The following is a 72089-nucleotide window of genomic DNA, read 5'->3' as shown; positions in this document are numbered from 1 at the left end:
TCAGCACCTCATCTCGTGTAGAGAAGGCTTCTTGCCTGCATGCCAACCCTTTGTCATTGCGAGCCCTTAGGGCATATGCAAATCCATCGCTACTTAGCCAACTTTGCAACGGACCATTTACAACTTTCCAATTGCCACTTCTGATCTCACACATTGGTGGGTCATTGAAACATGCCAACTCATTCACTGATGGTTGATGTTATTCCACTCTATGAAGCTTTGAGCAAATTCATTGGCCAATGCTTACTCCAACATTGATGGTACAAATCCTTCCATGCCATCGCGCCTCTGTTGCGTGACTCAAGTAAGATAGGGGAGAGTCCAAACTTTCAAGCTGTCATACTTTACCACTTTGTTTGCTGAGCTCACAAAGTAACCCATGCCACCAAAACAGCTCAATGATTTCTCACAAAAAACATTGAGAAAGCTTTGCATCCACTCTTCAGAAATAAACATCCCCAAACATTCACTACTCTTGCCGGCTGACTATCGACCTTCAAGGTGTTAGTTTCAAAGACATCTTCTAACTCTGCCATAACTGAAAGCGTTTCCCGTTCTTTCATGCACTTCCACTTGCACTTGAGATGTACTAACAATAGCCACAAACAATGCCACTTGAGGCAACTATGCCAAGCACAAACACCAACTGTATCACCGCTCCTTGACAAGCCCTTACATTCACAACCTGCCCTAATTTGCCACTTGATACCTATCTGATACCAACTACCAAAGCACACTATGAATTTAGCTTGGACAATTTTGCTCTAATACCAACTGTCATAGGCCTTTTGTTTTAGCAGCGGAATTACCCGTGCGGCGCCTCAACATATGCATATGCTAAGGCCAACCTTCAACCGTGCAAGGCTCTGAAGGCCCTACACTCCTAACACCTCTTGATGCTTCATATGTGCACACAATCTCTAAGCTGTTCAACAGGCATCTCGGATAAGATCTTGGCATGCACTTCTATGGACTTTGCTCACGGACACCAAACCTTTCATCAAGCTACTGAGCTTAAACTTGTCGAGACCAACTCTAAACCCACTCTCGTGATCAGCCAACATCACGAGTACATCGAACATCATGCTTTAAAGCCCAATGCAAAGTCCATCCAGCAGGAGGCATGACGTTGCGACACAAAAATCAGCCAAGCACAGAGGCTTGGTCATCCAAGAAACAAGCATGCTCCATGGACTGATCCGCAAGGTATGCACCTTGCGAGGGTGACCAAAGCCACCCCGGCATGAACTCATGGGAAAGCCTAGAGATTGGCCTAACCACAAGACATACCATGGTGCAGAAACCAAAAGTAATATAGCGAGCCCCCTGCACCGGTCCGTACGCGCAATGCATGTGGGAACCCGGCCCAACATGCATTGTCTTTGGCCCCCGTCCTCGACCAAAGAAATTGGAGCATCCCTTTGGATAACTCTCAGTCCGAATCCAAAGCCCCCTTAGAGCATGCACATGAGCTGCAATATGATTTCCTGCTATATGCCTCACACACACAAGCAAGTCCTCACACAACGCACGAGCAAACCACCAAGGATCTGGCCAACACCTACTGGGCCTATTGGGGGAGGAGTCAGCATGTCATAGGGCCAACTCCCCCTTAAGAGTTTGGCCAACCAACTCTCTCAACCAGGAGTGCCCACCAAAGGTGCTCTTCGCAACTACGCTTAATGAATTATCAAGACATTGACTGCCCAAAATACCAATTGCGTCCCCGTGACATTGAGCACTCTGCGAAGGTTGGGTTGCCCTCAACTGTTTCCCCATGACACTTGGCAACCCGAATGTGACCTCCCTCCTCCAATTTTATCTTGATTTTCTTTGGGTTATTGTATTTTTCCATTTGGCCCAAGGTGAACCCGAACCAACCCAAGTCAATCCAACTTGATTTCAGGTTAGATGGGTTGGGTTAGGGTTGAGAGATTTAGAGGCAGGTTGGGTTAGGGTTGACCATCCTCAACCGGAGGCTTGGGTTGGATTGGGCTAAGGTTGGCCTTAACCCGATCGAACCCGACCTGAGTTGCACCCCTACACAGCCGTGTATGAATGTGCAGCTCAAAATTATAGTGGGCCCCACATTGTTAGGGTGATAACCCATATAGGTGCGTCTCTTTGGCTTAAAGTCATGGGTATGCTCCCCATTGATGTGAGTTCGAATCCCCCAGGCTTACCCAATGCACATGGTTTACAGGTGATTGCACAAATCCGTAGGGAATGGTCCCCGCCCTAAAAGTTGGGGTGGAGATACCCTATGTCATAAAAAAAAGGTTTGGGTGATCCAAACCATTCATTTGTGGGGCCCAGATCCTCATCCCCTGATTTATGGAGGGTTAGGATGATCTAGCTCTTCAATATGTATAGATTTAAATATGGTGCCAGCGTATTAGATTGGAGGATTAGGATCACCCGATGGAGATGATTTTTGGGGCACAACCTATTTATGTCGAGGCTCAACAATTGAACAGTTTGGATCTTTGAACAAAGTGGCCCCAATGATTTTTCTAAAACAAATATACGTTTTATGAGGTATGCACGTAGGTGGGCATTAATGTATATTGTGTCCGTTCTTGGGGAGCATATACTTTGAAACATACAATGAAGCTCATGTTGTTCGAAGGTCCAAACCTGCTGGGCCCCTTGTTATTAGATTGTGCCCTCAAAATCATCTTCATGGGATGATCTAACCCTCTAATGTGTAGATAAGCTACACCATATGAAACCTCGATAGATCATAAGGTTAGAAACATCGAATGGAGTTGATTTTTGTGGTACTATGTATTTACATTGTGATCTAACAACTGAATGGTTCAGATCTTTGAATAAGGAGGGTCCACTCTATTTTTACAAAAATATGTGCTCGCATTTTAAAAAAAAAAATCATTACTACCTACATTATTCCAACATCCAGACCGTTCATTTGATGGGCCTCATTGTAAATAGGCCTTTTTCGGTAGATTATTTTTTCACCCCCCTTGAGATAATGCGCCCTCATTTTAACGGAAGTGTACTGGGCAGACTTTTAACACTTTTTTATATCAAATCGCGTTAGCAGGGGGGAGCATAATCCTGGGGGCATCATCTCCATATGATGATACTAACTCATAGAGGTTGGTCGGAGGGTTTGGATCATCCTATGGCAGGCACAACAATTGAATGGTTTAGATCTTTGAAACATGTAGCCCATGTGATTTTCATTTAAAAATATACTTTTTATGGTGTCCACCTTCTCCAATGATCCAAACCGTTTATTGATGGGCCCACCAAGGGTTTGCTCTCAAATAGAGAGGAGAGAAGAGAGAGTCTTTACAAGTGGAGGGAGGGAGAGAGAGAGTGAGAGAGAGAGAGAGAGAGAGAGAGAGAGAGAGAGAGAGAGATGAATTTATTACTTCCCATTTCTTTTTAGTTAATCAAATCATTTGATCCGAATACAAATTCCAAGAATACCTTGATCGATTTTCCTAGCTCTTAATTCATCAAGCCTTGTTTGTAGTCCTTCACCTTTGCATGGAACCATGATCATGTGAATCACCCCATGATGTTTCAAATGATCAATAGTCATGATTACATATCATCCCTCGTATGCTAAACTCAAGGTTGCAAAATGAGCTGAAAGGGCACCCCATTTGCTACCATCATAAATGCATGATGGTGACTTGTCAGTCAATAGGGTGCCCTTTCAGCCCATTTTTGCAAAGACGGCCTTGAGTTTAGCATACCTCATTAGTTAATACTTGTTTTAGTAGGCCGTGCCTAAAAAACGGTCTCTATAGCCCTTCGATTTTTGGAACTTCATAAACCGTCCATTTTACACCATATAATATTGAAGGCTTAAGATCTAAGAAGATTTTTGGGACATGTCTATCTACTGCTGCGAGAACAATAAATGAAGAGTTTTTATATGATGGAAGGTCTTATAGATTTATAGTCCATTATTTTTCAAAAAGTACAGTGCGTCCCACACTATAGGATGATCCAAACCATCCATAAGATGGGACACCACCTAAATAGGTTGGATCATCCTATGGTGTGCGCCGTATGGTACTTTTTGAAAAAATAATGGACTACAAGGCCTTTCGTCATATAAAAACTCATGAATGAATGTCTTAGATCATCCAATGGACGGGCCCAGCACATATTTTGCGCATGCATTTCCCCGAGAGTACATATAAAATATCTTGGAATGATAAATTCACTCTCTTTCTCCAAAGGCCAACCAAGGTTTTAAATTTCAATTTCGGGGTAATTTCGGTCCTCACCGAAACCAAAATTTTAGCCAAAATTCCATAGACGAAGTCAAAATGTCATTTTTTTGGGCCAAAATTTCAGTAATTCCGGCTGAAATTTGGTGGATTTCAGCGATTTCAGTTTGGTTCCTCACCGAAATCTGAAATTTCGGATCTTGGCCCTTGAGGCCAACCCCTTGTAGTGTAAAAATAGAATCATTTATACACTAGCGGGGGCTGGCCCAGGGAAGAAAAGGGGGCAAATTTATCACTTCCCTAAAATTTGCTATTACAAAAATCTTTAATTAAACGACTAGATATACAATAATCATCAGATGATCAATAACATTTTAAGGGACCTGCTAGCATCCATCATCGCAGAAGGCATTTCGCGGCTGGTCCGCCTCGTCAATGAAGACAATGACTAGCTTTTGTCTCCATTCACGAGGTGGCTGGTGTGACATGCGACACCAACCGCGAAATGCCTTGTGCGATACGTTTTAATTTTTGGGTACTTCAGAGGGCCATATATGTAAAATTGAGACCGTTGATCTTGTATACCATTATGAGATGATCTGCTTGACCTCGATCCCATCCTGAACGTGCAACCCATGCTTAAGAGAGTTATTTCGAGGAGGAATAATAAATGAGGCTTCATGGATCAAGGGCTCCCAGAATCGAGGCAAGAATTAGATAAAACCTATTCCTACTTCCACACCGTAAGTCCGTGGGGCAAATTTGACTGGTCTGAAATCTCCCTTTGTTTCTAGGTGAGTCAGCTGAGAAAATTCGACAACTCTGCCCCAAGTTTGGAATCTCTGTCCCAAAATAGGGATGGGAAAATTTATCCCTATTCGCTGTAATGTGAGTGACAGTGTGACACTACCCTCAAATTTGACAACTAGGTCGTATGATTTGTTTGGAATCTAGGTATAATAAGATGTAGGGAAGACTAAAGAAATTATTTTGTACCGGCTTATTGCCAAGTTTGGAAACCATGAATTATTTTTCTATGGAATATTAGTTTATCAAGTGGCGAGAGATAGGGAGTAGGGGTGCAACTTGGGCCGGGCTCAACCCGAACCCGACGGTTTCAACCCGATTTTGGCTCGGGTTGCGTTGGTATTTCCTCGGGTGGGTTGGGTTAGGGGTTGGGAAAAGCCAACCCGATTTAATTTCAGGTTCAATTACGGTTGAGGCCTTGGCAACCCGACCCGACCTCCGTCCTCTAATATTATCTTGATTTTCTATGGGTTCTCGTATTTTTCCATTTAGCCCAAGGTGAACCCCATCCAACCCGACCCGATTTTGGTTAGATGGGTTCGGTTAGGGTTGAGAAATTTAGAGGTGGGTTGGGTTAGGATTAACCATCCCCGACCCGAGGCTCAGGTTGGGTTGGATTAAGGTTGACGGAAAGCTATCTCGGGTTGGGTTAGGGTTTGCATCAACTCGATCCAACCCGACCTGAGTAGTACCCCTAAAAGGGAGGGTGGGAGGTGAAGAGAACAGAGATTGCATTATGGAGGAGAGGGTAAAAAGGGGCTTAAAAGAAGTGGGAAAAATAAAGGGTACTGTGATGTCGGCAATACAGTTTGATAATTGCACAAACTCGGCCTTTCTTTTATTATTTAAAAAGCTTTCAAAGGTTATTTCCAAAAAGCTCTCGGAAGCCAATTAAAAATGAATAAGCAGGTTGAGTTTGTGCAATTATTAAAACATGGTAGTGCTAATATCATTAACAAAATAAATTTTAATTTGATTATAAATTAAACTTTTCCTTGTTTTCTCACCCTCTCCTCACTCATGCCCTCCGTAGTCTATCCGTCTCCCACCCTCTATAGCCCTCTTTCACCACTTGACAAACTAAAATTCCATGCAAAATTTTTTCATGGCAGTCAAAATGGTGGCTTTGAGTTTTGGTGAAAATACCTCACCTATATTGATTATCTACAAACCATTCATTTATTGGTCCCTGTGGAGATAAGCCCTACTTCAAAAAAATTTCATTAGGCCTTGTATTAGGTACCTGACCGATACGCCAAAAGCTCCAGAGCTAATGGAATGCATTAGGCAAGGCCCATTAAACCTGTCCCATACGAGGCTGGGTCCCACCCAGTCCCATACCTAGGCGGGCCCCCACTTAGGACGGTAACATACCACCATGCTTCCGAATCCGCCATCCTCGGCGGCCCACTCTGTGATGGCTTTCACTCTGTTCTTTTTTCTAGGTAGCCTTTTCCACAGGTCGCCCCTTCAGCGGCGGCCCACTCTGTGGCAACTTCACTCTGGCGGCTTTCACTCTAGCCTTCTTTTTTTTTTAACTAAGTAGCCCTTTCCAGGTAGTCCTCTCCACAGGTCACCTCTTCCGTGACTCAAACACATGACGTGGTGGCTGCTCTGATACCAAATGTTATGTATACGGAAGAAAAACACAGAAGCAAGAATATATTATAGTTCCCTCATCCGGGGGAAGCCCTCTGCACAATTTCGAATATCAAAATAGTTTTCTCATTATTGTCAAAAGGAAAACAACTTGGCTTATCATAGCCCAACGACTCCAACAGATAGACTTTCACTCCAACAATTTAGCTTATGGATATCTCAAATAGATTCCTACCTAAGAAGGATTATTCAACATAGCAAATTGAAATCCTAGTTGAGCAACCAAGAGGGGGGTGAATTGGTTGGATATTAAAAAATTTACTCTTTTAAAAACCTTTTTAAAATGTTTACTAACCCTTGTTAATTAATCTTTGGTTAGTAGTGGTTAACACAATAAAAGTAAAAGAATTATCAACTACAGAGTAAATGAGAAGAGGGGAAGAGTAATAGAAGAGATACCACACAAGGATTTTAAGTGGTTCCGTCTTAAAACTCCAAGACCTACTCCACTCTTCCCAAGTTTGTGTCCTTGAGGGAATCCACTATAAGTATGATTCTTGATACAGGGAAGAAGGCTCCGCATCTTCAACACTCGCCCACGAAGATGGCTCTGCGTCTCCGAGCACTCGCCAATTGCAAGGGGTTTAGTATAGGTGCCCTTTCCACATTTACAATATTTTTCATATTACAATGTGTGTTAACTAACCAACTTCTCCAAAAGCTTAAGCTGTTGGAGGAAGGCAGTATTTATCTTTTATACTTTAACACTCCCCCGCACGTGTGGCCCACTTGGCAAACACGTGACACATGTGGTCCCACTTTGGGCCGACCATCGCATGTGGATTTTTGCTATCCAGGAGGTTTGAACTCGAGACCTTTGGCTCTGATACCATGTTAACTAACCAACTTCTCCAAAAGCTTAAGCTGTTGGAGGAAGGCAGTATTTATCTTTTATACTTTAACAATGTGTGAATGCCTTCTCTTAAAGCTAATACACCACTTCAATACAAGAAATCTTCTCCAAATGGTTGCAGGTAAGCTTGGTGAGAACTTCTCCAATGATGGGATTCCAAGTGAGCTTATGGGATCTTCAATAATATTGATGGAGAGTAAGCTTGGGTGATTTTTCTTATTGCAAATAGGCTTTAGGAGATCTTCTTCAAGGTAGATTGCAAGATTTAGGGCAAAGAAGAAAGGCTTTTGTAAAGATTGCTTGAAAATATTAAATCACACTTAGGGTTCTCTTTTCAAGCTTGCAAAAGTGTTGAAATGATGAAAATAAACTCATATATATAGCCCCTTAGAAGATATAACCGTTGGAGGACATAATGGGCATTTTTAGGTTTTGAAAAATAAAAAAAAGAACCAGCCGCAAGTCCCAACGGTCATATTTTCCCGACACCAGACGTCTGGTTGCCTCTGGGACCAACCAGATGATTTGGCAAACCTCTGCCGCAAGGTCTGTTTGCAAGTTCACTTATCAAATGAATGAGTTTTTCTCTGATTTTTTGTACACATTGATATTGATATTAGAAAAGATTATGGACCAAAATTTAGCTCATTTGAAAAACGTTTGGGTACCTTTTTTATCAACCAGATGATCGGACCACTTCTGCTGCAAGGTCTGGTCTGCAAGTTTAGCAAATAAATTAATGAGTTTTCTTCCCATTTTTTGTACATATTAAAGTAGATATGAGAGAAAAGAGAGGACAAAATTTCGGCTCAATCTGAAAATATTTGGGTCCATTTGTGATAGAAAAGCACATGGTCTTAGTTATGGTGTAAGAACCGGTAAAATATATATATATATATAAATATAAAAATGGCCTCATAGGTGGGTAATCATCGGCCATTACTCATTTTCCCCAAGTTAATCGGGCATGAGGACATCTGGCATAATGGGGCGTACACGATTCGAACCCAAGTCTAAGCTAAGATTGAACGGCTTCCTACCACTAAGCCACCGCCCCAGATGTCAACAAAAACGGAATAGATATATATATATGTTAAAAATTTCCAATAGTCACTATTCACAATTACTATTCACAATAGTCACTATGCGAGATTACTATGCAGAAATACTATGCAAGTTCACTATTGAGATACACTATTTAAAAGTATTATTCACAGTAGGACCCACCGAGTACTATTCATAAGCGGGTCCCACATCAGCGGGCCCCATACAAGCAGGCCCCACATAAGCGGATCCAACACCAGTGGGTCCCACATCAGCGGGTCCCACACGAGCGGGCCCCACGACCAGCGGGTCCTACCACCAGCGGGACCCATCCCTAGTGGAAACGAAAATATCATCGCACCGACGAAAATAATAATAAAAAAATGCAAAAATACTATTGACCGACAAAATTAATAATAAAAAAAATATTATTAACTATGCAAAATACTGTTAACCGACGAAAATAATAATTTAAAATAGTAAATAGTTTTTACTATGCAAAAGTACTATGCAAAAATACTATTGACCGACAGAAATAATAATTTAAAATAGTAAATAGTCTTTACTATGCAAAAAGTACTATGCAAAAAAAATGTCTATAAATAGAGGAGGAGGAGGAGAAGAAAAGGAGAAGAGAAGAGAAGAGAAGAGAAGAGAAGAGAAGAGAGAGAGAGAGAGAGAGGAAGAGAAGAGAAGAGAAGAAAGAGAAAGAGGAAGAGAGAGAGAAGAAGGAAAAAGAAAATCCACTACCAAGTAAGTCTTTTATAATAGTCTCTCTTTCATGGTTGGTTCTACCACCTAAAATTATTTGAAAGCAATGATCTCTTTCAATGGTTGGTTCTACCACCTAAATTATTTAATGATCTCTTTCATGGTTGGTTCTACCACCTACCTATATTTTATTTGAAGTAATGGTTGGTTTTACCACCTATATGGATAAAGTAATGGTTGGTTCTACCACCTATATACTTAACGGTGAAATACTAGCATAGTAACCGTAAAGTAAACTTTATCAACTTATGGTGAAATGAATAGTGACATGATGGGGCCCACATAAATAGTGACATGATGGGGCCCACATGAATAGTGACATGCGGGGCCCACATAAATAGTGACATGATGGGGCCCACATGAATAGTAGCATGTGGGGCCCACATGAATAGTGAACACAGGGAACCTTATTTTAGGACATAAATGGACACAGAAAGGACAAGTGTTGTCTGTGTGATATTAAAAGGACCTAGACTAAAATAAGTTGACCTATTTCACTTATTTGCCTACAGGAGCCATCTCGTCCTACTGCGACTATAAGAAAAGGCAGGTGACAGCTAGACCTTGTCTTGTAATGGTGTTCAATATAATTGTCTATGCAATGTAGCTCTGCTTATAAATTGCCTGATAAATACCTGCTTAGTGAATTTATACTCGCTTGCCTGGAATCAAATGAATTGAAATGAATGCTGGAATCAAATGAATTGAAATGAATGCAGGAAGAAAGGCAAAGGTAAGTAATTGCATACATGTTGCATACATGGGGGAAAGTGAAGGGGAACTTAAGGGTGTGGTGGAATCATCCTGGGACCTAAGGTCCAAAGGCCAACGCGAGAAGCGTGTACTGCCTTTCGTTGGCAAACCAACCAAAAAGGGAAAGTATCCCCGAGGGATAGTATCCCCGGCTCGGCAAATGCGAGACCGTAATCCAAGTCCATAACGTCACTACCTTCAGACAGGGGTAGTGGTTAGCCGTGCGGCAAGGACACCGGCAGAAAAAAATAAAAGAAAATGAAAAAGTCAGAAAAGAACTGACAGAAAAATAAATGGGGGAAAAGCCGGATGTACCTGGGGAATGTGCTGTCTCATTTTATAAAATTGTTGCATACATGCATACATAGCATACATTGAAATTATTGTCACTCCTTTGATTTATATTGCCATGGGCATTGTAATCTTTATTCTAGACATTATTGAAATGTGGATTATATTGTATGAACTGTTTATATTGTCTCTTTTACTCTGCTCGGTCTTTGGATGACCCTGCTTTGACGTTGATTCCTCCACCACAGGGGTTGAGGCATTAGATGGCGGAGCATTTGCAAATGAAGGAACCATGGGATAAGGGACTGTGTGATCAGAGAGTTCGTTCCTGGAGTCCTTGCATTTTGACGTCTTACGTCATGTATCATTTTTAAGTTGTAATAAGATTCTATCGGGATCGTCGTTGATGCTTGTATAAAAAAAAAAAAAAAAAAAAAAAAAAAAAAAAAAAATATTTCCATGATTTTTACTTTCTTTTGCTCGTAGCGACACGACGGAAATCGGGTCGTTACATATGGTTTTCAAAGGATGTTTGGATTTTTGCTTTAAAATCATTTTGGAAACTCTTTGAAAACACTTGCAATCTTGTTTTGAAGTTGATCTCCATTCAACCTACTCTTGAATAATCCTCTTGAGTCCGGTGGTTGAATGAGCATGCTTAGCCTTCCTTGTTCATGCTTGTTCTTTGGTCTTCGATTTGACTTAGCTCTTAATGACTCCATCTTAATGTTGATTGCTCTTCTCTAACGTTCAACTTGATTTGTCTTTGTCCTTCTTGGTTGACGGATCTTCACTTTGCCTTTGATCGCATTGTTTTGCCTAGTTTTCCATGTTGGTACTGTAAATTTTCTGTGTAAGCTTATCATGGTAAAATCATTAGTACCAACCTACTTCGATCAATGTGGGTTTGCTGTCATCAAAACAATGAGTAGGGCCACACATGGGAACCCTTGTGCTAACACAAATAACAGGAAATAAATAACTAGATAGTCATAACCCGAAAGATAGCAGATACGTATCATTCCACCCTCCTTGGAAAGAACCTTGTCCTCAAGGTTCAAAATGTGGAAAGCGCACCTTCAACTGATGCCAATTTTCTCAAGTTGAATCCTCAGGTGCCATATTTGACCATTGCACTAGAACTTGTGAAATTGCTCTGTTGTGTCTCTTGACCATCCTGTGTTGAAGGACAGCTACGGGTTCGGCAAGGAATTAACCTTCATCGTTAACATCTGACAAGACCGTTTGTGGTATGATCTGCTATCTGAGCTTCTTTTTTAAACATGAGACGTGGAAGACGGGGGGACCTTTGAGCCCTCAGGAATTTCTAGCTTATAAGCCACACTGCCAATGCGTTGTAATACCTTATAGGGACCATAGAATTTTGGTGCCAACTTCATATTTGCCCTCAATGCTATAGTGACTTGCCAATATGGCTGCAATCGTAGGAAAACCAAATCTCCAACCTGAATTTCCTGCTCAGTCCTATGATGGTCAGCTTGTTGCTTCATTCTGTGATTCGCTCGTTACAAGTTTTCTCTAACCAAGAGAATGACAATATCCCTTTCTCTTAGTTATTGTTCTACAGTAGCCACCGTTGTTCCTCCTGAAGTATATAGTGTGAGAGAAGGTCGTGGGTTTCCATAAACAACCTCGTATGGCGTGGCAAGGGTAGCAGAATGAAATGATGTACCAAATGTTAGGTACCTTACCGATACGCCAAAAGCTCCAGAGCTGATGGAATGCGTTAGGCAAGGCCCTTTAAACCTGTCACATACCAAGCTGGGTCCCACCCAGTCCCATACCTAGGCGGGCCCCCGCTTAGGACTGTAACACCTTGGATTTACGGTAGTTTTTGTCCCTCAAAATTTGTCTCTATGTCATTCATTTATTCGTTTCATTTGTTCGCTCCTGGGGTTTTCTGCTTTTCTAGAAGAGAATGTATTATAGAAATAACACAAATACTTGTATCCCCTCTTCTTGATGCACATCACTGTAGCCAAGGCTCCCAGAAACAACAACATTCTCACTAGTCACCACCAGAACCTGTTTTCAAAGTTTCGGGATTTCAACAATAGGAACCCCACTTTATGTTTCTAGGATTTCAATTTCAGATAATGCAAGCAATAGATCTTGCACATCCTTGGTAGAGACCGGTTTATAATTGCGCGGGCCCAGTTCCTAACACCTTCCTGCTCAGTAATTGAAAATTGCCCTGTATTTTGGTGACAGTGCCGTGCTCATGGAGTCGAGACCGATCCTAGGCCCTACTCTTATGGCCTGATTGGTTTGTCGGAAAGGTCATTCCACCCTGGAAAGGCTTTCCGAGGAAAGCCTTCCTTTCCTTTCCAGGAAAATCCTCTCCGTCGTTTCCTTTCCGAGGAAAGCAGATCCTGGATCAAGTTGGGTGCTATTTAAATTGAGTGTAAGTGCGCCTTAGCTCAAATCCATATAGAACAGATTGATAGTGGAACTTTGAGTCATGGATTCCAAGTAGAATTTTGGCCTTAACTAAAACAGTCACTTAAATCCATATCCCTTGCCAAAGATAATATCAAACACTAACAACATGTCTTTGTGAATCCCCAAGATATTCAAATCGGCTTGAATATTAATATGGATTTAAGAAAATACAATATTCGAGGAGAAATATCAATTGGTAGATTTTTTTTCTCTCTCACACAACTAAGCCCAAATAGTAGGTATGCAATTTGAAGAACTATGAGTATGGTCGTGTAAGTGTCACGGAGTTGATGCTTTTCAAGTGAAATTCTCTCATTCTCATGAAGCATGCGACCTTCAGAGATTCATGGATAAGTGAAATTCTATTGAAAATTTATTATCTAGCACCTAATATTGAAACCAACCCTATACGTTTCTGCAGAAATTTACTTAAACTGTATGAAAAGGATTGAAGACCTAGTGCCAATTGAAACAAGAACAACACTTGTTCATGAAGATTCTGTTGACTTTTCCTTTGTGTGAAAAGGAGAAAGTCTTATTATAGTTCAAAATTATAATATTTACCCAATTGCTTTTGTCTTTAAACTTTTAAACTTTAAGCTTTTGTGGACTTTTGAAAGCAAACTTGAGTTTCCCTCCTTTCCCTTTGTCCTTTATGAGGACTTTTAGTCCCGAATTGGAAAGTGGAGGAAAGGCTCATGGGTTTATATTATGTTTCACTTTCTTGGTCTGTGAATGAGAAGAGGAAAAGGGGGGCCTACGCGCATGAGTGTCCAAGTGGACCCGTGGACTATTGGCTATACCACACACGCATGTCGTCGGGCCCGGCGAGGCTCCGCCGGCCGCATGTGTGGGTCAAAGCTTTTCCCTATCTTTTATTTTTCTTTTTGTTACTAGCTATATGTGTTCCCAGAGAACTTCGAAGTTATTGACGAATAACCTCACCGTTCTTGAATTGAACTTCGCTGGTATTTAGAAAATAACTTTGCTGGTATTTGGGAAATAACTTCATTGTTCTTGGAAAACAACTTCATCATTTCTGGGAACTTCGAAGTTATTCAGCACATTGTTTTGACGCTTTCGTTTTGTAACCGCCCATTAAGTGTGGTTTCATCTTTCTTACCGTTTGACAACGTTTCCAAAAATGTGTCCCTTAATTAAGGGATTTAAGGACGTGACTTTTGGAAGTCCTTTTAAGGCTTTCTTTGGCTTGAGAGAAAGATACGAAAAAACAAAAGTTCTCTATGGTTTTTTTCATCTTCTTCTACCTACTGGTTCTTTATGTTTGAAGAGTTTTCTGTCGTTTTTCATCTCTGATCAAAGACAACGTAAGCGTTTTTGCTAGGAATCTTGGTAACGTGAGTCACACCCCTTGGAGCGGAGTTGTTGTATCCTGGATACCTACGCCAAGAGACCCAATATGCACCAAGAATCGTCGAATGTGGGGGCATTACTTGTCTCAAAGACAACGAACTGAGATTTATGCCTCAAATCATTGATAAGTTTCTCCTCACTGTTTATTTGATTATTCATTTATTTTACAAATCAGATCTTACAAATTTCTACACATTGCTATTTATCATCAGATTCATCTTGGTAAAAGGTATAATTCGAAATTTCCCCCTATGCCTAAATAAGAATCTTGAGACAAGTATCTGAATTTTATAAAGGGATATTTCGGATTATTCTATCATGGGTTCAACTCATGCTGAAAGGCCTGAGAAGTTTGATGGATCTGATTTTAAGAGATGGCAACAAAAACTGAGATTTTTCCTTACAACTCTAGAACTTGAGTATGTCCTTTCTAGTATGGTTAATAATGAAGAAGAAAATGAACCTGCTAGATCTCATGTTTCTGATAAGAGTAAAAAAAGGATGATTATATGTGTAGGGACACATTTTGAATGCCTTGAGTAACAAAGGAATTTGGGAAACCCTAGAGAAGAAATACCTAGTAAAGGCTGCATGGTCTAAGAAACATGTCATAAGAAAGTATTTCCGATTTATGATGGCTGATGGGAGATCCTAATGGATCAAGTGAATGAGATTCAATTTATGGTAGCTAAAATCCTTTCTAAGGAGATTAAAACAGATGAAGAATTTCAAGTATCTGCTATCATTGATAAGTTACCACTGTCTTGGGAGAAATATCAGAACACCCTCTAACATGATAGAAATGATATGTCTCTTCATGATCTCTTTTTGTATTTAAGAACTGAAGAAGAAAACCTCTCTAGAAACAAGTCCCATAGAAACTTTGACTATATATCTAAGGCCAATCGCACAGAGTCTAAGTATGACAGTAAACACAAACCAAAACATAAGACATGTGGTAAATTCTAAAAAACCACCAAGAACTTTAAGAAGAATCACATTTGTAGTGATAGGAGTGCATTCACTTCCTATTATTTTTGGGCAGATGGAGAGCAACTTTTTATGGGGAACTCTTCGTCATCGGCTGTTGCTGGAAAGTGAACGGTAATCTTAAAGCTCACATATGGGAGAGTTATAAAGTTAAAAGATGTTCTTCACGTACCAGATATTTGAAAGAATCTGGTGTCGGGTTCACTATTGGTCAAGAAAGGCTTTAAGATAGCGTTTGAAGTCGACAAAGTTTTTTTAACTTTGAATGGGTCATTTGTGGGGAAAGGGTATGCTTGCAAGGTACTCTTCAAACTTAATGTAATTAAAAGTGACATGAATAAATCGTCTTCTTCTTCTTCTTATATTGTGGACTCTTTCGATGTGTGGCATGGTAGACTAGGTCATGTGAACCTTTCTTCCTTGAAGAAAATGGTGAACTTAGGTTTAATACATAGTACTGATCGTAGTTCAAATGACAAATGTGAAATTTGTATACAATCTAAGTACAGTAGAAAACCATTCTATAAAATAGAAAGACAATCAAAAGTCTTAGGACTTATTCATAGTGATGTGTGTGGATTAAACAATATATTAACTAGGGGTGGTAAAAGATACTTTATAACATTCATAGAAGACTATTCTAGGTTTGCACAGTGTACCTTATGAGAAATAACGATTAGTCATTTTAAAAATTCATTACCTATAAAACTGAGGTTGAAAACTGAAATTCAAGTAGTGACTTGGTTTGGCAACCTAGAGGGGGGGTGAATAGGATGTTTATAAAATCTTTACCTTTTAAAAACTTTTCCTAAGATTTCACCCAAGACTTATCCCTTGTTTAATTAAGTTTGAAATAGTTGAACTTAAACAATATTACAAATTAATATAAGTTCAAAAACCTTGTTGATTAGTAAACTTAATTAGGTAATTTTAATAGCCTAGTTAGCAAGGTTAAGATATTTAGGTTGATTATCAATGCTAACTACTCACTCAATTCTAAGCACAAATAATCAAATAAGAGAGTGAGAGGGAGTGAGAGAAATACCAATCACACAAGTGACACAAAGATTTATAGTGGTTCGGCAAACGGCCTACTCCACTCTTCTCAAGGTCGCACTTGAGGATTTCCACTATTGAGACCTCCACGATGCCCGGCTCCAAGGCTTTTACACTCCAAGGGAATTAAATAAGGATGCCCTTCCACCTTTACAATGACTCTCCTTCTCCGCCGAGTTCTAAGCGGTTCACCCAAGGGAATTAAAAACAACGGATGCCCTTGCCACCAATCGAATAAAGAAGAAGATAAAAGCTTTGCCTCTATGTAGGCTACAATGCAAGTTGAAGCTCCAAGGATGCTCTCAAGAATAAACAAGTTTAAGCCTAAACCAATCTTAAAAGATTTTCTCAAATCAAGGCACAAAGAGTTTGGTTGGTGAGAGAATTTAACCCAAAAATAGTTCACAAATGATTTTCTAGGGTTTGTTGAAGTTGGAGAATGTTCCTCTTGTGTTTTGGACCCTTGAATAGGTATATATAAAGTCCCAACTCCATGTGACCGTTTGGGGGGTAAAACAGTCAAAACTGAGTCAAAAAATCAACTAGCCGTTGCACCCCAACAGCTATATTTTTTTGAAGAAAAATATTTCTCGGAGTTCCGAGAATTCAAACAGAGCTTTTATTTTTAGAATCTGGACCATTTCTCGGAGCTCCGAGAATAATTCTCGGAGTTCCGAGACTGGTTTCTAGCAAACAGTGTTGAACTTGTAAAATTCATATCTCCCTCATTTCTCGTCGGATTTTGACTTTCCTATACTCTACGGATATGAGAAAAATGAGAGCTATCTGTTAAAAATATTTTCAAAAATATTTGAAAATGTTTTAAATAAGTTTTGATAGGATTTAGTTGGTGGTCCAGGTTGTTGCTTCGAAACTCTGTTTTGTTCATTCTTGTGTTGAATGCCATATGGGTCCCAACATGTTGGTACACCACCATGGCCATTCACTTATCCATTTAAGTCCTTAAAGGGTGTGTTAGTCTCTTTGAAAAACATATTTTTAGGGGTTTAAACAATGTGCCTTGACAAGAGATTATACAAGAGAGATAGGAATACATTCTACCATTTCTATCGGTCTCTTGAACTCTTCTTTTGAGCTGGGATCTTCTATGGTTGAGCTTCCATGCTTGACATCTTCAAGTTGTGGTACAAGCTCCTTGGTCCTTTGCATTAGGTTCTTGATCCTCCACCTTTGGCCTTCATGAACTTCCTTTGTTTGTTCAATGCTTTGAGATGGTTGATGATGAGCTTCTCCTTGGTACTTCCAAGGTGTGATTGGTCCAAGTATGTTCCAAGCTCCTTTGCCATTGTGTTTGGTTCATCTTCAAGCATAGGCCAACAAGGTGCGTGCTAGTATGATTTGACTTGTGTAGGACCTGTCTAAAGCACAACACTCAAGGCAAATGATCAGTCCATAAACAACTAATCAATTTGCGTTTGTTAATCATCAAAACAAGATGATTGAATGAACCCATGGGAAACCCTTGGGCTTACAATCTCTCCCTTTTTGATGATGACAAACCAAATTGATTAGATAGGTGGGAGGAACCTCTTATGAGGATAAGATAGACAAATTAATCATTACTACTCCCCCTCAACATATGCATGAGTTATATTTAACAAGTTATAATACAAGAATGCATATGGTAATGGATCTAATCAATTATACAAATTCTCCCCCTTTTGGCATTAGCAAAAAGGAAGGATTAAGCATTTAAGCACAATTACATAAAGCATCAAAGATATTCAATGAAAATATGGTGCTCCCCCTAACTTCTTATCATGAGTTAGCAATTAAAATCAAAGTATAATCCAAAGTATATATGGCATGATAAGAGACAATCAACATAGGAAATGAATAATCACAAAACAAATCAAGCCTATGTTGGCAAAAGAAAGAGACATTTCAATTTTAGCACAAATTTTTAGGGTGTATTTTAGTATATATATATAAATTCAATATAAATCTACCCCATGACCCGTAATATAATAATATATTAGCAAGTTAAAGCTTATATTTTACTTATCATGAAAGAAAAACAAGCAAGTGTATAGTTTAGCATGATAAGCCCCCCTTTTTCTTTTTCTTTTTTAAAAAAATCTAATGATATGCAATTTTTAGCATAATTAGTGAAGAAATGTTTGAATGGATAGTGTTAGCATCTTACAATGATCCATATAAACATAAAGATAACAACAATTAGCTCTCCCCCTTAGTATTTGTCAATGGCCTTAGATAAACCTAAGATTTAAGGCATGACATGACATCATAGGCCAAAGATATGACAATGGAATACTTGGCCACTAAAACTTATTCTTGGAATAGATGATATCATATTTGATCATCCAAGATAAGTCAATAAGCCTAGAAGAATATGTCACTAAGACCTAGGCTATGGGCTTCTTGTCTTAAACTCTAAAACACACATAAAAGCACAAGACAAGCCCGAGTGGAGTAATCATGCTCCAAAAGAGTGTACTTATCATATATGAGGTGATAGCCACATTAGAAATCATATGATAAGTAACTAAGGACAAATTTACCTTTAAGCTCCCCCTTTGAAAATGAATCATGCAATGCATGAATCTAAAGGGATGTCATTGCATAGACTCCAAAGGTTTTTGGATATATTTTCCAAAAGATACCAAGTTAAACTCAACCCTTGGGCTACAATGACACTCTCCAAGTGTCGGTTTATCATGATAAAATGATAGCCATAGTCTAGCTCATCATGATAAACAAGCGTAGCACAAAAGATTTTCAATCTTTCGCTCATGCTCCCCCTAAATGTGATTTAATATTTTTTAAATTTACGCTTTACTTCCCTAAGTATGTAATATACATAACTAGCTAGGGAGATCACATATAAATATATACCTATTCATGCTTGAGATGTTGGCACAAGGCCAATTTGTTAGATATTTTAATTAATGTGAATGTACCATCTCCCTCTTAGAATCTAAGAAGGCTAAGGGCACCAATTGAGTGACTTTTAAGATTAAGGTTTAACATCTCATATGTGTAGATATTTTCAAACAAGGGGTGATAACTATAGAATATGTATATACCAATTTGAGTTCAGTTCTATAGGACTAAGACATAGTGAGAATGGTCAATAAACTACCATGTCTTAGAGAGACATCCATGATTCATAAAGGTGAGAGTATACTTTATGAGAAAGATATGATCATCAACCATGGATAATCTACCATGTTTGGACACAAAGGACATGACACATAATGTACATGGTCCAAACATTACATCTACATCCACAACCACATGTAAAATGACAAGGCATTAGGCACAAAGTACATAAGCCCATTGAAAACCAAAAATGTGTGGGAGGCACATATTCCCATCACAATCTAATGTATACAACCACCTTAGTGAATTTTAATTTTACTCAAGTGAGTAAATGCCCAAATATGAATCTAGATTTCTATGATATTTTCATTTCAAGTCATACATTGAATCTAGATTCATGATTTAACTTTCCTATATAATATATATCCTTTTATGAACTTAAGGAAAGATCCAAGGATTTTATAATATATATGTATCAAATGATGCAAACTACCTTGGACACATGTATTCCATTTATGAACTTTCATGACTACTTGAACAAAATACATATAACATATCTATACATATTAAGGTTCATCTTAGTCATGAGATTATCCAATTAAAGCTCTTTGGAAATACACTAATTTTTAACCCATCTATGATTCTTATTAGATTTGATGAAAATCATTAAGCATGTAATAGAATGGATTTTGATAGGACAACTAGGTGCATGTTCGTTCACCTAGGGCACAAAAAGTTGTCTAAGAAGGGATTGTGAATTCTTAGACATAGCATCTAATACCTTAGTTTTGCTAGAAATGATATATTAAAACAATTAAATACTCAATTGTCTAGCAAGTTCCATGTTTGTCCAAAATAAAGTTCAAAGAATAGTACTTTGGCATTTTCTCAATTTTTGCTCAAATACTATTTGATTGCCAAAAATAATTTCATTTAAGTTCAAGCCTTAAAACCTATGGGTTTCTTTTCTTTTGGTTTTTCTAGAATGATGTGATCAATTAGCCTAACTCCTAGCAACTACCAAAACGGGTTCAAATTTTAAAGATGTACTTGAAGCTTTTAATTTGAACACATGGGCAAGAGATGTTGTTGTATATTCTATAAGGATCAATTTATGGTTTTCACATTGAATGCTCTATTGTGATTGTCATGTGGATGAATGACATATTTTAAGTGCATGATGCTTTTTAAGAATATGTGGGCACTTAAACTAAGAAACTCAAAATGATATTCAATTAGGCTCATCATATCAAAGTATCAAATTAATTACATTTAAGCATATAGACTTTGAATTTTAAGGTGATATATATAGATATATGTTAAGCAAATATGAGCATATGATATCTATATACACATGTTTTGAAAGGATTTTCAATTTTAGGCACAACATGTATTGATACAAAAAAAATTAAACAAGAACAAGTACATTGTATCAACAAATATATTTTCAAATGATATTCAATTAAAGCACATCCCCTAATCTAACACAATATAGATCATGTTAGGGGTTTTGGAACCCAAACCATCTTGGTTCCAAGTAAGTTTGTCCTAGGTGATAAGTCATTTTTAACCCAAACAAACTTACTACTTTTTACAAGTTTAAAAGTACATTTAAACTTGTAATGTCCAAATCTACCACAATAGTCACAAGATGCATAAGAGTAGGTAGATGGACGGGATGAACATAATGAATTACAAGAGTGATCATGATAGTAATTGAATTTTACATTCTCTTGTAACTTATGATTTTCCAACCTTAATGTTTCATTCTTGATGTTTGAGTCATTGATTTTCGTTTTAAAATTTATTAATTCAAGAGATGAAAGCATTTTGATTTTCTCTTCTTCTTCTTTAAGGAGTTGATTTTCCTCTCTTAGTGAAGCAATGGTATCACTTAGTTCAATAAAATCTTTTTCAAAAATTTTATTTTCTTCACTAAGATGTGCATGATCTATTTCTAGTGACCTAAACTCCTTGTGAATACTAGCTAAATTGTTTTTCAAGTTTGAATTCTTAGCTAGTTGATCCTCAAGTTTCTTATGTAATTCTTGGACATTTTCAACAAGTTCTTCAAGTGTGAATTCGGCATTATCCAAGGGGTCTACATTAGATAATCCCATTAAGCACATGTTTTGATTTTGAAGATTTTCAATAGAGTCCAAAACAATATTTAGCATTTTTACAAGAGGATACTTTCTCATAAATGTGTGGTGGTAATGCACAACATGTTGCAATTAGGGCTTTTGTATTTAGTAAAGATAATTTTTTATTATCTTCATTTAATCTTTTAGACTTAGCATTTAACATAAATCCATTTTCAATTATCTTTACCATATCTTTATCTAGACCTTTTAAGTATGTCTTCATATGGATCAACCATGATCCATAATCCGAACCATCCAAAATAGGTAGTCTAGATCCCATCTTTTAAGTTGCCAAAAAATTTGATCTTTTAACTCTTAACCGGTTAGAGTCTTAATCAAGAGCCCAAGCTCTGATACCAAATGAAATCCAAGTAGTGACTTGGTTTGGCAACCTAGAGGGGGGGGTGAATAGGATGTTTATAAAATCTTTACCTTTTAAAAACTTTTCCTAAGATTTCACCCAAGACTTATCCCTTGTTTAATTAAGTTTGAAATAGTTGAACTTAAACAATATTACAAATTAATATAAGTTCAAAAACCTTGTTGATTAGCAAACTTAATTAGGTAATTTTAATAGCCTAGTTAGCAAGGTTAAGATATTTAGGTTGATTATCAATGCTAACTACTCACTCAATTCTAAGCACAAATAATCAAATAAGAGAGTGAGAGGGAGTGAGAGAAATACCAATCACACAAGTGACACAAAGATTTATAGTGGTTCGGCAAACGGCCTACTCCACTCTTCTCAAGGTCGCACTTGAGGATTTCCACTATTGAGACCTCCACGACGCCCGGCTCCAAGGCTTTTACACTCCAAGGGAATTAAATAAGGATGCCCTTCCACCTTTACAATGACTCTCCTTCTCCGCCGAGTTCTAAGCGGTTCACCCAAGGGAATTAAAAACAACGGATGCCCTTGCCACCGATCGAATAAAGAAGAAGATAAAAGCTTTGCCTCTATGTAGGCTACAATGCAAGTTGAAGCTCCAAGGATGCTCTCAAGAATAAACAAGTTTAAGCCTAAACCAATCTCAAAAGATTTTCTCAAATCAAGGCACAGAGAGTTTGGTTGGTGAGAGAATTTAACCCAAAAATAGTTCACAAATGATTTTCTAGGGTTTGTTGAAGTTGGACAATGTTCCTCTTGTGTTTTGGACCCTTGAATGGGTATATATAAAGTCCCAACTCCATGTGACCGTTTGGGGGGTAAAACAGTCAAAACTGGGTCAAAAAATCAACTAGCCGTTGCACCCCAACGGCTATATTTTTTTGAAGAAAAACATTTCTCGGAGTTCCGAGAATTCAAACAGAGCTTTTATTTTTAGAATCTGGACCATTTCTCGGAGCTCCCAGCTCGAAGCTCCGAGAATAATTCTCGGAGTTCCGAGACTGGTTTCTAGCAAACAGTGTTGAACTTGTAAAATTCATATCTCCCTATCTTGAAGTCAGTTAATTATTTAATATTTTCCCAAAACTTCGGCCGAAATTACCGAAATTTTGGCTGAAATTTCAAGTGCCATGAGAGATATTACTAGACTAATAGATAAGTCTTTAGGATTTAGAAAATATGATGTAGGTACATACATTTATAATCTTAATTCCACTCCTTTCTAATTCCAATCTTATTTTTGTTTCTAATTCTACTCATATTCTAAACAATGATTCCATCATCGGTTTCTGCTTGGACATTGGCTCCCCATGAAAGTGGAAGTACTTCGTGGAAGTTTACGAGAGTCCATGGGGATCTTGTAAAAACACAAGGATGCTTAAGGAAGTCCATGCAAACAATGGAAACTTGAGATGGAATGTCGAGAAATGCTAGAATAAGCCCAAATGCACACTTAGAAACCATGTGTTGTGCAGAGGGAGAGATGGTACCACGAGAGCTTCATGAGGAAGATATGGTTCTTCATTCTTGATTTATTTGGCATAGTTTGGACCTTTCCATTCATATAGATCATATGGTGGAGACTCGAGTCCCCATTGCTGGTTTGGAAGGAGAGATATAGAAGTATCTTCAAGAGACCCAACAGAGGAGACCGTAGTATTTAGAAAAAGATTGTATCTTGTGTGATGACTATGATAAATCATTCTTCTGAAGTTCGGAGGCTATTTGATTGTTAGAGTATGCAGCGGCCACAAGATCGATAACAAAAGCAGAAAGTAAAAGAATAATTAAAGCCACAGACAAGAACACAGAGATTTTACGTGGTTCGGCAATATGCCTACTCCACGGGGCAGCAACGGAGACTTCTTCTTCACTAATCAGAGAGAAAATTACAGAGTACACACTCACCCTCTCAAATAGAAAACAACTCAAGAACAACCCTTTACAAGAGAAGAACCCACCCCTTAGAAGAGAAAACTGTTCTACCTCTCTCACACAAGGATTTCTCACTATTTGCTCTCTCACAAAGTATTTAGCCAATAGCTTATTTTTAGAGTTATTGTATACGTGGGTTTTCAAACCTAGAAAAACTAGGCTTCACATCCTACGTGTGGCCCGCTCTCACTATTTTACAAACCGTAATAGATAGGCACAAAGGAAGAGAGTCGATGGAGAGTTGTTTCCATTTAGGAAACTAACTCCTCAACAATAGCCGTTCTCAACATTCTTCCACTTGAAGCCTAGTTTCTTCTACAGTGTAAAAAATGCTCCCACTGAATCGCTGCCCAACGTCACCATTCATCAAGTGACAACAAGCGCGAGAGAAGTTCTGCACCACACAAACTTCTCTCTAATGACGGACTTCGTCAATATATCAGCAACATTGTCATTGATGTGAATCTTTTGCATTGAGACCTTTCCATCTTCCACAACGTCACGAACAAAGTGATATTGAACATCAATGTGCTTGGTACGAGCTTGATAAACAGGATTTCTTGCCAAATGCAATGCGCTCTGACTATCACAATGAATTGTCACCTTCTTTAACTTGACCTTAAGATCTTCAAGTAACCTCCTCAGCCATATAGCTTCTTTACATGCATGCGTAGCTGCCATATATTCAGCTTCTGTCGCAGACAAAGCAACTATAGACTGCAACCTTGACATCCAACCAACCGCGCCATTGGCTAAAGAAAACACGTAAACCGTGGTCGACCTTCTTCTATCAATGTCCCCTGCATAATCAGCATCCACACAACCAACCAAATCCAAACTTTGGCCACTATAGCAAATAGAAGCCTCAGAAGTACCCTTCAAGTAGCGAAGGATCCTCTTCACAGCAGTCCAATGATCTCTCCCCGGATTTGCCATATACTTACTAACTGCTCCCACTACTTGCGCAATGTCTGGTCTGGTGCAAACCATGGCAAACATAAGACTCCCTACTGCAGACGCATTTGGTACCCGAGACATTTCTTCCTTCTCCGCTTCGGTGCCAGGAGACTGCTTGGAAGATAATCTGTAACCAATAGGAATTGGAGTACTCACTGGTTTGACGTTCTGCATATTAAAGCGGCACAGAACCCTTTCAACATAACTCTTCTGAGTTATCCAGAGTTGCTTATTCTTTCTGTCTCTAAGTGCTGTCATACCAAGTATATGATTTACTGCCCCCAAGTCCTTCATATCAAACTCCCTGGCCAACTGAGCTTTCAAAGTCACAACATTAGCTTTACTGGTTCCTGGAACTAACATGTCATCGACATAAAGTAACAAGATAATGAAACAACCATTATCCAACATACGAATATTAGCACAATGGTCAGCTTCACATATAACAAATCCGAAGCTCAAAATAAAGGAGTCAAATCGCTTATACCAACACCTCGGCACCTGTTTTAAACCGTATAGCGATTTGGTCAGCCGGATTATTTTTACTTTCTTCGACAAAGCCTTCGGGTTGAGTCATATAAATTTCTTCATTAAGATTTTTATGCAAAAAGGTTGTTTTAACATCTAACTGCTCTAATTCCAAATCAAGCACTGCCGCCATACTCAAAACAATACGAATAGTAGTGAAACGAACAACTGGAGAAAAGATTTTGTTGAAGTCAATACCTTATTTTTTAGCATACCCTTTCACTACTAATCTGGCTTTGTATCTCTCGATGTTCCCATCAGCATCTTTCTTTAAATTGTACACCCATCTGCAACCTATAGCCTTCCTCTCCTTTGGAAGTTTAACTAACTCCCAAGTCTGGTTTTTATGTAGAGCCTCAATTTCCTCTTCCATAGATACTCTCCACCAATCTGCATTTACAGACTCACAAGCTTCTTTAAAAGAAGAAGGTTCACGCTCCTTTGTAATGCAAGCATAAGCGGTAACATAATCATGTAGCCATGTAGGAGCTTTGCGGTCTCTTGCAGAACGACCTTGGTCACCTTGAGTTTCAAGTTCTGGTACATCAACATCAACATGCTCATTATCACTATCCTCCTCCTCATCTTCCTCAATGTCTGGTACATTTGGAAGATTGAGAAGATTTTCTAAAGACTCCATATCAAACATCTCTCTTGTACCCGAGTTTGGCTGCACTTTTTGCAATGAATCTTCTGTGAAGACAACATCTCGGCTAACAATAATCTTGTAGGCAGTAGGATCCCACAACCTGTACCCCTTTGTTCCTGATGCATAGCCAAGAAAAATACACTTTCTGGACCTTACGTCCAGTTTAGTTCTCTGCTCTTTAGGAATCTACACATAAGTATCACAACCAAAAGTACGTAGGAAAGAGTAATTAACAGGTGTTTCAGACCATACCTCTTCAGGAATTTTGCAATCACGTGCAGTGCTTGGAGAACGGTTCACCAAATAGCAGGTTGTGCAAACAGCCTCTGCCCAAAAAACATTGCTCTAGCCCAGCTGAACTCAACATACTCCTAGCATGATCCATGAGTGTATGGTTCATGCGCTCTGCCACCCCATTTTGATGTGGAGTACCTGGAACTGTAAACTGTAAACCACTCCCTGCATGGTGTCATATGGAATGAAGCGCCAGAATCCAAAATCCACTCAGCATAACTAATATCTGGTGGAAGAACAGACAACACTTCACCATCTTCTGAAGCACTTTCCTCAGCTAAATTTTCATGGGAATTCTTTGAACTAGACTCATAATCATGCAAATCAGATTTGGGCTTATCTTGATTCCCTTTGCGAGATTTACAATTCTTTTGCAGATGATCCTTCTTCTGGCAATTCCAATTCCGTAAATTTTTCCGCCGTTTCGATTTGAATCTTGAATTATGTTTTGTATCACCACCTCGCTCCATGGATCTTCCACTTACCATCATTGCATCACCCGAAGAGTCCGCTCCAGGTTTTCTGCGACTCTCTTCGGATAGCAATGTAGAAACTACAATCTCCATCTTGAGGTCTTTCATATTACCGAAATTCATAATCAAGCTATCCAACGAACTTGGCAAAGTACATAACAAGAGACTAGCTCTCTCTTCCTCATCAATTTTAACATCAACAACAGTCAATCTACTAATGAGGGTGTTAAATTCATTAAGGTGTTCTTCCAATGAAGACCCATCTTTCATCCTTAGGTTGTATAATTGTCTATGAAGGAAAATCCTATTTGACATAGATTTCCCTTCGTACAGATTCTTCAATTTGTCCCATAAACCTTTTGCAGTGGTTTCATCGGACACATTGAACAATACAGAATCATCAAGTGCAAGAAGTAAATCGGCCATTGCTAATTTATTTTTCTTTTGAAAAACTGCATCAGTCATATCAGTAGGCTTTTTTTCAATACTTTCAATCACGACCGCACAATCCTCTTTGACCAAAACCACGTTCATCTTCAATTTTCACAACGCGTAATTTGATCCGTTGAATTTCGGCACTTCAAATCTCGTCGAACTTGAACTAGCCATCTCAACCTGAGCAACCACGATCAACAATCAATCTTGTGTGAAGATCTGACAACCGGTATAGCTTTGATAGCAATTGTTAGAGTACGCAGCGGCCACAAGATCGATAACAAAAGCATAAATTAAGTAAAAGAATAATTAAAGCCACAGACAATAAGACAAAGATTTTACGTGGTTCGGCAATATGCCTAATCCACAGGGCAGCAACGGAGACTTCTTCTTCACTAATCAAAGAGAAAATTACAGAGTACACACTCACCCTCTCAAATAGAAAATAACTCAAGAACAACCCTTTACAAGAGACGAACCCACCCCTTTGAAGAGAAAACTGTTCTACCTCTCTCTCACACAAGGATTTCTCACTATTTGCTCTCTCACAAAGTATTTAGCCAATAGCTTATTTTTAGAGTTATTGTGTACGTGGGTTTTCAAACCTAGAAAAACTAAGCTTCACATCCTACGTGTGGCCCACTCTCACAGTTTTACAAACCGTAATAGATAGGCACAAAGGAAGAGAGTCGGTGGAGAGTTGTTTCCGTTTAGGAAACTAACTCCTCAACAATAGCCGTTCTCAACATCGATGTCTTCCATCTATTGAATGTGATTCACTTAAGTGCAATATGCTCCAATCACCAGCAGCTAGGAGGCTGCCTCCTAGCCCTATATTAGTTAAGCTAAACTTTTATGGTTCTAGCTTAATCCAAGCTTTGCTGGTAGTGGTGGACTTATTCAAAATGATGAGAGCATTATCAGATCGGCCTGTTTGGTTTTGATAGGTATGACGGATTCTAAAGATGTAGATGTCCTAGCTTTCTTGAGAGGGAGTTGGCTTGTGGATTCCTCGCTCCTTAATTCCCTAGTGGTGTAAGGGCACTCGCTCACTTCATATAATGGGTGAATGTAGGGTCGAGGTATCATTGGATATTTTTTTATGCCGGAGGAGATTGTTGATATCACCTACTAAAACCCACCCAAACTTAACCTCGATTCAAGAAATCATAAAAAATTCCCTATAGATAGAAAATGTAAATACCCGAATTACCCTCCCTCTAAAACCCACCCAATCGGTGTAGCATACAAGGAATTGAATGCTCCATTGCTTGGCATTCATACTGGCCATGGCAAGCACAAGGATGCACATCCTGACTCTTGTCCACTATTTGTATTTATGTAGTTTTGATGATTTACATGTGAACTCTGGAGCAATTTGCTTGTATAAAATCAGGTATGCACATCCCGACTCATGTCCACTCTTTATATTTATGCACTTCTTTCAATGGATAGGTAATTTCTTGTAATTTTTATTTTTTGGAATGATAGAAAAATATTATATGAAATGAATCCTATAGAAAATTAGCCGACCCTGACTAGTTTGGGACAAAGGCTTTGTTGAGTTGAGTTGAGATACAGAAATATTATCAGAGAAGAGAACATCTTTTGATTAGTGTCAGTTCATGTGTTATAGCATAAAACATTTTCTCCGATTGATTCAGACACTTATAGTACTTGATCATGGTTTGCACCATTTCATATTTTTTGTTGAATACAACCTGATTCTGTTGCATGCCACTAATTCAGCGTCTCGAGAATGTTGACCCTAAGACTATGAAGTATAAAGAGAAGCTGAATCCCTGTGTGATTTCAGTTCTATATCAAGTTCAGGAAATAGTTATAGTGAAGTGTTATTTGCATATTATATGGCTTTGTTCCATCAAAACATCATTCTGTTATGGTTTATATATTTTTTCAGGCATATTTAGCTAATGGAGTTCCTCAGAATCACATGAAAATTGCATCCTTTAGGACCTTTGGTCAAAAGGTAATCAATTTGTTAATTTTACGTTCAAGTATATTTTCCTAGTTTTATTATTGATTAAGTGCAGTTCCTCTAATTTTTCATTTCAAAATGCTCTTCAGCAGGCTGTATACAACGTGGGTGGATATTTCATAAATGCTTTTGTAATACAAAGCTAAATTTTAGGATGTTGTTTCCATCGTCCTGCTACGGTATGGTTCTTATATTAGATCCACTTTTGGAAAAAATATTATATTTGGGGCCCTTTTTTAGCACTTCTGATTAGCTGTCGATGGGCAGTTCAATTCATCACTTATTATCTTGTAAATATACTAGTAGTTGATGTTTTCTTTTGGATATGAAGTGCTTTTCTTTCCTTCAGGTTGTGCATGTACACACATTCATGCACTTCCTAAGATAATTATCATATTACCAGTATATCAGAACTTCAAAAGTGAGAAATTTCATTTTAACTCTTAAATATTTCGGATACAACATAGTGTTATTGGCTTATTCTACAACATTTTATAATATTCCCAGTGATGCTTTTTTTTTCCTAGGATATCCGCCTGCGTAGATGCTTACCAAAGGGATCTTTGACAACTTTTTAATGAGAAAAGCTCTAAGATCATGCCAGACCATATCGAGCATTAACCATTGTCCTTCTCAAATGATATGGCGGGATTGGCACCATTAGACAATCTAGCTTCACTTATATAACATTCTACTACTTCTGCATTGATGTTTTAATTTGACCCGTCGGCGGTAAATGACCAGTGTATCTGTTTCCTTCTAGCTTGCAGTCATCAAGGACTTGAGCTACTGGAAGGACCATGTGGATGCCATTGATGGTGAGAAGCATGTGTTCAAATACTGTGGTTGATGGTGCTCTTGAAAGAAAGTGAAGACTACTTCATTTGAGCTCAAATTGAAGCTTGCCCTGGTGGGGGGAGTTTATGCAAGTTCAGTGGGGAGTATGAAACTTTTGAGAGAATCCTACCAACTGAAACTACCGAGATAATGGGGAGTATTGGTTGGGATGTCGAAGGCAATTGAAGACTAACTTGTTTCAAAACCTAATTTGTATGCCTAGCTTTGGCTTCTTGTAAGAATGATGCTGCTGTATTTTTCATATATTACGCTAGTGATAGATTTTAGTAAGGCATGTCTTGATGATCTTCTATGTATTAATTTCCTTGTCTTTGTAACGTGTTCAATGTTCAAATAAGAACTTAGTTTTGCGTGTTTATTTTGATTGGAGAAAGTGAGATTTATTGCAAAAGAACATATTTTATATTCATAATATCCTAACAAAAAGTATATAAAATATGCTATGATACAATTCCTCATTAAACATTAAAAACTAAAATCAGTGGTTTTGGAATCCAAGGTTGCATCCAAAGTTCACGATGAAAAAAGATTCCGAAGTTCTAAAATTACGGGTGCAACCCGGGTTGTAGAAAATGCGAATGCCTCTTGCCTCCAGATAACCATCTTCCCTATCTTCTTGAGCTTACCTTAAAGAATTGCCCCAAGCTCGAGGCATTTCCCGAAGCCAACCTTCTTCCTGCCCTCACAATGCTGCGTATAAGTGATTGTGAAAAATTGAGGGCCCTCCCGATGCTCCCATCTCTTTTTTCAATTAGAACTTGAGTGGTGTGGTGAGAAGCTATTATGCTCGTCAGTGCCTAACCTCACCTCTCTTTGAAAGCCTAAGATCACTACCACATGGGTTGCTGAAACCCCTAACCACTCTTCAGAGGTTACAAATAAGCCAGTGTGATGATTTGAAGTGTTGGTCCACGGAAGACTGGTTGCAAGATCTACCCTCTCTCCAACATTTGGAGATCTATAGCTGTCGCAACCTAGAGTCCTTGGCAAATGGAGAGGGGGGCTTCCCATCACACTCAAAACACTAGAAATCTCTTTCTGTTCTAATCTCAAGTTCATGCCCACTCAACTGGAAAATCTCACCTGCCTCGAAGAATTGAGAATCTCAAACTGCGATCAACTCTATTCCCTGTTTCCTGATGATGAGAATAATGTTTATGGCCTCCCCACCACACTTGAAAAGTTGGAGACTTTATATTTGTCCTAAACTGGAGGAACAATGTAGAGAAGGCGGCCAAGATTGGCCCAAGATACAACACGTCCCCCACATTGTCATCCGTTAATCGTCATCCAGGGATAGGTACGATCTCACTCTCTATTTAAATATTCTACACCATTACATTGGTATTATTAAAATCTGTTTAGTTGGCTGTCTTGAATTAAACCCGGTTGGGTCCAAAATATTGTGTGCGACCCGGATAAGGCCCGTTTATAAGGGCCGTTAAAAGCAAGTTTGGGCCTGCGTTATAAAAGGGGGTTTTTAGGGCTATTTTCGAGTCTTGTCTTTCAAAGAGGGTTTTAGAGCTCAAATGAAATGGAAAAGGGTATGCTAGGGTTTCTTGGGCTATTTTGGTGCGAGACACTGATCTTCCCTTGTAATCTCTTAATCTTCTAGTGGGTTTTTCTTTCGACTCTGCAGTGGAGTAGGCTTTGCCGAACTACATAAATCTTTGTGTCTTTGTGTGATTGCTTGTGTTTGTTCTTTCATTTTGCTTTGCCATTGAAATCACAAATTGCTATCTGAGGTTTTTCACAACAAAATATCCATAATTTTAAGAAAAATTAAAAGAGTTGTACCAAGAAAGATCCTTCCGTATGAATATGTTGAAGCATTGATAGAGGCATCTGAGAAAAAAGATGTGGTTTTGATTTCAGGATTAGAATCAGTGCGAGAAGTGAGTGTATGGAATTCGCAAGTGGAAGAAGCTTCTATAATGCATATGAGATTTGGGGAATGAATCGCTGGACTATACTCAGTTTCTCTTCCTTGCCATCCACAACCTCCACAGGTAAAAATAATAAAATTAACAGTCTATTTTCCATTTCTATTATCTTCCAATTTGAGCATGTATGTTTGTCTTGTATGATTCATGTTTTATGGTGTTATTCCAAAGATAATCGATTTAGCTCGAGAATCATTAATAATAATTTCCGTTCTTAAATAGGTTTCAGAATAGAGGCTGCTTCACCTCCATCAGGACGCAGGGCAAAGCCATTCGTCCCCCAAGTGACAGCCACAGGATTACATCTACGGTCAAGATTTAATAGGTTTAAAACCCACTACAAAAGATTTTCCTTCCTCATGCTTCTCCGGGCTGGGTATTATGCAAATCAAGGTTGAAGGGCGGGGCTGAATCAAAACAACAGTCATTTATCCCTAGGGAATGTGGTGAAGAAACTCTGTTTTGGGGCTAAGCTATTACTTCTTTTTCTAGATATTATCAGGGTGATAGTGGGTGCATTCATTCCTAAGAGATGTTTAGGTGGCCAAAGCATGTATCAATGAAATAGAGTTTCATTTGTATTGTGAAAACTTGATAACATTCAAATGGAATTGTGGCATTAAATCATGTAAATATTATTATATGAACCTGAACCTTCCATGAGCTGTGAACTCATGGTCTATATTTCCCATTGCTCATTGGTTACCACAACTTCCACGGACATTTCAATTGATATAGATGATATGGTGGAGGCTTGGGTCCTCATGGCTGGTTTGGAAGGAGAGAAATAGAAGTGTCTACAAGGGAAACAACAAAGGGAGCGTAGTATCTAGCAAATGATTTTATCTTCTGTGGTGACCGAGCTTTGCTGGTAGTGGTGGACTTATTCATAATGATGAGAGCATTATCAGATAGGCCTGTTCGGTTCTGATAGGTATGACGGATTCTAAAGATGTAGATGTCCTAGCTCTCTTGAGAAGGAGTTGGGTTATGGATTCCTCCCTCCTTAATTCCCTAGTAGTGTAAGGGCACTTGCTCACTTCATATATTGGGTGAATTTAGAGTCAGGGTATCATTGGATATTTTTTGATGCTATGGAGGAGATTGTGGATATGGTGGAGGGGAATGCGATGCCCTTTGCACACATCCTCTGTTCAGCTAATAATGATGCAGATCATGCGGCTCGAACTGAGGTTGAGATGCCATTGAGGAGATTGTTTGTGTAACCCACTAAAACCCACCCAGTAGGAACTAGGAAGCATTTTAATTAATGCAGCAGAATGCACCACATGAATATCTATGGATGAAAAACTAGGGTCATGGTTCCTTCAAACACTGACCTCGCACTATATAGCAATTGACATAATTAATCTAGATGAACCAGTAGTTTACACACTGCCTTCTGCTTGATCTTGATGGAATATCCTAAACCACTATTCAGTCTCCTGATTAAAAAAAAAAGAACCAAGCAAACAATCTGGAAGGAGTGAAGTAATCACCTTTAAATATGCCCATGTTTTATTATTATTATTTAGTTGTTTATCAATTCCAACTTTGCCTCAAATCTACAGCTGCAATTGTATTCCCGTTCAAAATATAAAAGCTGCATTCTCCTCTGGGGAACCCATCATCACAGAATGAAAATTAACATATAAAAACAGGGAAAACCTGCATCAGACTCTGGGCAAAATCTCAGTTTTAATGTAAAGCCCCCCCATCCCTAAACCCAAACCATAATTGGGATAATCTCATTCTTGAACAGTGCCATTTGATGCTGCACTGTCCATGGGTTCGGCTTCAGCGGACTCGTCTCTCACATCGCCTTTCTTACCTGCAATGGGGGTCAAATGCACCGATGAGATCTACAGGAGAATCTTACCAGTAAATACAATGAAAGTTTTTATGGCAGGCAAACAGAAAGTAGAGGGTGCACACCTTTTTTCTTCTTTCCCCCGCCTTTCTTCTTCGTCTTTGTGCCCAGAGCTAACCAAGCCTTGATTTCAGGGTCATCATCGATCGCCTTTGTAGGTTGCAACTCCTGCAAAGCATGGGATGTGATCCTGTCTGATCCGTTCGGCATTAACAAAACTGTGAACTTTATATGAGCAACAAGGTCTCCTGTAATCACCAGACTATTCAACTGATGATACACATAAATTTCCAGACATTCACGCATATAACACGGAAAAGCTACAACCCTCTTTGGATTGCAGGAATTTTTGGGAAAATTTTGAAAATGAAAAATATTTCAAAATTTTGTCACTTTTTTTTAATGGTAAATTTTGTCACCTTTTTTACATGTAAAAAAAACGATAACTTTTTCTTTGAATGATAAAGAAGTTTATTAGTTTGGAGAAGGGAGAAAATACAGAATGAGATCCTCACGGAGGCAGAAAATTGAAGAGGTCAAGAGACTCGCGTTGAACTCCTAATAAAAAACGATAACTTGAACCAAACCTATTCAATTTTTTTTAGAGGAACCTTCAATTTATGATAATATCCCTCTAAATTAACTATAATCACATCATTTCCCTATAAATCATGAAAAGAAGAAAAAAATTCCATCAGAAATGTTTTTCTTGCAATCCAAACAGGGCCTAAAATACAATTTTCATTTAACGGAGCATAAAAAACATTGTTTAACAGACCAATAAACAAATAAAGCATCGGACTCGAAGTGAACTGAACACTTACCGGGCTTTTCATGCAGAACTGGATATGGTTGCTAGAGATCGTGATTCATACATTCAACTAGTCCCAGCTGGGCACGCTTCTCTTCCAGCGCCCTGTTAAAAAACACACAAGATTATTATTGTCGAGAAATTTTCAAGAATTATTAAGACACTTAAATATTTACTCAAATAAAAATGTTAAGGAGCTGACAAACCTTGCGGTAAATGGCATAATCGGAAATTTCTGACTTATTTCACTGAAGATGAACCTTGATGACATCATTTTCAAGTGATAATTTTTGTCGACGGCTCTTCTATAGATGGTTGTCTGCCTCTCATCCAACAGCTTAGGCTGCATTTTAAAGCATGTAGCAGTTGAAATTCCACAGCAATAGACTCCAACATGGAATTTGACAGTTTCAATTGAGGAAATATCGGTTAAGGAATTTGTCCTCACCTTGCCTTCGCCTGTGCTGGTAACTATATCAATGGCATAGACTTCATTCTCCTCGAATTCTACATCATCAACTTTGGTCTCGGGGTTGGTTACGCTCAGTATGACCTTGTTCCCATCAATAACAAACTGTTTAAGCTGATGGCTGTGGACACCTTCAACAATTTTTCAATCGTAGGCAGCAGCAACTTTTTGAATAGCTTCTGTTACATATAGGGTTTGTGAGTAAATGTAACTAATTATAAAACTTAAAAAAAAATAACACAGGAAGAGAGTATGATGTATTCTTTTTTTGAAATTATAATAGATATCTAACAGATGCTCAGAGCCACAGACTCTGGAATCAAATCAAGATAAAACACCAGCCAAGACACAAACAAGTACAAAAGACTAAGTTATGAAATGAAGTGGTGTTTCCAACATAAATATTTGAGTTATGTTTCTACCACAAATCAAATGGATATATCTAACAGATGCTAAGAAAGGAATGAGAAATGTAATTTATTAAAGTAACTTGGCGCTTAACAATCCAAAGCACATATTGCTAGGATACGTCTTTTTTAAAGTTTTACGACAGAGATCTATTTTTCTATGCACTCATCATATTACGCAATCATCGTTGATTTTTCAGCACTCATTCTTTGGACCGTTCTGTGACGAAAACAATGGGTTCTTCACTTTTTTAAACATAGTTTAAGGCAATAAATGACTTCAATGTGAGAAGCATTCAAGAACACCACCAAAAGGGCTACCAGTAACATTGAACTTAGGTCTACAGCAAGAATGGGGCATCGGTCGAAAGTAACTTTCATTTGGAACTTAACTAAATATGGACAGGCAAAGCCCTGGACTTCAATTTTTGAAGTAATATAGAAGAAGTCCCAACATTCATCTCTGATGTAAACAAACTTCAATCAGAAAATTTAACACCGGTCTTCAATAAATAAACCAGTGAAGCCCTGACCTTCAATTTTTTAAACAAATCAATTAAAATCTTTCACTAGCAAATTAACCAAAAATGTAATCCTCGAACTACACAGATTTCTTCCCATGTCTACAGTTTATCTAGTCTCAAGCAAAGACAAAAATGCATAGAACTAGTTCTAAACAAAGTGACACATAATGCTGAGCTCGTTGGCTAAGTTTGTAGACTAACTCTACAACTATTACTTTGTGCTCAAGTGCCAATCAGTAGGCAATAATAGCTTTCTTGATACCATTAAAAAAAAGCTTTCACAAATAGCAACTTAATACCTTCCATAATGAAGAAGAAATACAAGCACAAAACATTTAAAAGAGTAAAACAACTATAGAGAAGTCTCTGTCATAAAAAAAATTATGGCAAATCGGGTAGAGGGGGTCGGGTTTCCAAAGACCCTACCCTACCAGAGAAACTACACCGGGTCGGTTGAGTTTTTTTATGGGAAAACCAAAGATTCATAAAACTGACCCTACCTGGGATAGTTTCTCCTGTGGTTAGGTTGAGTCGGTTTTTTCACCAACACTCATTTTACCTTGAAAATACCTAACATGAATGATGTGCCATTAAGCAATAGCGTAAGCAAAGATTCAAATAACAGCTTCGGATTTGGAAATGCTTCTCTTGTGAAGAGATATTTGATAGGGGTGTCAACGGATCCACTTCGGGTTGGATCCACCCATGTTACAGTCACGATCCATTCAAATTCCTTATCGGTCTGGTCGGAGTCGGATTGTTCTTCAGATCCTACCTTCCACGTCATGATCACGATCCATTTTAATTCGGACCGTCCATCGGAGTGTCCTATTATGTCCCTCTAAGCTAAGTAAACAATTAATTTTTTTAAAAGGAGATAGAATGGCAGTCCACTATTAGTGTCTCTATCCATTTTCTTCAACTAAATTAAAAATTTATCTATGTTTAATCTATGTGTGTAATAATGCTTGCAAACAATAAAACTAATCAAAATTACATACACAAATATAATGTATAACTATTATCAAAGAATATAATGCATAAAGAACAAAACCCCTCTCTCTTTTCCTTCGTGAAAGTATGAAATGAAACGACTGAAATGAGTGAAATCCCATTCCCATCCGATTCATTAAGTGATAAGAGAGATTTTGAGCAAAATACCCTTCATAGAACGGTTAGCATTAACAAAATTTGGAGGGTATTTTTGTAAACCATTTCGGATCGTGACTATCCAATGGGCATCTGTGGTGTGCCCATACACAATTCAAAAAATTTTGGATCCCAGATTTGATGATCCGAAATATGCCCATGGATCCTATTCATATGTTTAGATCCCGTTCATTAATGTTCGAATTCGGACGATCCATCGGACAGTCTGGATCCATTGACGCCCCTAATATTTGATACAACTAGGGCCCGTTTGGATGCTGGGAAGATTTTGATTTGGATTTCTCACATTTGCATTGCTTTTTGTGTTGTGATTTGGGTCCAGATCAAATCCTTGAATTTCCAAATTAGTTAATAAGAGTGAAAAAAAATCAAATTTCCAAATATACTGTGGAAATAAGTAATTGGAAATCCACAGATCTGGCAGTTTCCTTCACCGTCTTTGCTCCTCAACCACTTCCCGGCAATAGGAAGTTCCCCCTTTCCTCTCTGTCTTCCCAACATGAGTTGGCAGATCTATTCATTCTGTATTCAAAACTCAATTCCAAATCCAAATACAGAATATGAGGCAACCAAACAGGCCCCTAACGGTTTTCACTTTGTGGGATTTGAATGAATGAAGGAGATTAAAGGAGGAAATTGAGGGGCGTCAAACGCCAGGTGAGTTGTGTAATAAGAGAGGAGTATTAGGGCTTTATCTTTTATGTTTCAACGAAGAACTGGGAAAATTTTTTTATGTTACAAGGCTCCGGTCGTTTTTTGCATTTGTATTCTTTAAACCCAACCTGACTCAAGTTTGGGTCGGTTCTTTTTTCTTTTTTTTTTGAAGAGGTAACGAATTATATTGCAAAATCAAGAGCAATACAGAGGGACAGGGCGTCCCCAGGAGAAGCGAAGGCCATTAGTAGTTCTCCGCCTATGAGTCAGCACCGGATGGATTGTGGAGACTAAATCCCTGACCTCATCAATCTTAGACACAAGCCGCCATGGACCACAGCTCTTCGTCATAGCCCAATCCACAGTATCGGAGGAGTCCCCTTTGACAATGAGTGGCCCAAACCCATGATCAACATATTCCTGTGGCCCAAAAGGGAGGGCTGACACCTCCGCCTCATTCACATCACAGGCACCAATAGGCCCAGAGAAGGTCATGCGAGTAACACCATTATGGTCTCGAATCACACCACCAATACCCGCCCTACCTGGATTGCCCCTTGAGCTCCCATCGAAGTTGAATTTAAACGAGCCCTCCGGTGGGGGATTCCAAGTAGGAGATAACCGGGTAACGGACCTTTTTTCCGCAAATACTGCAAGCCAATTCCGGAGGAGGTCCCCAGGTAAATACGGAATACTGCCTTTGGTCGTACACCATTTTATGATAGTTAGCTTAATGTCTAAGATGATATTGAACCAGACGTGAGGGGGAGTATTAAAGTATAAAAGATTAAATAAAACCTTCTCCAACAACTTAAGCTTTTGGAGTAACCGGTAAGTTTCACATACCAGTTACTCCAAAAGCTTAAGCTGTTGGAGAAGGCGTTATTTATTCTTTTATACTTTAACACTCCCCCTCACGTGTGGCCCCTCTATCTTTGGGTTGGCCTACATGTGGCACATGTGGCCTCACTTTTGGGTTTGGCCATTGCATGTGGATTTTGCTATCAAGGAGATTTGAACCCAGGCGTTTGCTCTGATACCAAGTGAAACTACCTGTTACTCCAAAAGCTTAACCCAACCCAAGACCCATGATTTCTAAACCTGACCCAGGATATTTATGGGTCGGGTCAATGCGGGTCAGGTAAATCCCGACCCATGTTGCAACCTTAATAAAAACTAACCTTTATATCTTACTGTGACATAAGGAACTTTTAAATTAATTGCAATATGTGAAAGGTCAATAGAGCAAGAGATAAGAATTCAGGGAAACCTGGTAAATGAAAAAGTGTTGATCCATTTATGATCAAGAGTTGAAGCTTATAGGACAGGGAACAGTCACCCATGGTCATTTTCAGCCATCATTGCATCAAAAAGAAAGAAACAGATGTAAATTACAAGATGGTTAACTTAAGTAATCTACTTAAACTCAAATCCACTAAGATGTCATCCTTCATTACAAGCATAGTGACAAAAACCGTTTTAAGAATTTCTTGACTGGAAATTTTTAAGAAAGTGGAAATATAAAGAAAGTGCCAATAAACCCATTTTATTTAAATGCTGAGGAAGTATCATTTTATGAAAACATCATTTTGAGAATCTCAAAGATATGTCATGGTGGGGACAAGCAACTCAATGCGTAAATGTTGGTTGCTGAGAAACAGACTAGTCGTCCATCAATAGAGTAGCCTACAGTATAGGGTGAACATTCTTTTTTGAATGGTATAGGGTGAACATTCTATAGTTGCCTAGCGTACTTCATGCTGAAATTAAGCATAATTTCTCTTGCAATAGTAGTAAAACGCCTATACGAGCAATGGCAAAAGATTTCTTAAATGCACCATATGAATTTATCCTTTCTATGGCCGCGAAGTAAGATAAGACTGTTAGTTCATCAGCACAAACCCAGAGTGAACATCAGTGGGAGCAGGTACCCTGAATTGACATTAGGAACATAAAACTAATCTCACCATCGAGGGAGCTCAAGGATTCGAACTTTAAAGTATAGTTTCAAAACTCCCTTGTGTGCACGTCGATTTCTTATGCTGCATCCGTGTTTTGCCCTACAAAGTCAATAAAAACTCCTTTGAGTCACGAATTATGACCGAGTCAACTGAGTACCCAGCCGCGTCAACCGATTACTCGACCGCATTGTGCTGAGTTGACTAGGATTTTCTTCAATGGCATTCCGCGCCGCATCCACGTGTTTAAAACACTGCTTTAAAGAACATACATTTTAAGATAGTTTGCAGCTGACAAACTTCGACATTTTCTTACTTGAACAAAACACAAAAGAAAAACTTGGGCATTTTTAGGGCTATTTGAGGCTCCACTTGCTACAGCACGAGATTAGCAACCCGTACGAAAGATTGAAGAACTAGTACAGATCTAAGAATCACAAAACTTTAAAAAAAAAAAAAAAATTAGTAAGGTGATCTCTACTAGCAACATATTTTACCTACCAAAAACTTTAAACCAACAATGTATTTTCATGCTAAAGTTATATTGGGTTTGGAGGAAGGAGCAAGCAAAGGAGTGAGGCCTCCCATACAACATCTCAAATTTTAATGAAACCTTACCAATCCACCAAATTTTTGTCACGGTGGTTAACCTTTTAACCATGCTTAGCCCTAGAGTTAATTGTTGAGTGTTTTCTGTTATCGCTGCGAAGGGGAGAGAATAAAAAGTTTTTGTTCTATTACTTTTTCCAGTGTCAGCTCCAAAGAAGGAAAAGTCTTTGCTTTCAATCGATGATGAAAACAAAGAAAAAGCCGCAACAGCAATACCATCCGCCAACTCTCTGTTTTCACATGTGTACCCTTGTGCATGTCTTTTGTTTAAAATTAAATCATTTTCAGGGAAGGACAAACAAAACAGGGTGGAAATGCTGGAACAGAGCCATAAAAAAGAAACTAATTATATAGGCCCGATCTTCTTATTTGTCCCCATTTGTTCTCTAATCAGGGAGCCTGAGATCAAGCAAATAGGACTTGAAGAGAGAAGAAAAGAACGTAGCCAGGGAGAGCTGCTGAATAAAAAACTGTTTTTAAAAAGCATTCTAGGTTGTGGAGTGTTTGAGCAGCTGAATAAAAAACGTACGACCACAGCGTTTTTGAGTTATGGCCTGCTACTTAAACCTTCACCCCTCGCTCTTATTAAATCTCGTCAAACCCGTTTAAGCTCTAGTCTGTGAAATTGACAAGAAGAGCCTCCCTCCCCTTTGCATCAAGGTATCCCCCTCTCTCCGTGTCCTCTTTTCTTCTTTTCTGTCATTTTTCTGCTATTACAGACACCCTCTCATCCCCTTTCGTTTCTCTGTTTCACTTCTCTTTCCCCACCTTTCCCATCTCAGCTTACGGCTATAAGCCTTATACAACCCTACTCTTTCTCATATTTCCTCTTGTTCTCTTCTCATATCTTCTTGGCTGAGGTCAGATCTTACTATTTGTTACATTTACTTACCCAAACTTTTCCCAGATCTTACTATTTTCACCTTCCCGTACACTCCACACCCTAGCCACCCTTAGATATTGTTTGAGCTATATGTTGTTTTGTTTCATAGAGCTATTTTTTGCAATACATTACTTGAGACTTGTTTTACTTCCATTAGCTAGCTGTTTTGATTATAGATTTGATGTATCATGTATGAAATCTGCATGGGGTGAGTTACTATTTGATGAATGAATTTCCATGATTATGATTTCCTACGAAATTCTAGCTATAATTGAATCTTAAGAGATGTTTAATTTGATTTTGGGAATACATGTTTCTGTTTTGTTGAATTAGGAAATTCTTATTTCTCCTAAATTCCTAAAAGTTCTATTGCGAACACTAGATTTGCACTAGTGATCCCTTGGCTATTCACCATTTCTTTCTTAGTTTTATTCTATCCAGACACCTATCATACCCAAACACCTATAGAGACCGAATGCATTGTGTTCGATGATAGGAGGGTTAGAACCATCCTATGTGAATGATTTTTGGGGCACAAATACATTGTGGCCCACCAAATGGGCGGTTTGGATCAACCTATAGTGTGGACTGTACAGTCCATTTTTGAAAAATACGGAGTGAATCCATCCTAAAATGTGGTGAATTTATCACTAGTTTTTCTGTGAAACAAGTGATGACCATTCACTGTCAAGGTCGACTAATTTTTGGGTCCTTGGAACGTATATTTACTTAAAATCGAGAACGTTGATCTTTTATACCATTATGATGTGATCGACATGATCGTTGTCCCCACATGGCATGCTTTTAAATAATGTAAAGACTTTTGTAGGTGGAACAATAAATGAGGCATATAGATGAAAGGCTGAGATTATCCGATTGTTGTTGTCGAGACTCAACTTTCCACCGACAAATCTGACTAACCCGCGTGGGCTTCATGACGTTTGATTAAAGTTGATACTTCTTATTCTCTCTCAACGGGGGCCTCTTGAGTTGGCCCAAACTCTTTAATAGGCCCAACTCAATTGGGCCCAGCCTTATGTAACCTGTCCCCCTTATCAATAAATCCTGGCTCCACCACTGTTTGGATCATCCTATGGTATGGGTTGTGCAGCCATTCTTGAAAAATACAGGGTGAATCCATCCTGAAATGGGATGAATTTATCTCTAGTATTTAATCTTCTTAACTCCGACGAAGATCGGTGCCGATTACAATTCCGAATGCCTTTAACCTTGGTGGCAATCTTCATCACGGAGAGTGGGCTCCGCTTCTCCGAACACTCGCCCAATATAATGTTCTTGAATAAGAAAGAAAGAACAAAAAAATCCCTCACAAGGGTTTACACACTTTGGAGAAGATGTACAAATTGAGCCTATGATCCAAATCCTAATCTTGGATGATGAGAGGCATAAATAAGCTTGATTCACTCTTGAGATATACTAATGGGTTTTTAGAGTGTTAGGATTGATAATTGGGAAGTTTGGAATGCCCATATATATAGAAAAACCAAATATGACCGTTTGAGGGGCATAGTGGTAAATCTGGCAAACTTCCAAACGACTATTTTTCTTCCCGTTATAGTGGTCTCGGAGTTCCGGGAATACAAACAGAAGTTGAAAAATTTCTACTGGACCAATTCTCGGAGCTCCGAGGAATCTCTCGGAGTTCCGAGAAGCCTATCAGCAGCAGATTTTCAATTCTGTTTCTTGGGCTTCCAACTTTACACCAAGTTGGGATTGTTATGAGGGTTCCAAAGTGTTGGAACATCACAAGGACAATCTCTTAAACATTTAGGGTGTGTGAGATTAACTAATTTATGCCTCTAAACACCTAAACTAGGATTGGATCTTATACAAAAATGACTTTGATCTTCAATGTGACGCTTCAAGTCTTCATTATCTTGGATCTCCGATGACTTTGGCCTTCCGAATGTAGTCCAATGAGAGCTTCTTGGCCTCAATCCAAGCAATCTTCTCTTAGTACAATTAAGATCTACAACTTAGACAATAAAACACATTAGTGATATAAAATCACTTGTGTATTGGAATCATCAAAATAAGATGGAAATGCCAAGGTGGGAACCATTGGGCTTACACCATTTTTGAAAAATACGGGGTGAATCCATCCTAAAATGTGGTGAATTTAGCATTAGTTTTTCTGTGAAACAAGTGATGACCAATCACTGTCAAGGTCGACTAATTTTTGGGTCCTTGAAACGGATATTTACTTAAAATCGAGACCGTTGATCTTTTATACCATTATGATGTGATCGACATGATCGTTGCCCCCACATGGCATGCTTTTAAATAATGTAAAGACTTTTGTAGGTGGAACAATAAGTGAGGCATATAGATGAAAGGCTGAGATTATCCGATTGTCGTTGTCGAGACTCAACTTTCCAACGACAAATCTGACTAACCCGCATGGGCTTCATAACGTTTGATTAAAGTTGATACTTCTTAATCTCTCTCAAGGGAGCCCTCTTGAGTTGGCCCAAACTCCTTTATAGGCCAAACTCAATTGGGCCCAGCCTTATGTATAACCTGCCCCCCTATGTGTTACCTGCCCCTGATCAATAAATCCTGGCTCCGCCACTGTTTGGATCAAGGTTGTCAGAGCGGGAATCGAAGGCTCCCAGGGAAGAATCCTACTCAAGGTTGCCAGAGCGGGAATCGATACGGGAATCGAAGGCTCCTAGGGAAGAATCTTGCTTCCTTGATTTGGATCATCCTATGATAAGGGTTGTGCAGTACATTTTAAAAAAATACAGGGTGAATTCATCCTGAAATTGGGTGAATTTATCACTAGTTTTTGTATGAAACAAGTGATGGGCAATCACTGTCAAGGTCAAACACTTAATTTTTTGGGTCCTTCAAACGGATATTTACTTAAAATATCCGATTGTTGTTGTCCAGACTTTTGTAGGCGGAACAATAAATGAGGCATATAGATGAAGGGCTGAGATTACCCAGATTGTCGTTGTCCAGACTCAACTTTCCACCTACAAATTTGACTAACCCCCGTGGGCTTCATTACTTTTGTGTTGTCATTTTTTGAACTATCTGATCCCCCATTTTACACCAATTATATTTGGAGGTTGATATCATCCTATTGAAAAGATTTTTGGGAAATTGTCTAATCTACTTCAAGGATCAAACAAATGAATATCTTAGGTCATTCAAATAGGTGGGCCCTACTATATTTTCTTCGTACCTTTGCAAAAATAAGATGAAAGCCTGAAAGGGCGCTTCCATTGGCTGTACCTCACCAATCTTCTTCTTCTATTACAAAAGTTTTTCTCTGTTAATTTTTGGATCTTTCAAAAGGATGACGCGATCCACACCATCGTTGAAAGTCTTGAAACAACCCGCGCTTAAAGTAAAGACTTTTCAAGGCGGACAATAAATGAGACATCATAGATCAAGGGCTGAGATTATTCAATTGATTTGGCCACACCTAGGTCGTTGTCCAGACCTTACTTTCCATGCGTGGGTCTACTGATAAAGTTGACGCGTCCATGGTTCTTGTCTCTTAGTGCTCTGGCGTCATTATTTTCTCCATTGGTTCCTTCTTGGGATTTTCTTCTTGTGGTATGGCAGAAATAACACAAATATAAATATTTGTATCCCTTTTTCTTGATGCATTGTATTGCAGTCAGTATATGTTAGTAGAGGGAATACACATGCTCCCCACTTAATAATTAATATTTTTCAATATATTATACAAACTAGGCATATTACATTTTAGAGATCCAAATGTATGTATGTTTTTGTGAAAATACACAAGTATAATGGATCTGACCTATGTGGATTATCTAAACCATTCATTTGTTAGCCCTTGTATAGATAGGCCACGTCTCAAAAAATTTCACTCTAGTTGTTCGATTTATGTTGGGACATGGTCTATCTATTGCAAGATTAATAAAAGAATTTCTTAGATTAACTAGTAGGTGGGCCATACTATACATTTTTTTAGCACATGTTTTTTTTTTCCACAAAATGTACATAATTTAAAATCTCTTACTACAAACGGACTGTTCGGAAAACCATCTAATTCCCCCACTATTCTACAAGTTAAATCCTAGGCAAGTGTTTGTCTTCTCCTTATTGACTACTCATATCACTAATCTACAAGGTAATACCTGTATCCAAATAGAGCCTAAACCTAAAGTGAATGGAATTTCTAAAATTTGACTAATCGACATGAATTAGGGAAAACCTATCTTTACTTTGAGTGGGTGAGTCGGCCTGATAAATTTAACTAGCCCCCATATTGTGAGAATGAAATCCCTATCCCAAATAGAGATGGGAGAAACCTATCCTTCTTTTCTGTGTGATTCTTTGAATTACCTGAACCATCCATTTTACACCAAATATATTGGAGGGTTAAGATCATCTTGTGAAGAAGATTTTTGGGATAGTGTCTAATCCACACAGTTGAATGTATTAGATATACAAATAGGTGGTGGACCTTATGTTACTTTTTTCCGCATGTATTTCCAAGAAAATGCATGTTAAAATCATCTATTACGTAAGTTTTGGGGTCGTGATAAATTCACCCCTTCTATGATGAATGCACCTAGTATTTTTCAAAATGTGAGTCCCTCATTAGATGGGAGGGTTAGAACCATCCTATGGGAATGATTTTTGGGGCACAACCTATTTACAATGTGGCCCATCAAATGGGAGGTTTGGATCAGCCTATAGTGTGGACTGTACAGTCCATTTTTGAAAAATACGGGGTGATTCCATCCTAAAATGTGGTGAATTTATCATTAGTTTTTCTGTCAAACAAAGTGGTGGCCAATCACTGTCAAGGTCAAACACTTAATTTTTGGGTCCTTCAAACGGATATTTACCCCACACGGCATGCTTTTAATGTAAAGACTTTTCTAGGCCGAACATAAATGAGGCATATAGATGAAGGGTTGAGATTATTCTGATTGTCGTCGTCCAGACTCAACTTTCCACCGACAAATTTGACTAACCCGCGTGGGCTCATTACTTTTGATTAAGGGAAAATGACCAAATAGAAGGGGTTTCTACTGACTATGGCATGTGAAGAGGGGTGTTTTCTAAATCACCAATCAAGAGTGCATATGACTAAAATGCCCTTGATTCTCTCTCTCTCTCTCTCTCTCTCCCTATCAAATCACCTTTTTTGAAATGATTACATTTAGAATACAAATCTCAAAACCCACCTTTTTCCCTCTTCTTCTTCTTCCTCCCACCTACCAAAGAAAACTTACGTATGAAAAACCCAAAAACCTCCATTTTTGAAACCCAAAAACCTCCATTGTTAGATGCCAAAAGCTCCATTCTATTGCTGAAAACCTCATTTTTAGATGTGAAAGCCTTCCTAACCCTTCATTGCATTACACAACGCCTCCATTTACAACAACTATTGCAAAAAAACGTTATTTGAATTCTGAAATCGCAAAAATCTTCACTAGAAACCACCATTCCATTGCACAAAGCCTCCATTGAATGGAAAGGTGTATATTTCTAGCCCTCTCCCTTCTCTTTCCATTATAAGGCATGTTTATAAACTTGAATGAAAGTTTTCCATGTTAAACTATTGTCTTCCATTGCACAAAGCCTTCAATCACTATTTAATCATATTTAAATTACTTTAAACACTTTATAATCATTGTTATTTTACTGTAAACCACTAATTTCTTAAGTTAAACCACTATTTCACTACGATAAACCACTACTGAAGTGGGTGTTTATAAGTGGTTTATATAGCTTCTTTGGTTAAGAATCCTCAGTAGTGGTTTATAATCCTAAGTAGTAGTTTATTAAGGCTTACCAGTGGTTTATAGTGTTTATAATTGGTTTATAAGGATTGACAATGGTTTAAAGTGTTTATAAGTGATTTATACAGGGTGAGCAGTAGTTTATAGTGTTTATAAGTGGTTTATATAGGCTTATCAGAAGTTTAGAGTGTTTACAACTGGTTTATATAGGGTAAACAATGGTTTATCTAAGCCTATCAGTGATTTAGAGTATTTATAAGTGGTTTATATAGGCTTATCAGTGGTTTAGAGTGTTTATACATGGTTATACAGGGTAAGAAGTAGTTTATAGTGTTTATAAGTTGTTTATATAGGCTTATCAGTGGTTTAGAGTGTTTACAACTGGTTTATATAGGGTAAACAGTGGTTTATCTAAGTCTATCAGTGGTTTATATAGGCTTATCACTGGTTTAGAATGTTTATACATGATTTATACAGGGTAAACAGTGGTTTAGAGTGTTCATAAGTATTTTATATAAGCCTAGCAGTGGTTTAGAGGATTTATAAGTGTATAATATATGGTAAACAATGGTTTAGAGTGTTTATAAGTTGTTTATATAAGTCTAACAGTGGTTTACAACTGGTCTATATAGGGTAAATAGTGGTTTATCTAAGTTTATCAGTGGTTTAGAGTGTTTATAAGTGGTTTATATAGGCTTATCAGTGGTTTAGAGTGTTTATACATGGTTTATACAGGGTAAACAGTGGTTTAGAGTGTTCATAAGTATTTAATATAAGCCTAGCAGTGGTTTAGAGGATTTATAAGTGTATAATATATGGTAAACAATGTGATTCTTTGAATTACCTTAACCTTCCATTTTACACCAAATATATTGGAGGGTTAAGATCATCTTGTGAAGAAGATTTTTGGGATAGTGTCTAATCCACACAGTTGAATGTATTAGATATACAAATAGGTGGCGGACCTTATGTTACGTTTTTTCCGCATGTATTTCCAAGAAAATGCATGTTAAAATCACCTATTACGTAAGTTTTGGGGTCGTGATAAATTCACCCCTTCTATGATGAATGCACCTCGTATTTTTCAAAATGTGAGTCCCTCATTAGATGGGAGGGTTAGAACCATCGTATGGGAATGATTTTTGGGGCACAACCTATTTACAATGTGGCCCATCAAATGGGCGGTTTGGATCAACCTATAGTGTCGACTGTACAGTCCATTTTTGAAAAATACGGAGTGAATCCATCCTAAAATGTGGTGAATTTATCATTAGTTTTTCTGTGAAACAAAGTGGTGGCCAATCACTGTCAAGGTCAACCACTTAATTTTTGGGTCCTTCAAACGGATATTTACTTAAAATCGAGACCGTTGATCTTTTATACCATTATAAGGTAATCTACAATCCGACAAATTTGACTAACCCGCGTGGGCTTCATTATTTTTTATTAAACTTGGTTCTTCTTCTTCTCTCTCTCTCACTGCTCTCTCCCTCTCTCACTGTAGACAAACATCTTGGGATTTTCTTGTTTCCTTTGGAGAAAGTATGGCAGAAATGGTACAAATGTTTGTATCCTCTGTTCTTGGTGCACTGATTGGCAATCTGACGGAATCGGCAATAGAAGAAATGAAATCAATATGGGGTGTTGGTGTTGAGGAGGAGGTGGAAAAGTTAGAGAGGAAAGTGAAATTAATTCAAGGCGTGATTGAAGATGCTGAGGAAAAGCAATTTCACTCTAAGGCTGTTGGAAGTTGGCTTCGAGAACTCAAGAATATCGCCTACGATGCTAATGACATATTGGACGATGTTGCTTTGGAAGCTCAATCAAGCAAGAGACAGAAGGTAGGGGTTGTCCGGTACTTCTCCTCTATTTTCCAGTACGAAGGTAACATAGCACGTGAGATAAGGGAGATTAGTGGAAGGTTAGATGTGATTGTAAAGGAAGGACATGACCTCCATCTCGAAATTGGAAAAGATGGAGGGAAGAGTTCCCAAATCGAGCAGGAGCGACGGGAAACTAGCTCTTTCGTAGATGAATCTGATGTTATTGGTAGACAAGTCGACAAAGACAAAATCATACAATTGTTGGTTTCAGATGATGATGATAAATTGTACTCTATTATTTCCATAGTTGGCATGGGTGGGGTTGGGAAGACTACTCTTGCTCAATTCGTCTACAACGATCACAGGGTCAAGACGCATTTTGGGCTCAGAGTGTGGGCTTGTGTGTCAGATGATTTTAATGTGTTGAGAATAACAAATGCACTTGTTGAATCTGCAAGTGGAAGCAAGTGCGATCTCTCATACCTGGATGCCGCTCAACATCACCTAGAAGAGAAACTCAACGGTCAGAAATTTTTAATTGTTCTCGATGACGTGTGGGGTGAAAATCAAATTCATACTCATTGGGACACTCTACGAGCTCCTTTTGGAGTTGGAGCGAAAGGAAGTAAAATTATCATTACTACACGAGATGAACGGGTTGCAAGGATGTTGGGCGCAATTCCTTCCCACCATTTGAAGGTTTTACCAGATGCTGATTGTTGGGAATTGTTTACTCGGCGTGCTTTTGCGGGAGGGATTTCAAATGCCTTTCCGGAACTGCAGGAAATCGGTAGGCAAATTGTGAAGAAATGCAAAGGCCTGCCTTTGGCAGTAAAGACATTGGGGGGAATCTTGTCTTATAAAAGGACTGTGAGCGAGTGGGAAAGGATTTTGACAAGCGAAATATGGAAGGATGATGATAATAAAATTTTGCCAGCTTTGAGATTGAGCTATTGTCACCTGCCAGCCAATCAAAAGCATTGTTTTGCCTATTGTGCCAAATTTCCTAAAGATCATTGGTTTGACAAAGATGTGTTGGTCCGACAATGGATGGCTACAGGCTTCATTCAAATCAAAGGAAGCACACTCCTAGAAGATATTGGTGGGGAGATATTTGATGATTTATTACTAAAATCTTTCTTTCAACGTATTCACGAGACTGCAATATACGTGATGCATGATTTAATGCATGATCTAGCAGAATCTGTCTCAGGGGATGAATGTTGTAGAATGGAAGACGGTATGCCACGAAGCATCCCTGAAATGGCACGTCATTTATCATGGACTGACGTCAAAGAGGGTTCAATGTCTTTGGAGGCCTTGAGCAAATTTAAGAGATTGCGCACTTTACGACTGAGGGCTCCATCTTCCATTGACAACCAGATTCTCAATGATGCATTGATGGAGTTGAGATGCCTGCGTGTATTGGATTTGAATGGATTTGCAATCGACAAGTTGCCGGATTCGATTGGCCATTTGAAACATCTACGCTACCTTGACCTCTCTGGCACGAAGATAGAGAGGCTGCCTGAATCAGTAACTAATCTCTGTAATTTGCAAATTCTAGTTCTGAAATCTTGCTGGAATCTTAAAGGGCTACCCAAAGGTATCACGAATCTAGTTAATCTACGGAATATTTTTGTAGAGTCGGTTCCTTTGCTAGGAATTGGAAAATTAACTTCGCTCCAAACATTGCAGCATTTCAAGCTGTGCGAAGAGAGTGGTTGTCAGATAGGAGAGTTGAAGAACCTGAGTAACATTAAAGGAAGACTTGAAATTTCGGGTCTCGAGCATGTGCAAAACATAGAGGAGGCTAAAGAAGCCAATTTGAAAGATAAGAAATACCTTAATGAGTTGAGATTGCAATGGGCCCGATATGGCAGTTCACAAGATGGAGTAGTCAATAACGATGGGGTATTGGAAGGCCTCCAACCCCATGCCAACCTCAAAGAATTAAATATAGAATCCTATGGCGGTGTCAGTTTTCCAAGTTGGATGTCACATCTCTCCAATCTGACTTGCATTACCATTGAGGATTGTAGAAATTGCGAACATCCCTTTCCTCTTGATTGCCAGCTACCTTCTCTTTGTGAGCTCACCTTACAGAACTGCCCCAAGCTGCAGGTGTTGCCCGCTGACCTTCCTGCCGTCACACAGTTACTTATAATTGGTTGCGGAAAGCTGCAGGTGTTGCCCGCTGACCTTCCTGCCGTCACAAAGTTAAATATAAATGGTTGCGGAGAATTGAGTGCCCTTCCGAGGCTCCCATCTATTTGTGACTTAGAACTCATTAGTTGTGGCGTGAAGATGCTATTAAGCTTGACAACGCCTTGCCCTATCTCTCTTCAAAGGTTAACCATACGAAGGTGTCATCAGTTGGAGTGCTGTCTCGAGAAGGTCTCTTTGCAAGATCTAACCTCTCTCCAACATTTGCAAATCTCTGACTGCCCAGGACTAAAGTCCTTGGGATATGGAGAGGGGGGGCTTCCCACCACGCTCAAATCTCTAAGAATTGTCGGATGTCGTAATCTCAAGTCCATGCCTACTCGGCTGGAAAACCTCACCTCCCTTGTAGAGTTATCCATTGCTACTCAACTCCCGCTTTTCTCAAGCTTGACACTGCCTACGACAATTCAAGACCTTCAAATATTTTCATGTGACAATCTCATGTCCTTGCCCAAGGGGATGCAAAGCCTCACCTCTCTCAAAAAATTGGTAATCCGTGAATGTCCTCAACTCCATTCCTTGTTTCCAGATGATGAAAATAATGACTATGGACTGCCCACCGAGCTCATTACTCTAGAAATCCGCAGTTGTCCTAATCTCAGGTCCTTGCCCGAGGGGATGCAAAGCCTCACCTCTTTAACAAAATTGGTAGTCCATGAATGTCCTCAACTCCATTCCTTGTTTCTAGATGATGAAAAGAATGACCCTAGGCTGCCCACCATGCTCACTACTTTAGACATCTCCGCATTTCTTAATCTCAAGTCCTTGCCTAAGTGGATGCAAAGCCTCTTCCCCTGCCTCAAAGAATTGAAAATAAAAGATTGTCCTCAACTCCATTCCTTGTTTCCTGATGATGAAAATAATGACCATGGGCTACCCACCACGCTCAATAACCTAGAAATCTCTTCTTGTCCTAATCTCAAGTCCTTGCCCAAGGGGATGCAAAACCTCACATCCCTCAATTATTTAGATATTATTTACTGTCCCGAAATATCATCCTTGCCCGAAGATGGCCTCCCCACTACACTTAAAAGTTTGTATATTGGTGGATGTCCTAAATTGAAGGAATCATGTCGAAAGAACGGCGGCCAAGATTGGCCCAAGATACAACACATCCCCCATTTTGGCTGCTGGTAATCGTCATCTAGACAAAGGTGCGTCCTCTTTCCCCGTTTAAACATTTTGTACCATTGCATTATTATTATTATTATTATTTTAATCTTCATGATTTTAAGAAAAATTAAAGAAACTAAGCCAAGGAGGGTCCTTCTGTACAAAACATGGCAGATGTAGAAACATGAACGGAGGATTTTAAGAATCAGAGCGAGAGCTGAATCGATGGAATTTGGTGGTGGAAAGAGATTCTAGAATGTAGATGGGATTAAAGGATAGATTGTTGGATTACTCTCAGTTCCTCTACCTTGCCATCCACACCCATGACAGGTAAACAAAGATAAGTATTTCTTTCATTTTCATTAACACAAAATTGGAGCATGTCTGTCTGCTTTTTTTGTATGATTCTTCATGTATTTTTTTTTGTAATATACCAAAGATTTACTATTTACAAAATTAAAGGATTCATAAATGCTTATAAATGGTGTTTGGCAACATGGATCCAATGGGCGCGCCCTTGTGCTTGTTTTTTTGCTAGCATGCCTCATTTTGAGATGGGTGCCCTTATCAAAACTCAGCATGAGTTTTGGATGTCCTTGTCAAAACAAGGCTTAAAGATGTCTATCTATTACTATGAACGGCCTTACCCAAAGGGGGGTGATGAAAATATCCAATCTTTAGATTAGAGTTTCAGTTAGGATGAGATACTAATAGATTTCGTTTAGACTCTCTATGTTGGTTGAGATAAGAATCTTATTCAATAGTAAATGTATAGGGTCGATCTAAGCTTTTTGAGAACTTTCCTCCAATTATCGTATCTTATAATAATTTCGAACTAGATTATGGCCTTTCTAAAACGAATTGTGTGAGAGAGGGAGAGATCTTAGGAGAACTTCATGCATCTAAATTTTAGAGGCGTAGGTTGGTTTCCTTCCTAAATTTTGTTAGAAATGGATTCGGATTTGTTGTTAGGATTTTAATAGAACGAGATATCCTATTGGATCCTATATATTTAGGAAGAGAGAAAGTGGAAAAAGATTTCCATGCATACATTTAGGAAGCTTCTTTGGTTAATCAATTACATGTGATTTTTTAGATTGAGAAATTAAAGACATTAGGAAGTCTCTTAAAATGTCATGACTTGCAACGGAGAAGGTTTGGTAGATTTTTGAGGAGCTTAAGGGATTGATTAGAAAAATTATTTAGGAATTTTCTTTTGAATTGTTGAGAGAGGGAGAGAGAGTATTCTAATTGGTCTAGAGCGATTGAGAGAAATTTTCAATACAAATGTTCAAATGGATGGGTAATAGCCATTTAAGGCAGCAGAGAGAGCAGTGGTCATGAATAAAGTTAAAGTACAATACTTAAAGCTTCATACCACAACATGCAGAGAAAATGTTCCCCTGCGATTTTATATGATTTCCACCACCTGATTTTTTTTAAAATTTTGGGGAAACTTCCTTTCGAAGGGACGTCCAAGAGAGAGAGAGAGAGAAGAGATGAAAAAAAAAAAGAGAGAAGGGGGAGAAAGAAAGAGAAGATAAAGAAGTTGAATACTGTTGTTTTAATGGTGGTAGTTGTACATTGGAGAGAAATATTTATGAACCCTTTGTCAGAAAACTTCATCTTCTATTTGGGAAGATAGGATGACACTTGCTGATAGGATTTCAATGCATGATGTATAAGCGACTCTTTTATTCTGTAAGGTCTTTATCATGATTTCAATGCATGATTTCCATGCAATGCATGGTCTTTATCCTTGAATTATGAGATTTCTCGCTTAACTTTGACGAGTACCAAGAGATGATACTTGAAATTCAAACACTCGTTGTTCAAGTATGGATTGATTCCTACGTCTAACTATTTACTTAGCATCTAAAATTGGAATAGAATTTGATCATGCATGTTGATTAAGAAGGTGTCTATACATCTCCACTCTTTTGTGACAATTAAAAATGTTGATATTATAAAATAAATGCTTTGATAAAAGAATTGGGGCATATCTCCAAAAGAAAAATTGAAACTTGCGTACATCTGAAAAACCTGAAAGGGTCCTACACGGTTGATCATGGACTGAGACGGTCGATTGTCCAGGTTCTATTATTCGGGTACAATCGATCGTGGTGGAGGTCGGTCGACCGTCTCGAGGGATTTTGAGATCCGTGGCAGGATTTTGGTTTACTAGGTCAAGGTAAGTGATACAAATAAGTTTTGATACTTTGGAGGTGTAAATTGTAATGGCACTTTATGTATGTTTTTTTACGTCGCCTATGATTTGTAATATAGGGTCTAGCATACCTATTTTGAAATATTTCAATCATTCCTATTCTCTTGCTTGCTGAATGGTTTCCAAAAATCGAGTTATTGGAATTTTAGGATAAGTGGCGCCTTGACAAATTTTGGTGACATATTTCAGGGGAACATTATTGTAGATACCCCTATTTTGCTCCGCTTTATCCAACAAAGGCGTCTGTTAGTTCTCCTCATTTTAGAGCCCGTTCCCTGTGTTTTCCTGTCATTTTCCATTGTTTTCCATCAATTTCCATTTCATTTCCATCCATTTTTCTCTAAGGGCATTTTTTGTGAAAATTTCAAATTCCAAAGGGTTAGTATTTCGGTCAATTTGACTAAGGGACTACCTAATTTCGAAAATTTTGGTTCAAAGTTTATATATTAAATGAAAGAAAATCGAATTTTATGGAGTTCGGCTAACTTTTGTGTCTGCTTGGGAAAAGATAAAAACGATTTTTTTTAGGGTTCAAGCTTCGGTACTAATTAGAAAAGAAAACGTTTTATATAGAATCTCAATTCTCGTACTTTTTGTGGGACCCACTTTGGGTTTATCCCAATCCCAATAGGAATTAAACCCACATGGCCGGAGATAAGTTCCTCAAATTAAATAAAGTCTGACAACATGGTCCATCTATTGCAAGATTAATAAAAGAATTTCTTAGATTAACTCGTAGGTGAGCCATACCATACATATTTTTAGCACATGTTTTTTTTTCCACAAAAAAAGTTCATAATTTAAAATCTCTTACTACAAAAGGACTGTTCGGAAGACCATCTAATTCTCCCCACTATTCTACAAGTAAAATCCTAGGCAAATGTTTGTCTCCTCCGTATTGACTATTCATACCACTAATTTACAAGGTAACTACCTGTATCCAAACAGAGCCTAAACCTAAAGTGAATGGAATTTCTAAAATTTGACTAATCTGCATGAATTTGGGAAAACCTATCTTTACTTTGAGTGGGTGAGTCTTCCTGACAAATTACACTAGTATCATATTGTGAGTAGGGTTGGAAACGAAATGAGCCGAGCCGAGCCGAGCCAAACATTGGGGTGTTTGTGCTCGGCTCGCTTAGTTTGAGGGTCGGCTCGTTTGGCTCGTTTTCGTGACGAGCTTTATTCTATGGGCTCGTGTTCGGCTCGCCAAAATTCAACAAAGCTTGAGCTCGGCTCGGCTCGGCTCGTTTAGTAAACGAACGAGCCCGAGCCGAGCTTTTAATGAGCCAAACTGAGCAAGGCTCGAGCTTGGTTGGGTTCGGGTTCGGCTCGTTTACTAAACATGCCATCAAAACATGAGGTGTAAAATGGTGGGCTAGATGCATAGGTTTGGTTAGAGAAGGTGGACCCCACCTCACCAACAAAATTAGGGGTAAAATTGTGGGTCTTGCCTTATACATAGGTTTGGGTAGAGATATTGGGCCTCCCATGCTACCCTTGAGATGTAAAATAGTGGGTCCAACGATATGCATGGGTCTCGTTAGAGTCAACAGACTCAAACATATGACCCCGTTCTTTACCCTTTAGTGGTAGACCTATTATTTTCGGATGTATATTTTACATACAGCCATTCAAACATGCTATTGAAAATGCAAACCAGGTCGAACCCCTATTTATTTGATACGGTATACTCCTCAAACCTGCTCTGGATTTGTTCCATCGCGAAGACCCAAATAAGGAGCTTTTCTTCATCGAAGGTAAGACCTGTTGATGGCATTTGAATCCGAGTCTGCGATCGCGCGGTCGGTAGAGGGCCTCCGCGGGGTCTGCAATCACAAACAAAGGGGGTCAGGGGGTCCGGGGTGGGTCCCGGACGACCACTTCGACACCCAAGTCAGATCCTTCGACCAATCAATATTAAGGACAGCGAGGAAAGGAGGGGGTTCGACCAGGTTTACCAGGACCGAGGCGCGGGTTCTTTTCTGGGTGTGCGGATGAGTGAGTCGGAGGGGACTAACAGGGAGAGTGGGATTAGGTTCCTAGTCTCCTCTGTTGTTGCCTCGCCTCTTTTTTCGGTGGTTATACGGGAGCTGAGAAAAAGGATGTCTTTCAAAAACGTGGATCCCTCTCTTCTTCCCTTCCCTCCCTTTTAAAGGGAGGCGCGCGGACCTTTTCATCATTATGGAGAGAAAACCTTGCTTTGCAGGATTGGGCTGTTCTCCTGCTCCGCCAGCGCGCGTGGCTTTGCCGGATAATTCCTTCCATAACTTATGATGATGAGGTCTGGACGGCAAGAGAGCAACACGTGTCGTGATCGTATGGTCTTACCGTTTCCCAACACCTTTCTTCATGATGGTTAGGCTTTATTGGTGCATGGACGACACGTGGCGAGATCTGAGAGTAGCGCCGTATTTGTGTCCCATCATAACACCCCCTTACTCTTTTGGTCCATTGAATGGGCCAAGGGAGTAACGTTTTGGTTGAGCGACGTCATGGTGAGGGCATTGATGATGGCGTCTGAATCCGAGGAGATGTGCCGTTTTATCCGGTGGCCATCCCTGGGAAGTGGTAGCGTCATTATGTGGGTCGCCTTGTTTCGAGATGCGAGGTTTTTCTTCCTTGAATTTCAAAAAAGGAAGATTACCCCGGCGTTCTGTCGTGGCCTCTCTCCCCTTCTTTTTCTCTGAGGTGGGTGTTTCTCTGTACCGTTTTTCAACAACATGTCTGGTTCCCCTTCGCTAGTTAGGGGTAAGGCCTGTCTTTCCTAGGAATCGTCGAGCGACCCCGACTTGTCTTCCGATCCGAAGGAGGACCTTGCGGCTCGTCAGAAGAGGGCTAGGAGGGACTCAGGCCCTTCCTCGGGCTTTCCCCCCCTTCGCCTTTCCTCCTTGCCTAGGGAGGACAAGTCATCTCGGTCCCGTGTTGCCAGGGAGTGGTCTTTTTTCTCCTGAGCCTATCACCAGGGAATGGAACTGCGTGGCCGTGTTTCGAAGATGGGTAAGGAGATCGAGGGCTTGAAGCGGGAGAACGAGGCTTTGCAGAAAAAGGTTCACTCCCTCAATGAGCAGCTGCTGGAATATGAGGTGGACCCTCTGCTGGAGAGCTCCTGGGAGGAGGAGGGGAACCCTTCGGGAGAGGAGTCTTCTTCCGATTAGCTTCTGGCCTTTCCTGTTTTTCTGTGTGTTGTTTTTTTTCTCTTCCCCTTTCTTATCGGGGATTTTGGGGCCTGCGTGCCCTATGTTTTGTTTCTTATTCCCCCTCCCCTTTGTAGGCCTGTGGGCCAGGAGGATGTGAATGGACGATCTTTATGAGTTTGTGCCGTGTCTCTTTGTGTTGTTTTTTCCATCTGTTTGGTTGTTTTTCCGCCGTGTTTGGCATGAACTATCTTTGTTGCGAGGAATTGTGGCGTTTTGTTCGAACCTGTGCGGGATTCCGAGCCTTTTCCTAGCGCGTTTAGTTTTCTTCGCCTGCTGTGTTTGTGCGTCTCAGTCTCGTGCCGGGGCTTCGAGCTTGGGCGCGCATTTTCCCTCTGGTGGAATTGAGGTCGGGCCTCTCTGCTTGGTTTCCCACCTCCAGACCCTTCCCTTTCATTAGGTGGGGAGGAGTTGAAAGTGATTTGTGATGATGATGTTTGGGCGGCGAGAAAGGAGACACGTGTCGACTTCGTATGGTCTTGCCGTTTCCCATCGTCTTTCTTTATGATGGTTAGGCAGTATTGGTGCATGGGTGACACGTGGCGAGAAGCAGCGCCGTTTTTATGTCTCACCATAACACTACCTTTGGTCCATTGAATGGACCAAGGGAGCAGGCTTGTTTACCTAGTTAAAGAATATCGTGATGAAAGCATTTATGGGAGCTTTGGGATACGAGAGGACGTGCTATTTCGTCCGGCAGTTCCTTCCCGAGGAACTGTGGTGCCATTACGCGGCGCTGGCCGGTCATCCAATAGGAAACGGACACGCGTAGGGCAAGTTGCTTCGTTTTCCTTCCCAAGGGTTTCTCATAGGGTTTATAAGGGGTGAGTTCTCCCGCCTCTTATACAGATCGCCCTTTCGCTCCTCTCTCCTTCTTTGTTTTCTTTTGGCCTTTCTTTGGGCTCGTCAGAGATGTCGTCGTCTATCCAGGGTCTCTCTGTGAGTGGCGAGGGGAGAGTTGCTACCGAAGGGAGTCCTCCCAGTAGCCCCGAGACAAACCCTGACGGGTTGGGGCCTCAGCAAGCAATTCCTGAGAGGAACCCGCCTCAAGGGCTTCCCCGGCGCTCTCATCCTCCTCCCCTTTACGAGAGGGAGTCCCATGAAGCCTTTGTTCATCGCCACCGCTCGTTCTTCTCTTATGTCCATCGTAGGGAAATGGAGGTCTGTAGCCGGATGATAGACATGGATCGAGAGATAGCAGCCCTGCGTGCGGAGAACGGCTTGTTGAGGAACCAGGTGAGGTGGCTGAATGACCAGACCTGATTTGTCGAGGACCCAGGTTGGGGGAGCTCTTCAGAGGAGGAGCATAGCAATAAGGAGCTTTCGGATGCGGAGAACTCTTTCAGCGGCTAGTCGCTCTGGGTTGGAGGCGGCGGGGTGAGTGGGATTTTTGGAGGGGCTCTTTTCCCTTTTTCTCTCCCCCCCCCCTTTTTTTTCTTTTTTTTATTGGGGGTCCTGGAGGCCCAGGCCTGCGTGCCCTTATCTTTTTGTTTTCATTCTCCTCCCCTTTTTTTGTAGGCCCGCGGGCCATAAGGAAGTAGTTATAAATGTCTCTCTTTTTTGTGGTCGCGACTTGTACCTTATGCTTCCTTTCCTTTTGCGTAGTAGCCGAATTATTCCGAGTGGAACGGTAGGAGTAAGACCGGGCCTTTGCTATGCAACCCGAGCCCTTTTCGCTGTGCCTGGTATTTTTCCTCTCGTGGCATTGCATGCCGGGCCCTTGTGATGGGTCCGGAGTCTTTCGCCACCGTACGGGGTATTTTCCATCTTGTGGATTTGTATGCCGGGCCCTTGTGATGGGTCCGGAGTCTTTTACCACCGTACGGGGTTTCTTTTCATCTTGTGGATTTGTATGCCGGGCCCTTGCATCCCCTCAGGTGGGGAAAACTTAGGGATGGCTTGCTGGGGAAGTCACTTAGAGGTAGGGGTAGCAACGTCTTTTCAGCAGGGGGCATGGCGCTTCGATTTTTTGCGGTTCCCTCGAATTTCCCAATCGGCGCCACGTGTGCGCGTCCCATCGGATTAGAAGGAAAGGGAGATCAATCGACGCGTGTCGAAACCCTAGCTCTTTTTAAAGCCTTTTTGGGGATTTCATTCTTTGTCTTATTTCTTTGTCTTCCTCGGGTGAAGCGGGCTTTCTTTTGCGGCGATTTCTCTTCACCAACTTTCCTCTGGTTTTCCTCGTTTGTTTGCCCTGGTGAGTTTTGTGCTTTTTATTCCGTCCGACATTTGATTATTTTACGATGTCTTTCGCATCCGGTTCTCAGAGTTCGTCTTCCGAGTCAGTAGAAGTAGTGGAGAGGGCTCCGCCAAGGAAAAGGAGGCGGTTGGTAAAGGGTGTGGGCGGCGACTCTCGAGATGCACAGCTGCCCGGGGAGTTGGAAGATAGCTCCAGGGCCTCTGGATCGTCGTCGGGGGCCGCTCCCTCGGAATCTCCTGCTCGAGTCTCTTCCGCTCGTGAGGCGGAGATTAGGGACATTCGGTTTGGTGCCGTTATCCATCCTGGTCGGGTGACGTGTTATAGGAGTGCCTTGGGAGAAGGGGCGGCGGAGAAGATTAGGAGGGAGTTTCACATTCCCGATGATTATGGGATTAGGGTTCCTTCCTCTGGGGAGGGGGTGTGTGAGGGTAGCACGGATGAAGAGGTAGCTTTCTACGTGGAGGCTTTCCGGGCGGGGATTAGGTTTCCGCTCTTGGGTATTATAGTAGAGGCCCTCGAGTTTTACCGGGTGGCCCCCTCCCAACTGGCGCCTACAGTTGGCGTACTCTCTTGGCCTTTGTGGCCAAGGCGGGTCTTCACAAGATTCAACCTACCCTCCCTTTGCTCCAGGGTTGTGTTGTCCTTAGCCCGTTGGTGAAGGGGGAGGACAGCTGGTTGTATCTGACTCAGCGACCTCAGGTGAAAATTGCGGCGAACTTGCCTTCTTTTATTAAGAAGTGGAAGGAGGAGTATGTGTTTATTATTCCTCAGTCGGGCGTTGGTTGGGGCTTCCCTCGTTCTTGGAAGCGCTCCATTGAGTGGCGAAGGAAGTCCCTTCCTGACGAGTCTGACTGTAGTAAGTTTGACTTGGGGAAGCTCGCCTCTGGGGAGGCTATTGATGTCTCCGAGTTTAGATGGGAGAGGGGTCTGAAGAGGCTAGGTTTGCTGGGAGCTATGGAGAGGAGGGCCCGCTGTGCGGGCGAGGAAACGAGGGAGAGTTCCGCCAGTCATCGCAGTGAGCCTTTTTCCCTGGGCTTGTCCATATGCGCCTTAAGCATATTTTTTTTGAGTTGTTGTTTTTCTTTGCTCTGAGTGGTTGTTGCTCTTCTGTTTTTGGCAGCAGGTATGTCTTCTTCCGGTGATGGTGGCGGGGGAAAGGAGGTCGCGGCGGCGACGACGAAGGGCCTGGTGAGCCACAAGAAGATTCCCAGTGATTTTATGGCCGCGGCCAGGTTGGGCCGGTCGCAAACTAGGCTTCCCGTATCCGCGCCATATTGCTCCTCTGGTCGATCGGTCGGAGAAAAGGGTACGGCCATGTCTCCTCACCGAGAGTTGGAGCCTTCCGCCAAGAGGGTTGCCTCTTCTAGCGCTAAGCAGGGGAAAGCCGGTCGTGCGGCGCCTCCACCTGCATTTACAGAGGACGTGCCAATTCGTCTGGAAGGGGCGGTTATGACCAAGCTGCTTTTGGAGCGGATGGAGCTTTCTCCGCAGTGCTCTCGGACGCAGGGAGAACTGTTTAAACCCGACTGGAGGATTGATGTTGAGGATAGCGTCCTTGGGAATCCCCGGGTCGCGGTGGAGCTAGGTGTGACGACCGCTCTTCCCGGCGATGAGGCTGAGTTAGAAGGCTTCGACCGCAGGGCCCTAGGGGCTCAATATTTTCAGTCGACGTCCCGCGTAAGTACCGGGTGGTCGGTTTCCCTGCTTGTGTTTTTTCCCTTTTTATTGCCTTTGGGACCTCAAGTGGAAATTTTCTAACGGTTTGTTTTTTGTAGGCTCAGAGTTACGCCAGGACGATTGTGCAATACCTGGTCGAGGATGAGTCTGAGATAGGTGCTTTTGAGGAGCAAGTCCGAAAGCTGAGCGAGGACTTGGAGAAGGCCCGGGCGGAAAAAGTGGCGCTTGATGATACTGTTGCGCAACTTCGGGTAGACCTCCGAACAACCGTGGATGGGAGAAGCCATGCGGAGGATAGATTGGCGGTGGCTCGACGGACGCATGCCGAGGAGCTGGCGAAGGCGCGGGAGGAATGGCGCGACTCCGAGGAGTTTCTCAAGGTCGCCGCTTTGTTCAGCGTGGATATTGAGATAGATGCTTTCCCTGAATGCCGGCGGCGCGTTCGCCAGGTTGACCCTACCTTCCCTCTTGAGAAGTTGGTGCACGAGGCCGAGGAAGGCGTTCCGGAGGATCTTTTGCAAGCGCCGGCGGATACACCGACACCAGTCGGGGAACCGGTGGTTGCCTTGGAAGCTCCCGTAGTTACTGAGCCCTCTGCGGGGGCCCAGTGAGGCTCGGACGCCTTGGGGATTTGCCCCTTTTTCATAGTTCTGTTAACATGCTTGGTCTGTAATAACTTTCAAATTCTCTTTCTTTTCTCGTTGTCCCTTTTTTTATACACAATGTGCTCTAAGCCACTTGAGCCTTTTGGTGTTGAATTTCGATTTGATCGGTGAGAATATTTCTAGTGCACACCGTGGGGCATCTTGTTTGTGGAAGGACTATCTTCCCCTCGAGTGATCAGTTCGGGGTTAATGGGTCCCGCCTGCCCTTTAAAGGGAGGTCTTTTTTTCATGGGGAGCGTTTTAGGGTATTTTTGGGGGGATCGGCCCCGATGCTACCTCTGTCCCACTCCCTGTCTTTTTCCGGCCCTTCATTTGTCATAGGCCGGAAAGTGGAGATGCACACGGCTTAGGTAGAAACGTTATTCCATTGATTTGTAAAGGGAGAACATGGCTTTGTTTCTAGAAATCACAAAAAGGAAACAAACAAAACATCCGTCATATCTAAAAAGAAAAAATACGGACCTTACCCTAACTTTTTACTGGTAAAATTCTCGGAGGTTATCCATGCTCCAACTTCGAGGGACTTGGGTCCCGTCGAGGTGCTCTAGCTGGTAGGCCCCGGGGCGGAGTGCTCAAACGACCCTGTAGGGTCCTTCCCATTTCGGTGCGAGTTTCCCGGTGTTGCGGGGGTCGGATACCTCCGCTCGTCATATTACCAGGTCTCCGGGCTTCACTGTGTGCTTTTTTACTCGGGCGTTGTAGTATCGTGCCACCCTTTGCTGGTAGGAGGCGGTTCGGAGGAGGGCTTGCTCTCTTTTCTCGAGCACGAGATCGAGAGTGTTCTGGAGGAGCTCGGAATTTCCTTGTTCGTCATAGTTCTCTGTGCGGAAGCTGGAGAGGCCGATTTCCAATGGAATGACTGCTTCGGCCCCGAAAGTTAAACTAAAAGGGGACTCCCCGGTCGCGGTCGCGGCGTCGTTCGGTAGGCCCAGAGGACTCTAGGGAGTGCCTCTACCCAGTTTTTTCCAGCTTCCCCCAGTCGCTTCTTGAGGCTCTGGAGCAAGATCCTGTTAGTTACCTCCACCTGCCCGTTGGGCTACGGGTGCGCTACGGAGGCAAAACGGTGTTTGATGCTTAGGTTATCGCAGAATTTGCCGAATTCAGCACTTGCGAACTGGGGTCTGTTGTCTGTGACAAGTATACTTGGAATGCCAAAGCGGCAGACCACATCATGATAAAAAAAACTTCTCCGTCGCTTTTGAATTGGGCTTTGCCACGACTTTAACTTCGACCCACTTGGTGAAGTAGTCGATGGCGACGTACAACATTGTGTGCCCCCCGGGGGCTTTTGGGAATGGCCCGAGCAGGTCCATGCCCCACATGGCGAAAGGCAGGGGCCCTGCCATCGCGGTGTATGGTGTAGCCGGTTGACGGGGGGTAGTTGCGTACCTCTGGCACAGGTTGCATTTCTTGACGAACTCCTTGGCGTCCCTGAGGATCGTAGGCCAAAAGTAGTCGTGCCTTACGATTTTCTGAGCAAGGATCCTGCCGCCTCCGTGGTCTCCGCAGATTCCTTCGTGTACCTCTCGTAGTGCGTATTCCGATTCGGAGGGTACCAGGCACCGGAGGTACGGCCATGTGTATGACCGTTTGTACAGCCTGGGTCCGTGGACCACGTAGTGGGCGGCTTTTGCGGTTAGGCGTCGGGCTTCCATTTTGTCTTCGGGCAGTTCCCGTCTTTCAGGTATCGCATGATGGGATCCATCCAGTTTGGCCCTGGTGGAATTTCCAAGACTTGTACCTCGTCGATGCTGGGGTGGGATAGTATCTCTGTGAGCACGGTGCCGAAGTCATGGGTTTCTTCGACGGCCATTTTTGACAATGCATCCGCTCGATTGTTCATGTCTCGTGGCACCTGGAGGATCTCGACTTCTCCCATTCCCTGCAGCTTTTCTTTTACCTTTTGGAGGTATCTCTTCATTCTGAGGCCCCTGGCCTCGTATGCCCCGTTCACCTGATTGACGACGAGCTGGGAATAGCTGTAGACTCTTAACTTTCCTGCGCCGAGTTCTGTGGCTAGGCTTAAGCCTGCCAACAAGGCCTCGTATTCAGCCTCGTTGTTGGAGGCTTTGAAATCTAGTCGTAGGGCGTATTCTAATGTGAATCCTTCGGGGCCGTGGAGGACCACTCCTGCCCCGTGCCCCTTTTACCTGCCGAGCCATCAACGTGCAGGGTCCAGTTAATTTCGCTACCCTGTTCCGCCGAGTCTGGCCTCATGTCTTCGTGAGCTGTCTGTTCGGTGGGGCCCCTCGCATTTTCCAACATTGCTGGTTCCGTGGCAGGGGCTGTGGACTGCACTATAAAGTCGGCGAGGGCCTGAGATTTAATGGCCGGCCTCGGTCGGACCTGTATGTCGAACTCTCCCAACTCGACGGCCCAGCTTACCATCCTTCCCGAGGTCTTCGGTTTTTGGAGAATTCTCCTGAGGGGTTGATCAGTCAAAAGTATTATGGGGTGGGCCTGGAAGTAAGGGCGGAGTTTCCGGGCGGCGCTGACAATTGCGAGGGCGAATTTTTCTATGTTTAAGTATCGGACCTCCGCACCGTGGAGGGTCTTGCTTACATAGTATACCGGGTGTTCCTTCTTGTTGCTCTGTTTGGCCAATACCGCACTTACCGCCGTAGGGCTGATGGCCAGATACAAAAATAGTTCTTCCCCCGGCTCAGGTTTGGCGAGTACGGGCGGTGTCTAAAGGTACTGCTTCAAGGCGTCGAAAGCTTCTTGGCAGGCCGGGGTCCATTCGAATTCTCATATGTTTTTCAGCTGTTCGAAGAAGGGCTGGCATTTCTCCGCCGACTTGGGCATGAAACGGCCGAGGGCGGTGATTCGTCCTATGAGCCTCTGCACTTCTACCGCTTTTGTCGGGGGCTCCATGTCCAGGATGGCCTGGATTTTTTCGGGGCTAGCCTCGATGCCTCTCTGGCTAACCATGAACCCTAAGAACTTCCCGGAAGTCACCCTGAAGGCGCATTTTGCGGGGTTCAGCTTCATCCGGGCCCGTCGCAGGGTGTCAAAGGTTTCTTGAAGGTCGGAGATGTGTTTGGAGGCTTCCAAGCTTTTTACCAACATGTCGTCAACATACACCTCCACGTTCCTTCTGATCTGCGCCCGGAATAGCTTGTTCACGAGCCGCTGGTAGGTGGCGCCCGCATTTTTTAACCCGAAGGGCATGACAGTGTAACAGTAGACGCCCTGATCGGTTATGAACGCTGTTTTCGGGATGTCTGGTTCGTGCATTTTCACCTGATTGTAACTCGAGAAGGCATCTAGGAAGGTGAGGAGCTCGTGCCCGGATGTGGCGTCGATGAGCTGGTCTATACGCGGGAGGGGGTAGGGGTCCTTCGGGCAAGCCCGGTTTAGATCTGTGAAGTCTATACAGGCCCGCCAGCCTCCACTGGCTTTTTTGACCATGACCACATTTGACAGCCACTCGGGGTACCGGATCTCTCTGATAAATCCGGCTTGTAGCAGTCTCTCCACTTCCTCTTTTTCTGTCGGACGGGTTTGAGGGTTGGATTCATGTTTAACCTGTGAACGGCCAATTCCTTGGGTATCCCGGGCATGTCCTTAGCGGACCATGTGAACACGTCTTTGTTGGCTCTGAGGAAGTCGATTATTTGGTCTCGCAAGGTGCCTTTCAGCAGGGAACTGATCCGGACTTGTCTCTTCGGCTGATCTTGGGCTATGGGGATGGAGTCTAGCTCCTCGGCGGGCCCGCTGCCGGGGGTCTTCACTACCGATTGTGAAGTTTTCGGCCGGGGCGTTGCTTCCTCATAGGCTTGCCCCGTAGCATTGGCGGGCTATCATCTGCTGCCTCCGAACTTCCCCTACTCCGGTTTGAGTGGGGAATTTCATCTTGAGGTAGGGGGTGGAGACTACCGCTCCCAAGTCTCTCAGGGCGGGGCGCCCTATGATGACGCTGTAGGTGAAAGGTATGTCCACGACCATGAAGGTGGTCAAGATGGTCTTTTGGAGAGGGTAGGTCCCAAAGGTTACGGGTAAGTCAATTTTACCATCGACCCTTACCGACGCCCCGGAGAACCCGTAGATGGAATACTCCGCGGGTCCTAGCCTCTCTTTGCACAGTTTCATCTCTTCGAAGGTTCCGAGGTGTAACACATTGACGGAGCTTCCCCTGTCGACCAGAATTTTTCCTATGTCGAAGTTGGCGATGACTAGCCGGGCGACCAGTGCATCGTCGTGCGGGACTTGTAGTCCGTCGAGGTCTTCGTGGGAGAAAGTGATGACCTGATCTTCATGGGGCGGATCCGTCCGGGCCTTTTTGGAAGGCATTTCCATGGAAAACACCCGCTCTGCATACGCTCGCTTACCAGCTGTTGTTGGTCCTCCCGCCGCGGGCCCGCCCGTGATGATATTGATTTTTCCGATGATGGTGGGCAGCTGTTCGCGGGCCTGCGGCTTTTCAAGGGGCTCTTCTTTCTTGGGGAGCTGATGGCGGCGTGTGTCGTGTCTGCTGCGGGATCGGTGTCTGCTTCGGGAGTGATGCCGGCTCGGGGATCGGTGTCGGCTTGTGGATCGGCGGCTGCTGCTGGACCGACACCAGCCTCTAGGTTCGTCGGGTGGGCGATAGGCCTCGCGTGAGTTTTTGCCAGGGCTCCTAAGGTATTGATTTAGGTGCCCTTCCTCGGCCAGCTTTTCTAGCTGGAGGCGGAGGTGGAAACAATGGTCAGTTTCGTGGCAGTGGTCTCCGTGGAATTCGCAGAACTTTTTGGCGGACCGCTTCTTCGGGTCCGTGGCCATTCTCTTGGGGGGGGGGGTCAGGAGACCCTGACCTCTGATAGCTAGTAGGACGTGGGAGAGGGGAACCTTCAGTGGGGTGCTTCCCAGTCTTTCGAAGACGGGGACGGGGTTCCGGCTCGCCTGTTTTTCCTCGGCCCGTGGCCTCATGACCCTTCGGTCGTCGTTGCCTTTTCTTTCGTCGGGGCCGGCCTGGCTCTGCTCTCGAGCGCAGGCTTCTTCTGCTCGTACGAACTTGTCAGCCTTGGATCCAAGTTCTTGCAAGTCCCGTGGTGGCTCGAGGGTGAGATGCAGCTTGAGATTCGGGTCGGTAGTGGCATGCTTCAGTGTTGCGACCGCTATTTGGACGTCCATGTTAGAAAGCTGGGCCAATTCGGCGTTGAATTTTAACATGAAGTCTCTTAGGGTCTCGTTTCTTCCTTGTCGGAGGGCTAAGAGGGCGTCCGCTGGATCGTGGCGGAGGCGATTGTTGGCGAACCTTGCGCTGAACTTCCTTCCGAATTCGTGGAAAGATGCGATGGAGTCGGGCTCCAATCTCATGTACTAGTCATTAGCGGTCTTTCTCAACAGGGAGGCAAAGGGTCTGCACATAAATCCGTCCGACGTGCCCCGGAGCGTCATTATCCTTTTGAAAGTTTGGAGGAACTCGAGGGGGTTTATGCTTCCGTCGTACAGACCGAAATGGGAGAGGTCTATTCCTGCTTCCACTGGGGTCTTTAAGACCTTAGAGGTGAACGGGGATGCCGTTTCCCTCTCCCATTCGTCGAGGATGCCGTGGGTGTAAGGCTTTTTCATTTCCAGTTTTACTTCTCGGATTTGCCTTTGCAGGTCGGCTATCGGGGGTTGCGCTAAGGTTGCCACCTCCTCCGTCCGAGCTGGGGGCGGTTCCTGGAAAAGAGCAGTTCGGGCGGGGGGAGCGTGGCTTAGCGTAGCTTGCTTTCCGTCGTCTCGCTGGTGTCCCCTAGCTGCGGGGGGGGCAAAGGGCTATTCACCGATGGGGACGGCGTTCGGCGAGTCGGTGCTCGCCTTCGCCGGGGATGACGCTCCTCTGGCTGTTCCTCGTCACCTTCGTCATAGGCTTCCGTCTGGTCACGCGTTGTCAGAGGCCTCCCCGGGGTCTGAGGTTCCGGCGGAGGCAAGCATTGGAGTAGCTCTTGGCGGAGCACGTTGAACATTTCCATGGTGGGGACCATCTACGGTGTCCTGGAGGAGGGCTGGTGTCGGCCCGAGAGCGGTGAGTTAGGCTCCCGGGAGCTTGAGATGCGGGTTTGCGCGTGTTGAGCCTGGCTCCTGGTCATTACCCCTATTTCTTACTGTTGGGTGTGGTTTCTCATCGCCATAAGGCGTTCAGAACTCGACGAGTCCCACGGATGGCGCCAATATGATGGCGTCTGAATCCGGGTCTGCAATCGCGCGGTTGGTAGAGGGCCTCCGCGGGGTCTGCAATCACAAACAAAGGGGTCAGGGGGTTCGGGGTGGGTCCCGGACGACCACTTCGACACCCAAGTCAGATCCTTCGACCAATCAATATAAAGGACAGTGAGGAAAGGAGGGGGTTCGACCAAGTTTACCAGGACCGAGGTGCGGGTTCTTTTCTGGGTGTGCGGATGAGTGAGTCGGAGGGGACTAACAGGGAGAGTGGGATTAGGTTCCTAGTCTTCTCTGTTGTTGCCTCGCCTCTTTTTCCGGTGGTTATGCGGGAGCTGAGAAAAAAGATGTCTTTCAAAAACGTGGATCCCTCTCTTCTTCCCTTCCCTCCCTTTTAAAGGGAGGCGCGCGGACCTTTTCATCATTATGGAGAGAAAACCTTCATTTGCAGGATTGGGCTGTTCTCCTGCTCCGCCGGCGCGCGTGGCTTTGCCGGATAATTCCTTCCATAACTTGTGATGATGAGGTATGGACGGCGAGAGAGCGACACGTGTCGTGATCATATGGTCTTGCCGTTTCCCAACGCCTTTCTTCATGATGGTTAGGCTTCATTGGTGCATGGACGACACGTGGCGAGATCTGAGAGTAGCGCCGTATTTGTGTCCCATCACCCGTGAGTTTCCATTTCAAATAGTATGCCAATCAACCACTTAAACACTTTAGTCATATACCCAAATCCAAACAAATCCTGGGAAATAAAGGTCTACATATTTGGATAAAAAAAGTACAGAAAACAAAAATGAATAATGCTAAGAACTAAAGATCACCATTCTCAGTTTTTCTTCAATCTGGCAAAAACAAAAAGGGGTTAATAGGCCCTTTTCATTTCTTGGAAAAAAATTTCCTTCCGTTCAAATAGGGCACAACTTAAATTCTTAGGCGGCAAACTTAAATTGTTAGGAAGGTGGGGGAAATCAAACTTTTGGAGGTGGAAAAATTATTCTTAGAAAAACTCTTTCCGAAAAAGGCGAATGACATTTTGGAATCCTACAGGCGTAGTGTGTGTGTATATAACGAATATAATCCGAGCTTTAAAGCTCGGCTCAGCTTTATGAACCGAGCCTAAAAAGTTCACGAGCTTGTCCAAGCCAAACTATACAAAGCTCGTTTATTTGACGCGCTTAGTTTTTGGGCTATGGTTCAGCTCGTTTAGTAAACGAACGAGCTGAGCTTTTAATGAGCCGAACCCAAACATGCATGTTCGTGATCCGGCTCGGTTAATTTGCAGCCCTAATTGTGACAATGAAATCCCTATCCCAAATAGGGATGGGAAAAACCTATCCTTCTTTTTTGCGTGATTTTTTGAATTACCTGAACCATCCATTTTACACCAAATATATTGGAGGGTTAAGATCATCTTGTGAAGAAGATTTTTGGGATAGTGTCTAATCCACACAGTTGAATGTCTTAGATCATACAAATAGGTGGTGGGTCTTACTGTACTTTTCTTTCGCATGTATTTCCAAGAAAATGCATGTTAAAATCTTACATAAGGTTTTAGGCGGTGATAAATTCACCGACTTCTATGATGAATTCACCTTGTATTTTTCAAAATGGATGGTACAGCCCACACCATAGGATGATCCAAACCGTCCATTTGATGGGCCACAACGTAAATAGGTTGTGCCCCAAAAATCATTTCCATAGGATGATCCCAACCATCCTATCTATAGCAGTTTCCATAATGTGAGTCCCTCTTTGGATTGGAGGGTTAGAATCATCCTATTGTAATGAATTTTGGGGCACAACCTACTTGTTGTAGCCCATCAAATGGACGGTTTGGATCATCCTATGGTGTGGGCTGTACAATCCATTTTAAAGAAATAGGGGGTGAATATTGTAATAGAAGGGGGTGAATTTATCAACTGCAAGGATCAATAGATGAATGTCTTATGCCATACAAATAGGTGGGCCACTATCTCTTTTTTTCCCATGTGCTTTGGTCTTTGATATTTTCACCCCATGCAGTACACATTTGCCCCTGTAAACGAGATTTGACATCAAAAAAAGCGTTAAATTATTTTTTTTTGAAATGGTAATATTATAAATGATGGAAAATCAGGAGACCGAGAAGGAACTCCCATATTTACAATAGAATACAAGAAGACAAAAGAGTCGAAAGATACAATCAACGGCACACCACTCCTCAAGGAGGAAGATGGTCAAACCACCTAATAGGACTACCAGAAACACCGCGCTTGGCAAGTGCATCCACCTTACCATTTGCCGATCTTCTGACATGTTGATATCCAATAGAAGACCCCGAAGCTATATCACCATTCTCATAAAAAATGGAAAGAAATCTCCACGGAGGAGCCGCCCTACCTTTTAGCTAACGAATCACATTTAACGAATCCCCTTCAGCAATAGTCTGATCCAACAAACTTCTATCATATTTTGAGGAGGCGACTCCCACCTTCGCGAAACAAGAGCTCTCCGATCAACACAAAAACAAACCTCCCTCCAACCTTCTCAACGATCATAAGCCGATACAAACCGGAAAGAAGGAAGGCATCTCACCAAAGATATAACTAAAGTGACAATCTTCAAGTAGATCCAATGAGGGTTCTTAGCTTTCCCCTCAAAGATCCTAGAATTCCTCTCCTTCCAAATAGACCACCACGTAGCGAGTAAACAAAAATTCCACAAAGTTTTCCCTTTTTCCTTCCAACGAACCCCTCCCCACTGATGCAATAATGACGGAATAGACTTTGGGAAAACCCAATAAATTCCAAATCTCATGAAAATGAAACGCCAAATGTGCCGAGTAAAAGAACAATGCATAAACAATTGATCCACAGATTCCCCATCTTGCAGGCATAGGGGGCAATGATGGATAAGCCACATACCACGGTTTCTCAGAAAATTGATAGTTTGTATTCTATCACGACAAACAGCCCAACCAAAGACACAAACTCTAGGCGGGCATTGAAATTTCCATACCTTTGCCGAATATGAAGGATTACAAATGGGCAATAAACTCTTATAGAAAGATTTGACCGAGAAAGCAGAAGGTTCCTCAGTCCAAAGCCTTTTATCCTCTCCATTCCTCTTAATATAACATCCCTCAAGAAGGACCCGCAAGCTAGAGGCCAATTCCACCTCCCACTCAAAAAAGATCTTCTAAACCCCGGATTCCACACAAGGACACCATCATTCCGCTTGAAGCAATCGCAAACAAAGGCCTCCCTATTAGAAGCCGTGCTAAATAATCTCAGGAATCTACATTTAAAGGACACATCCCCACACTACACATCATGCCAGAACAAAATTCTATCACCCCTTTAGACTCTAAATCTAACCTTTGACATGAAAAGAGATGACATTTTTAAGATATCTCTCCATACCGATAACCCTTTTTTCGCAAACGAGTCCATGGATTCCCATCTCCCCCTATCGCACCCATACTTGCTACTAATGACCTTAACCCACCACCTATCATGCTCCTCCCCAAATCTTCATAACCATTTGCCCAAAAGTGCATGGTTGAATTCCTTAACTCTCATGATGCCCAACCTGCCCATCTTGATGGGGACACAAACATCTTCCCATTTGACCAAAGCACTCCCTTTCTTTTCCTTATTCCCACCCCACAAGAATCTCCGCTGAATTTGTTCAATTCGTAGAGAGACAATCACAGGGCATTTAAATAAAGACATGAAGTAAATGGGTATGTTGGACAATACAGCCTTCACCAACACAAGC

At 41.5% G+C, this 72089-nt stretch overlaps 2 protein-coding genes, 1 long non-coding RNA gene and 1 pseudogene across 4 annotated transcripts; 2 read left to right on the top strand and 2 right to left on the bottom strand.

Annotated features, from left to right (window-relative positions):
* The first annotated feature begins 31527 nt into the window (after positions 1-31527).
* LOC143878627 (uncharacterized) lies at positions 31528-32650 on the top strand. The gene is made up of 3 exons (XR_013251046.1): positions 31528-31611; positions 31892-32025; positions 32182-32650. It is a non-coding gene; the product is annotated as an uncharacterized LOC143878627 (long non-coding RNA).
* Positions 32651-33463: 813 nt separating this feature from the next.
* On the bottom strand, positions 33464-45674 carry LOC143879046 (ERBB-3 BINDING PROTEIN 1-like; annotated as a pseudogene). The gene is made up of 7 exons (XR_013251113.1): positions 45662-45674; positions 38073-38562; positions 35089-35422; positions 34847-34983; positions 34654-34745; positions 33895-34077; positions 33464-33790 (listed from the first exon to the last, which is right to left on the bottom strand). The product of XR_013251113.1 is annotated as an ERBB-3 BINDING PROTEIN 1-like (transcript).
* A 2892-nt stretch (positions 45675-48566) lies between these two features.
* Positions 48567-52714, top strand: LOC143880343 (putative disease resistance protein RGA3). The gene is made up of 2 exons (XM_077383237.1): positions 48567-52273; positions 52407-52714. The coding sequence occupies exon 1, from the start codon at positions 48615-48617 to the stop codon at positions 52254-52256; it is 3642 nt and encodes a 1213-aa protein (XP_077239352.1). The 5' UTR covers positions 48567-48614; the 3' UTR covers positions 52257-52273; positions 52407-52714.
* A 13255-nt stretch (positions 52715-65969) lies between these two features.
* LOC143879045 (uncharacterized) lies at positions 65970-66959 on the bottom strand. The gene has a single exon (XM_077381246.1). The coding sequence runs from the start codon at positions 66957-66959 to the stop codon at positions 65970-65972; it is 990 nt and encodes a 329-aa protein (XP_077237361.1).
* Positions 66960-72089: the final 5130 nt, after the last annotated feature.

Source organism: Tasmannia lanceolata, unplaced genomic scaffold, assembly GCF_043159265.1.
Source record: "Tasmannia lanceolata isolate RefF3 unplaced genomic scaffold, GAP_Taslan_0.1 ptg000006l, whole genome shotgun sequence".
NCBI lineage: Eukaryota > Viridiplantae > Streptophyta > Magnoliopsida > Canellales > Winteraceae > Tasmannia > Tasmannia lanceolata.
The sequence above is the reverse complement of the archived record's forward strand: the minus strand, read 5'-3'. Positions and strand labels throughout refer to the sequence as shown.

Coding starts and splice junctions, on each gene's coding strand:
- LOC143879045 (XM_077381246.1), bottom strand. CDS start 66,959: ATGGCCACGGACCCGAAGAAGCGGTCCGCCAAAAAGTTCTGCGAATTC.
- LOC143880343 (XM_077383237.1), top strand. CDS start 48,615: ATGGCAGAAATGGTACAAATGTTTGTATCCTCTGTTCTTGGTGCACTG.